Source organism: Monodon monoceros, unplaced genomic scaffold, assembly GCF_005190385.1.
Source record: "Monodon monoceros isolate NGI ecotype Baffin Bay Population unplaced genomic scaffold, NGI_Narwhal_1 Super_Scaffold_16, whole genome shotgun sequence".
NCBI lineage: Eukaryota > Metazoa > Chordata > Mammalia > Artiodactyla > Monodontidae > Monodon > Monodon monoceros.
The window spans coordinates 20,688,061-20,760,149 of NW_021703772.1; the positions used below are offsets into that span (position 1 = coordinate 20,688,061).

Here is a 72,089-nt window from a genome sequence, read left to right on the forward strand (position 1 = left end):
CTTTTTTTTTTTTTTTGTCAGATTTTCTTCAAAGCACTTGGTAATGATTCAGATTCCAAGAACCCTAACACTTATCTGGCTTAGCCTTTCCCACGTAGTCACAGAAATTCGAACACAGAACACCTGGTAATTTTCTGGATAAACAGAAAATAAGAGTGAACAGCGATGATAAATTCAGAACATTTGAAAACAATTAAATATTGCTAGATTGGGACTCTTCTCTAAGAATCTGTTCTGTGGGTTTTATGTGTGCATATGGCTGTGTAAGTGCTCTTTTCAGCTACAGTCACACCTCATTTTATTGCATTTTACTGCGCTTTGTAGATATTGCAATTTTTTTACAAATTGAAGGTTTGTGGCAACCCTGCATCAAGCAGGTCCATTGACACTATTTTTCCAATAGCACTTGCTCCCTTCATGTCTCTGTGTTTTGCTAATTCTCACGATATTTCCAACTTTTCCATTATTATTATATTTGTTACGGTGACCGGTGACCGGTGACCTCTGACGTAACTACTATGACTTACCGATGGCTCAGATAATGATTAGCCTTTTTCAGCAATGAAGCGCTTTTCAATAAAAGTATGTACATTTTTCAGACATAATGCTATTGCACGCCTAATAAACTACAGTATAGCGTAAACATAACTTTCATATGCACCAGGAAACCAAAAAATTTGTGTGACTCGCTTTATTGTGATATTTGTTTTACGGCGGTGGTCTGGAACCAAACCTACAATATCTCCAAGGTGTGCCTGTATAAAGAAGCATTTTCAGAATAAGGGAGACAGGGAATGCAGGATGAATGTCATCCATCCCTTTTCTACTCAAGTGGAATAGCCCTTAACCTATCCTAAATAAACAGAGGCTTCCACTGTGCTAAAAGTTCTCTAAGCAATAAGATTTTATGACCTCTCTTAGTCAACCACGCACAGGTCATTGCCAAAGTTCACCCCAAATGCTCTCCCACACTGCTGATAGGATTATAGGTCAATGAAACCTCTCTGAAAAACAATTTGGAAAAAATGTATTGTCTTAAGGATGCCATCCTCTTTGACCCTATAATTTCACTTCTATAGTTGTATCCATAGAAAAAGTAGAAAAATAAAAAAAATATTGAATAAATATGTAGATCTTTGTATATATTTTTTAAATAAAAGCACATTATAAATGCACTAAATATAAATTATAAATGCACTAAATACAGAATGTTGGTTAAATAGATTTTGTAAATCCAAATAATAGAATATTATGCAGACATATATATACACATATACACAATCAGAAAGGTTAAATGTTAAAATGATACATTTTCTGTCCCATTTTTGGCTGAGACCCTAAAGAGCAGAGAATGAAATAACAGGGAGCGAGGATTTCCACAACCAAAGGTGGTAGGCAGCCCAGCAAGGGGACAGTTAACATTCCCAGGGGAAACCTTCAACTAGTAGGGGATGGATGGAAGTCAATGCATGAATGTCCCAGCCTCCCAGGACGTAGAGGGACAATTCTGAGGGCATTTCTCATAGCCCCTGAGAAGGTCTCCAGGGGGGATTGAACCCTCATTGCCCATGACAGTGATCAACTCAGTAGCACACTCTTTATTCCCTTTCTTCCCTGTCCCACACACTCTATCCTCTCCCTCCTGCTCACTCGAATCTACTTCCCAAAATAAAGTACTCAGATCTTTATCTCAGCCTCTATTGGAAGGCGAGTAAAATTAAGTCACCCCCAAGACATAATACTCTTCTGAGCTCAGGCTTTTGAATCCCAAAAACAAAAGAAGGGGGCTTCCCTGGTGGCACAGTGGTTGAGAGTCCGCCTGCCGATGCAGGGGACGCGGGTTCGTGCCCCGGTCCGGGAAGATCCCACATGCCGCGGAGCGGCTGGGCCCGTGAGCCATGGCTGCTGAGCCTGCGCGTCCGGAGCCTGTGCTCCGCAATGGGAGAGGCCACAACAGTGAGAGGCCCGCGTACCCCCCAAAAAAAAAAAAAAAAAAAAAGGAAGTTATATTAAAGAGCCTGTGTTTTATTCCTAACCCCAAGCAAGGAAAAAAAATGAAAATGTGGCCCTATGCTTCAAATGAGGGAGGAGAAATGCACACATGCTACACACAAACTCATAATTCAGTGAGTTATCCTGTCACAACACTGCCATCATCAGTGCCATTATTATCGTCAAATGCCATAGACACAGAAGTCTGACAGGGCCTCTGCCTGTCAGGACTTACAACACTGGAAAAAGACTCATGAGGCTAGGACCTGTTTAAGACAGTCCTTCTGCCTAACGTAATTATGTGACTGAACCAGCCACTTAGAAGAGGACCATGTTTTACAGACCCACCAAGACGTAATGTTGAGTGCTAGGGGTGCTCTCATTCCCAACATGGAACCCAAGTCACATCTAGACAGACAGCTGGTTCTCTTCTCTTTCCTCATGAACTTCCAACTATGCTTCAGGAAAAAGGAGGGATTCTGAGGTTAGGAATGAAATGGCCCTGATAATGTGTGGTCCCAAGGATCTGAATCAGATTCCAAAGGGAAGGAGGCTGGCCTGTACACAATCCCAGATTCTTATCCTTGGCTCCCCTGCCTAGCACATCAAACCGGCCTCTGAACTATTTGATAAATGTGGGCAAGAGAGAAATACAATCAACAGGGTTGGTCGTGGTAGATTCCAAAAGTTAAGAGAGGTTCCAGAGTCAATGTCTTCAGGGCCAGGCTGGCAATACAAGTAAAACAAGCAGAGACTGGTGGAGATGACAGCAAATTGAAGAGTGTATGCGGCATCTGAAAGGTACCTCTGAACTCTAGTCAATTGGGATCCAATGCTGTTAGGAGAGTTTTTAAGAGAAACCAGGAAATCAAAAATCTAAATTTTACAAGAAAGCTGCTGCCTCCAAAGATGGCGACTAGTTCAAATGTTTTTTTTTTTTTACCCACTCCAAGTTGGCCTGCACAGCTTGTCAAAGAAAACATATTTGTGGGCTATAGTTGGCTCTTAGACCATCAACTGGACACACATTATAGGAGTATCACAATTTACTATAATTGGGGAATTATTAAAAGTCCATAGTAACTGACAACTATACAGAAAGAATGGAGAAAGACTCTAGAGAATGAGTTGTACAAGGGCAAATTCATAAGCTTATGAACTTTAATTTGGGACCAGTTTCGTACCTGCCATTATGAGGTGTAAAGGATAATGGTGGATGTAATATGACCACATTGTATCACAGGAGGCCCTGACCCTATGAAGAGCCAGTTAGCTGCCTTCCTCCTGTCATGTTGTTGGAAGATGCCTCTGCTCCTGGGCCCAGGGACACCCACCATAACGTCTTCAAACTACCATCTCTCCCTATCCCCACACTAGGACCAAATGTGATCACCCAAGAGCAAAAGCAACCGTCAAAGAAACCCATGTTCCATCAGGAACAAAAACTCATCAACATCTAAGAAACATGACAAAACCCTGGGGCCTAACTAAGTTGGAAGTTCCCATCTCCTTTTCCAGTTTCTGCATCTTTCATGTTCCAAAGTTAGATAGAAGAATTGAGTTTTGAGGCCTCAACCTTAGAGATTAGCTTTAGTCTTGCTGGCCTGAGATTTTTAAAGATTGCTTTTATGATCCCTGGGTATGGCAGGCTGTGCTTCCCAGAACTTTTGCAGTTTAATGGTAATGAGTAGGGGGAAGGAGATGACCTAGTGCCTTTATGTGAATGACACAAGGTTCAGATTCATTTACACAAGGGCTTCCACACACTTATCAGAATTATTTGACCCCAGAGAGCCCCCAAACTACATTTTATCTAAAGTACGCTATTCAGAGAAGTTTGAGAAGGTTGTCCTTTAAAATGTTCCAAATACACATATGCCATTCTAGGCGTATGTTATGTTTTCCCCTTCCCTGTGTTTACAATTCCTATGTTTCATGGTGACATGACCTGGGCTTGTTTCTAGATAAACGGTAATCTTCATAACTAATTACCAACAAATGAAACCAGAAGTGTGAGCTGATGGTGATCAGGTTACAGGTTTTCTGGTTGTTGTACCCCCCAGCCCAGCCAGTTTAGAAGGTCTATCAAACAGAGTAAGCTCTTTCCATATCCAGAAAGCATCACAACCTATCCCAAACCACAACCCAAACACACATTTTATTAGCAAATCTCTTAAATAGGAACAGAGGAAACTACGTATTTCCTCCTGACTCACTTGGTTATGCCTCTACCCATCACACCCCACTTATCCTATTACATTAAAAAAAGGGGGGACCAGTTCTCCAGATTGCCACAGGTCATTCTCCAGCTAAACAAAAACACCATTTGTCAGTGAAAGGAGAGAGATTTTATTCAGAGACCCTGGGGCAGAGAGGAAAAATCAAAGACGATTATGGTGGTCTTGGGCCTGAACCGAAAGAAGCTTTTCTTTTCGCCATTCATGAAAGCAAACATGACATGGAAAGACATGGATTCAATCAGCTTCCTCAAGCAGAGCATTGGTGTATGTAGCTGACTAAGGAGACAAGAATGAGAAAATGGAAGATTTACCCTCAGGAAACCCATTCGTTTTTCATATAGGGACCTCCCTAGTCAGTTTCCTGGAGACTCCATCAGACATAAGTTTATCAAGAGTTTAAGAAACCTACCTTCAAAGGTAGGTCCAGAGGTTATGTCAGTATTTCTACTGAATGGGCAACATTAGAGGGAGGCTCTACAGCATAAAGAAGAAAAGCAATGAACACAGAAAGTCTGGCTCTCTGCAGGATTGGTGAGGAATCAGGGTCTGGGGCAGGGATGGGAAGAGGAGTGGGTGTTGGGTGGAGGAAGGGAGAGTGCTAGGGAAGAGTTGGATACAGTTTTTGGAAGGCAAATGGAGAGCTTTGCTTTGACAAAGACATGATATTTTGGAACACCTGCCAAGCTAGGATGATAATTCTCAGGTCTGAGAGTCCCCTTTCTTAATCAGAAAATGTCATTAATACCTTGGCTTCCTGGTTTTTTTCTGGTGTAACTTCTTTGCTTTCTGTCTCTGTGGTAAATCCTTCAGATGGCATGCTGAACACTTACATCTGCAGGATTTCACCATCCTCTTACATTTCGCAACTCTGGCCAGCAGTGGGGTTCTTGTTGAAACAGCAGCCTCGGTCAGCTCCCCCTCCTCCACCCCAAGTCCATTTGTCCAAAGCAGCCCACTTATCACTCCCTTTATATATGAAGACACATGGCCATGACATGGGCCCTCCTGGTAAAAGGACCTAATAATTGATGATTGTCACAATGGCTGACAGTTAACATGAGAGCTTGGTTGGGTTGCTGGGGAATACTGAGACATTTGGATAAAGTCAAGAAAGTACTTGTTAGGACTGCTAGAATCAGCTGGTTGCCCATCAGTATAGCCCACAGGAACCACCTTGAATGATATAAGCCAAGTAAAATTCCCCCTGCCTTGAAGACACAAGTCTAGCCTCATCAAAGACTTCATTCTCTGGCACATTTAGGTATGCATTCTTGGTTCCATCTTCTCCTTTCTAAAAAGAGCTCTTTAGTGAGTACTTGAATGATATGGAATTTTTAAATTAATTTATTGAATTATAATTGACATACAATAAACTGCACATATTTTAAATGCTCAGTTTGATAAGTTTTGACATATCACCACAAATCAGGACAGTAAGCATGTACTCCACTCACAAAAGTTTCCCTGTGCACATTTGTAATCTCTCCCTCCTGCCCTTCCCTAGCCCCCACTCAAATCTCGAATAATGTAGAATTCAAAGCTTTGGTCCAACTCATCTTTTTAATCTATTACCCCTGCCCCATCCCCCAGAACCTCACAGAGATGCAGCTTCAACCTCAAGAAACTCAATGTTTGAGAAGACATGCATAGAAATAAAAAATTCTGGACAGAATCTGATAAACGATATAGAATGTGTTCAAAAGATAAATAATGGGAGTTTATTAAAGAAGTCATCATAGAATTAGGGGCCTTTGTTTTGAGTTTTAAACGTTCCATTGGAATTTAATAGATTAAAATGCTAGAAAAAGCAACCGTGCAAGTTAAGACACTGGATTTCCCATGAACACCTATACTTTTTATACTTTTGAAATAACCCAATTTGACTAGAATAAGCAGAGTTTGCCTGAGGGAGAGAATAAAAGGCATGGCTAGAAAGTGAAGTTGGGGTTAGGAGAGCTGATATGAAAATTGAAATTGAACTACACCTTGCAAGCAGGAAGAAGGTTCCCACACGTCCTGAACAGAAGAGTGGCATGATTAGTCTCACTTTAGGAAGTTTCACTGAATAATAGTTTGCATTAAAGCGATTCAAGCAGCCTCCACAGTAATGTAGTCCAAAGGTAACAAGGCTTGCTCAAGGGCTGCCACCCCGGAGCAAAAACTGTGGACATCATAAAGGAAGACTCAACAAAGACTCAAAGGAGAGGGAAGAGTTCAAGGACTCCTGGATTTCAAGCCTAACTAGTATGGCTCTTGGGTGGTGCCACCCAGAAGAGAGAGGCTGGCAGGGAGACCCCAAGAGATGCAATCTCCTCTCTTCCTTTAAAGCCTGGTTTCAAGCACACCTCCTGACCAAAGGCTGTAGTGGCTCACCCGCTCCAAGAGGGTCAAATACACATGGAGACAAGGGAGGTGATAATCCAAGTACCTCCCGCAGTCACTCTAATTTCCTACCTCTTGCAGACTCTAAGAGGCAGGGGATTCTACTGTACTTCTTTTAACTTAAGATCTAAGGTTTGAATCCTAGGGAGGGCTACAAAGGTTGGGAAGAGAGAAAAAGGAAGAAAGAGGAGGAGGTAGATGTATTTTGACTATGTGTGCATATCTGCCACACTGAGTTTAATTTATCCTACGTCCTCTTTTCCTGGTCAAAAGTTACTAACAATCAGATTATTTCCATCCCCCAAAGAACTCAGATCTTTAAGGTAGAATGATTGAAGTCTATGATTGTCTATGAATGGAGTCTATGATTGTGATGTTATGGCCTAGAGATGGCTTGATAGAGCAATCCATTGTTCATCCAAATTTGTATTGAGGATCTGCAGCTATCTCCTTAATCTTATCTCTGCCACTTTCTGTTTCTGTATTCTTTCCCATGCATGCATGGAGGCATGGGTCAGTGTGAGGGATGGGCAAAAAGGAAGTGATGGAGATATTTTCCTGGGATTCCAAATCATGGCTGAAATATGCCTGAGAACTCACCAGCCTAAGTACATATTAACATGGATCCCTCTCCCACACACACACACATCAACAGCCTGAATAAATCTTCACTTTGTGAATACGACATCCTTATCAAGAACTTTGTTTTGATAAACAATAGGGAATTCATTCTCAACTGGCAAGGATATACTGAGAACCTCTTTTGTTCTAGCCTATCTTCGTGCTAAGCACTTAAAAAGAATGTCAACTATATAAGAAACAATCTTATATGAGAAATTACTATGGTTTCTTACACAAGAAGACCCCAGCTCCTCCATTTACTAGCTATGAGACCTTGGTCCTAGAACATGGCAACAGTAGTAGCCACCTCACGAGGTTGATATAAGGATGAAATGGGTTAATATCTCTAGAGTACTTACCATATTCTGAGCACTGTCAGGCACAAGCTATTAGCTTGTCTCTGTACTCCCAGAGTGTAAGGTGTCTGAAGGAAGCCACCAAGATGAAATAACAAGGACCAGCCAAGACTGGATGTCCTGGACTTCCCTGGAGGTCCAATGGTTAAGACTCCGCACTTCCACTGCAGGGGACACGGTTTCAATCCCTAGTCGGGGAACTAAGATCCCACATGCCGTGCGGCACTGACAAAAAACAACAACAAAAAAGACTGGATGTCCATCCCAAATTGCAGCTTTATCTATACCTGAAAGAGGATGTAGAGGTCAGGTAGGGGTAAAGGACACATGAAAAAAGTAAGGATAGAAAACAAGGAGAAGGCTTGTCACTTTTTTATGGCAGAACAATAGTGGTTGAATAAGTTATCCTCTTTTGAGAAGCTTGAAGAGGATGGTTGCTAGAGAGAGACTTACCTTCCTCTTCTCAAAAACCTTCACCCTCTATTACCTCACCTTCTGTCTCTCTTCTATTCACTGCACTCCTGACCACACCCCCTCTCCTGTCTCTGCAGGAACCTAGGTGTCAAATGCTCTGTGGGGTTGAATAAGGTAAGGACTGAAAAGATGACTTGAGGCTCCTCAAGTACTCCGCACAGCACCTGATACTCTGTAGGTCCAATAAGTGTTACGTCTGCCTCAAGTTTGGCAGCTTCCAGATTTGAACTCCTTACTGTTGCTTAGCAACCCCTTTCTTTCCTGAGTTTTCTTCTGCTCTCTTTGTCTCCTTTCTCAGTTTTTTCCTCTGGAAACCTTAGAAGATGGTGAATCCCAAAATTTTGTCCCTAGACCATCTCATCTACTCCTGTAGATTCAACTCCATAAAGCTCTACTCTGCCAACACCCAAATCTACATCATCACCCCCAAATGGTCTTCTGAGCTACAGTTACCTATATCTACTCTGTCCACTGAGAACCTAAGTGGACACCAGGTCTGTCCAGTAGACATCTCAATCTGTGCAAAACTAAAATCAGTACTTTCTATCTAAATACAGTTTCTGCTTCTGTAACCACCTAGCACTTATTCACTGGGGGGCAGAGGTCTGGGATTCAAACTTTCCCTTCAAAGCTCTCCACATCTCATCAGTCACCTCAATATTTTATAATCTACCCCTTCTTTTCCATCCCCATCACTGACTTCCGTCAGTCTCCTCCGGGCCTTAATATTCAAGTCTTTTGTTCATATCACTCATCATGGTAAAACATGATGAGAGTAAAAGATATCACCCCCTAGGTGATTAAGCATCTCCCTCTCCCTCCCTACCAAGGGAGCAAAGGCACCAGGACACATCATGCACAAGCACTAACATTAAGTAGGTGTGGATTTAAATCCCAGCTCTGCTGTTTGCTATCTATGTGTCCTGGAACAATTTCCTGAAGCCTGTAAGGAAGTAATCTCCAACTGGGTACTTTGTTTCCTCATTAGTAAAATAATAGGAAGTCCAAGTCCTTCCGGATTTAACTAAAAGAAGATTTTTAAGACCAAGAGAAATGAAAGAATTTGTCCTGGTCTTAGTAGGTTTACTAGGTTGAGAGGCTTGGAACCAGAAAATCAGTCTGATTAAATGTTGAAGGAAATAATCCCAGGTCCCACTGCTCAGCTCTTCTCCTGTAGATTTGGTTGCTACCTCATGTGGACTTTGTGAAATCCTAGAGTGGGGAAGTCCAAGTCACAGTGGCCTAGTTTCTTTACAGGTGGCCCCTCAACCCCCATATCTCAAGGTTGAGAATCCCACCTTCTGGTAAATGACTGGAAAGCCCACACCAAGCTTCTAATATCTACCATGACTAGGTGCAACCACACTAGGATACTGCAGTGCTGCATATCCCCTAGGACTTGGCAGACTTCCTGCAGGTACATAAGAGAAAGCACCACTGAGGACAGCATGGAGGAGGAGAAAGATGGTGGTGGCAATTGGCAAGGCTCTTGAATGTGTGGTCCTGAGGGAGTGTAGGAGGAACGTGGGGAGTAGTTGTAAACTGTGTGTGAGGAAGGGAGTGAAGAGGTGGTGATGGAGCCATTACCGAAGAGGCTTCATTCATTCTGGGGCACCTGGTATGGCCTCAGTGAGAAGCAGTCCATTTGTAAGTATTCATCAAGCCCCCATTATGAATAAGACATTGACCAGCTCTCCTGGACTATAAAGATGAATGAGATAGGGATATTTCAATGTGTTATCTGAATGTTTACCATAAGAAGTACCTTCAGTCAGGAGGGACAAGGTAGGCTTCATGGGTATAGGACCTGTGCAGTCACACACACCCCTGTGCCCAGGGCTACTCAGGCTTGGTTTATGCTCTGCAGTCACCATCTTGAAAGTATTTTTTTAAAAACAAAAGTCCAACATATTCATCTTGCACTGGACCCCACAAATAATGTAGCTAGTTCTGGGGAGACTTGACTGACCTGCAAGTAAACCAAGCCAAACCATAGCTAAAGAGGTAATAAAAGTCATAAAGGAAAATCTGGAAAAATCAAGTTGGTTTTGTGTGCCCCCCTGAAGAAGTTTCTGAGACTCTCCCACCCTAACCAGGGACCCTTATAACTTCAGATTTGTCTTTGCTTCCTTGAAGCATGAAGAAAGTACCACCATCACTACTGCAGGGCAGTAGTCTACTGAGAAAACAAATACTTCTGCATGGAGACACTGTCTTTACCAGAACTCCAGGGCATCTCAGCAGTATGATCTTCCATATTTCCTCCTAGAACAAAAATAAGGAGGCCCAGCACTGGAAATTTATTGACCAATAAAATCTGCTCACTGCAACACTCAAGAAATCTGGGTCTTTCTTTGGCCCTTTCTGAAAATGAAGGCTTTGTTTTAAAGATTTCACTAGGTGAGTCTTCCCTGCTGTCCTAGCACAGGGTGTGTAGAGGGCAAACTGTCACTAAGACTTTGTGCTTTGGACCTAAGAATTGTACTAGAAAGAACAGTGAGGGGGTTACTTTGTTCTCTTTCTTTAGTATAAGCACAACTAAAGCTACTTCTCCAAATATGAGAATTCCACCCAAGGGAACAATGAGGAAACAAAATAGACAATGATACTGCCAGGCAAGGCTTCTTTGTCAGTTCCATTTTTCAAGATCTTCAAGAGGCAAAGTGAATTTATGATTCCAACCTATCTCCTCTTCTTCACCCTCAATTGATCACCACTGAGAATAGAAAGTAGAGTTTCAGCAAATCATGTCAAAGAAACACGACTGGATTGTGATCGTCTCTCTTGACTCAAGCCTGATCCGTAGAGTTATAATAGGTATTTGGGTTAAAAAATAATCCAGAAATATTGAGTGTCTCCTCTGGTCAATGTACACTTCAGCAACATGTTGGTCATAATGCTTTGAAATCATCAACTATGAAGGCGCTGACCCTCAGTGTGGCAACTTCAGTCTGTCTTTCTGGTCCTTTTTTTTTTTTGCGGTACGCGGGCCTCTCACTGTTGTGGCCTCTCCCGTTGCGGAGCACAGGCTCCGGACGCGCAGGCTCAGCGGCCATGGCTCACGGGCCCAGCTGCTCCGCGGCATGTGGGATCCTCCCGGACCGGGGCCCGAACCCGTGTCCCCTGCATCGGCAGGCGGACTCTCAACCACTGCGCCACCAGGGAAGCCCTCTGGTCCCCTTTTGATAGCAACATTTCCCCCTTTCACAGGGCCAAGTGTCCACAAACTCAGTGACATGATAGTCTTTGGCTGGTGGGATGATTTCAAGAGGGCAAGGGCCTCTGGCACATGGCTCTCAGAATGTGAAAGGAGACTTCAAAAGAGAGAAAAAGTATGGAAAAAAAAAAGAGGCCAGAAATCTCAAGAAAGTGCCTCATGAAACAGTGGCAAGAAGCCTGGACTGCGGAGGAGGAGATCTGAGCTTGAGATCCAACTTTGCCTATAATTTGTGATTTTGGCCAAACTACCCTTCATCCCCAGACCTATTTATTATGAAATTGTTCTCTTAAAACCCTTGCAATTCAAAATTCCTTACTCCAGTTGTTAAGCGGATTAAAATTCATTCGCTCCTAAGGACCACATGAGGCAAATAATTTAACATGCATGACATTTTCACACATCACACCCTTTCTAGTATCTCAGGGTGCAGCTTTAGTTTTACCTTACGGCTGTAGGGCTCTGTGTTCCCAGTGTATTCTGGGAAGGGGCAGCTTCTTCTTCACTGTGATATAGATGGGGATTACGGTCAGTGGGCGAAAGGGAGTAGTTAATGTGAAAACATTATTCGGAACCTTATGAAGCAAAAAATTTGGATTTTCTTTGTATACTACTGAACCATGTGGCCTTAGGGTCGGTGGTGGCAAAAGGAATAAAAATTGTCAAATAATTTTTCGTAAGTCTAAAAATAACAACAAAAACTATGGCATTCTCTCCAAATGAGAATTTTACATTTGTCCAGAGGAACTCTAAATTCACACCCTGCCTCTAAGAAGAGCTCATTACTTTTTCCCAGTTCTCATTCTCCCTTCAGTATTATACTCCTTCATTGTGATCCTAGCAGCAGCACAGGTAGGAGGAAAAAGGCCAAGGGAGCAGAGAGTCAAGGTCAGATCTATTTTTAAGGCAAGTAGAGAAGGCAGTGTGAAGTGGTGGGCAGTCTGGTTAAGATCAGCAATCTGAGTTCAGCCATGGCTCTTGCACTGCCTGGGTGCAGCCCTTAGACAAGCCTCTTGGCCTCCCAAAAGAGGGGGGTCAGATGGCTCCTGAAGAACCCCCCCGCCCCAGGGCCACTGCTCTTGTGATGTGCTTCCTAACTTTTAGCAGCCCAATTTCTCTATTCCTGGAAAACAGAAGTTTCTTATGGAAAGAGAGTTTGGAGATGCAGTCAGAAAGGATGGGGGAGGAGCCTGAAAGAAAAATGAGGAAAAAACTCCAAAAATCTTCGTGTAGAACCCAGACCATCTTCAGAGCCAAGATGTCCCCTTGTTTCCCAGAAATGGATGGGAAGAGGTGAATGGAGTTGAGGTCCCTCCTTCCATTTTCTCTGAAAACCACCCCTTGGCCTTTGGCTCTGGTTCCTCTTTATTTCCTAGGAGAGATACCAGATGAATCCTGGGCTCAGAGAGCTCAACCCCTTGGTGAAACCCCTCTCTCAGCAGATTTCCCCCGCTCCAGCCCACCCTGAGCCCCCTTTGCCTGCCCGAACAGCAGCGGCAGCACCAAGAACAGAGAAGACAGGGCGTGCATGCAAACAGGGTAGAAGCTCCCCACTTCCCGGCTAAGGTCAACATCTGTAGAGACTTAGGTTTCAGACAGGGGTGCACACTGAGTCATCTACATTTTTAAGGACTGTCAGCAACTTTTCCATGTTCCCTGTAATAAGCCCCAATTTCTGGCCTGCTGGGAAGATCCTGCCCTGGGCAGACATCCATTGGACTCCTAGGAAAATTAATGGAGTGAGTTTGAATTGGAGAGGTGAGATGAAACCCAACTAGAGGTCTGACTTCCACAACAGTGATGTCCAAAGCCTGCCTCTTCCTAACCTAAGAAAGGGGCCAGTGAGAGTGACAAGTCTCCAAGCCCTTCCCTGCAGTGTCACTTTGCCATCTTTCTAGGAGATAAAGACACCATTTTGTCCATCCACCTGTTCTGGGCAAGATAACACTCAGCCCCAAAAGTGAAGGAACTGATAGCTCCTCTTCTAAAAAGACCAGTAATTCAGTTATTTCTCCATGTCCCTATAGCTACCAGAAAATATCTATTTCCTTTCATCAAGAGAAACAAAAACTAAGACCCACTAGGAAACCAAAGTATGGAGGAAATAGGTTTATTGGGACATCCCTGCTATTCCTGTGCTGGGTTATTTAAAGTAGCTCATGTAGCCATCCTGTGCCTTGGTTTCTTCATCCAAAAGGAAAAATGAAAAAGAGAGAGCAGAAGAAAAGGTAAGGAGACAACAGGTTAACGGATTAACAGGTTAACAGATGGATTAACAGATGGCTCTCAACAAAGGAAAGAACGCATTGTGCTGTAAATTGCTATTGGCTCAAACAACACTGGGGAAGAAACAGAAAGAGAAACAGAGATAGGCTGCAGTCCCCACTGCTCAACCCTGCTGGGAGGTCTGACAGAGAAGCCAACACAAACACCACCACAGCCCCACTCCTCACTGGCCTGGGAATTGCCTCCCCTCACACTGGGCTTCCTGCTGGTGGAGTTTCTCAGCATGGGTGTCTGAAACCAGAATTTGTCCTTAACCCTATGCAAAGGGGACTTTCCTGTTTGTTTGTTTCTTCATCCCATCTCAAGTCTGGCTGCCTTCTTCCCTGTGATCTCAGCTTTTCCTTGGCAGAGTAGATCTTTGGGGGATGGGAAGGATTGGGGGAAAGAAATATTATCCAGTCTCCAGGACCATCCAGAAAATATCTCCCAAACTAAAGAGGCCAGATCCCTCTGCAAACAGGTTCACCAGCAGGGTCAGGCCTGAGAGGCCAGCACGGAGCACCTGAGGGCCTTTTATGGAGACAATGTCCTTTTTCCCTTCTTTCTCTAGAAATGCTCCCACTTGGTATACAAAATCACTCAATGTCGTACTGTCTGTCCTCATAACACCAAAGTCGTTGGAATGAACAAATGTTCATGGACCATGTCCCTGTGGGAAATGCAGTGAAATAAAAAATACAGTCCCTAACTACAAGGAGCCTACCACAAAAGTCAGATCAGCTCAGGGATCATTTATCCCAACCAGCATATTTACAAAATAATAGAGCTGAAGTCCAGAGAAGTCATGTTTGTGGCACAGTCCAGACTAAAAACAAGACCCATTGCCTCCTGTTGAGATCAGACTCACACACATGACGTGACAATGTGGGCACAAAACAAGATTTCAAACAATTAGGGCTGGTTTTCCAGACATTGAGGACAATATTATAGGACAATGGACTTTGAACAAATTTCAAAAGACAATGACAATTTGAAAAGCCAGAGGAGTCTTCCTTGGAGAAGGTGGGACAAAATGGGGAAGAATCAGATCGTTGGAAAAATAGGACTTTTTATTGATTCAGCCAAGATTTCACAAATCCTTATTGGGCTCCTACTCTGTGAGGACTGTTCAATGCTCAGTGAACATAATTTTTAAATTCCGGCTTTCATGGAGCTTGCTTGTGGGAGGAACAGCTAGGCTGGAGTAGACAGAAAAGTCCCCAAATTACAAAGAGGCAAGGCAGCAGCCAGCCTCTTTCATAGAGTTCCTCCTTCTTTGGGTGAATAAAGGCATCCAACAGAAGGTCTTCAGAGAGAACTGCCTGGAAACCAGAAAATGGAAGGGGTCACTTATGACGGCTGTTCAAGGAAGCTGTGTCTCAAAACATGATTTGCCATCTTATCTATAGACATTAGAAATACAGGGAGTGGGCCTTGAACTACATTCTGTCTTCTATTCAATCAACTTTTGCTAAGAACCTCCTACATGCAAGAGTGCTTGATTCTTGAATGAGGATGATGGCGGGGAGAGAGAACGAGGGACAGAAAGAAGTTATCAGGCTCTATTGAGATTTTTTTTGAAAGGTCTCAATATAAGGTATAAAGAGGAAGAAGAAAAGGCTGGGTGATGCGTCCAGTATCAGGGAAGTTGGGGATGGTGGATATCTCCTGCTCAGACTTTTACCCTGACCTCCAGACCCATATACCAAACAATCATTCAGTATCTCTATTTGGAAGTCTCAAAGGAATCTCAAACCCAAAATATCTTAGACCAAAACCATGATCATCATTGCCCCCATGCTTGGCTCTTATCCCAGTGAGTGGCACGAACTTCTAGATAGCTGCATCACACAGAAATAAAATCCACACCTTTGATACCCTCTACTCTCACCAACCAAATCCAATCCATCACCAAGTCTTTGTCTCCTATCTACATCTCTACATCCTAACCAACACCCACTGGCCCGGGCTTAAGCCATTTTCAAATATTTCTCTCCTGAACCCCCACTATTGGCGATAGCCTCTCTCTTTATTCACTTCACTTCCCCATCAATCCATCCACCATCTAATCTTATCATGTCATCCTCTTAAACATTTTTCCATGGCTCCCCAATGTACCTGAGCTTGTCTGGTATCTGCTCCTCTCTCCAACCTCACCTTGCACCATGTTGAGAAGTAATTATTCACTGACTAGTGTAGGTGTCTGATTTATAGCCTTCTCCCCTACTAGGCTGAAAACTCCATGAACTCAGAGTCTATGCCTGTTTTTACCCACTACTATTTTCCTAGCACCTAAATGCATGGCACATACTACATGATCAATAAATATTTGCAGACTGACTTTTTTTAAATGGCTAAGCCAATGGTTCTCAACCAGGGGTAATTTTTGCCCCTCCCTCCCCCTGGCAATGTTTGGATACATTTTTGGTTGTCACAGCTCTAGGGGTTCTACTGGCATCTAAAGGGTACAGGCCAGGAATGCTGCCAAATGCACAAGGCAATGTAAAAATTAGTAAAAGGAAACTTCAGCTAAGATTGGAATTGGAAGCACTCATACAGGGAGCTCTCGCACCCTACCACTCATGGTCAATCATGCCAAAAAGAAGATATTATTTACTGACCCCAACAGGAAGACATCAGGCACTGACCCCAACAGGAAGTACAACTACTTTACTACCCCAGCAGGAGGAAGGAAGACTTCCATCACCCAGCAACAAGCCCAGCCAATGGAAAGGGCCGCAACTCAACCAATAAAAAGACATTATCACCTGAACCTTTTTGTTTTGTTTTGTTTTTTGCGGTAGGCGGGCGTCTCACAGCCGCGGCCTCTTCCGCCGCGAAGCACAGGCTCCGGACGCGCAGGCCCAGCGGCCATGGCCCACAGGCCCAGCTGGTCCGCGGCACGTGGGATCCTCCCGGACCGGGGCACGAACCCGCGTCCCCTGCATCGGCAGGCGGACCCTCAACCACTGTGCCACCAGGGAAGCCCCAATCACCTGAACTTTTACTTTCCTCCAATGAACTCTCATTATTTCCTTGCTGATGACTTCCTTTCCCTGTCCAGCTCTCCTTACTATAAAAGCCTTCCATGTGGTATAACCCCTTGGAGTATCTCTCTGTCTGCCAGAGGAGATGCTGCCTGGTTCAAGAATCATTTAATAAAGCTAATTAGATCTTCAAATTTACTCAGTTAAATTTTGTTTTTTAACAACAATAGTCACACATATTTAGCCCATAATGTCAGCAGTGCTCAGGTTGAGAAAACTTGGTTTAGATGAAAGAGAAAGAATATTTATGTTTTGGTCATATTGAACTGGATTTCCTAGAGTCGAGTCCTTATAGAAACACATTTGTTATCCCCCAGTGCCATAAGAGAGACTTAAACATGATACATATACACACACTCAACAACCATTAAATTTCCTACAAGCAGGAGATAACTATTTTAATGGCTCTTGTACTCTCCAGGTGCCCAGCACGGGGCTGGAATTTAGGTGCTCAATAACACCTGTCTGGAAAACCTCACTTATCATTAAAAAAAGACCTCAAAATTGAGGGTAGCCTTGAGCTGCATTAGAGGGACCACATTATTTCACATATATTACCAAAGTGTAACAAAGGCTAGTGACATCACAGTGGAGCCCTGCCCACCTGCTAAGCCACCCCCCCTGCACAGTCACAATCGCTAAGGCCTTAAATACCCAGACTTGTGGCCTCCCGGCTCTACAAAGCCCCTCATTTCGGCAGAAAGTACAATGTCAACCGGCCGCAAATTAAAGAGTCACAGCATGAGGAAGGGCAAGAACCAAGCACCTCACAAGGGAGTCAAGAGAGGTGGCAGCAAAAGAAAATACCAGAAGGGCAACCTGAAGAGTAGAAAACGGTACAATGACGGTGAGTGAGGGATGAGTAGGAGAGCAGTCAAACAGAGGGGGATCTTGTTGTCCCGGGGGCCCTCGCTCTTGGAGTTACCTCTCATAGGACCCTGAAACCTCAGCATGAGAATTTCATTCCCAACTAGGTTCATGTTTGGGCAGGAAGAGGATGAATGGTCATGTTCTAACTGGTGTTCCTGTTGCAAACTTGTCCTTTCCCTACAGCCAATCGCAATTCCCGCTCCCACTTGTGACTCCACCAGCGGGCTCTGCCCTGGTGGACTTCAAACGACACCAGGCAGCAACAGAGAACAGAAAGGGGACTGCCAAGGAGATCTGAAGTTAGATCAAAGCCAGAGAAGAGCCTATCATGTGGATAAAATGTCAGTCGTGACGAAGTGAGGAATGTATATGCTGGCTGTTTCTCCCCAACATTTCAATAAACATTTGAAAACTGAATTTCAGTTTCCTTTGATCCTTTGGTTGGAAAATGGCTCCTGAGCTGGGCAGCCTTGGGGAAGAATTAGCAGGTATGAAACCATTAAACATCAAACATGATTTGGATAATATCAATGTCAATGTAATTTTCCTTAACAACTCTCTCTCCTTGTGCCCCAACTCTGGCTATGCATCATCACCATATCTGGGTCTTGGTCTCAATGTACTGTCTCCCTTCCCAACATGGAAAGGGAGAGGAGATAAAAGCAATGGGAGAAATACATTCATCAGAGTGCCAGTTATGAGCCAAAGGAAGCAAGCTGGTTTTGTCAAGGGGCTTAGAGCATGGAAACACCAAACTGTGATTTCCCAAACTAGCTAGCTAAAGACATGTCCCAGTGGTGGATAGAGAGCCCTCAATGCTTCTAATTTATCTGATTGTATGGGCATGATTAGCAGGTTGTTGGAGATGAGGATACATTCTGGGCAGAGGCCAGCATGGTATTTGGACAAGACCAGAGGCAGGGATACTGCCTGGGAGATTCAAGCCAGCTTGTATGACTCTGACGTCATAAATGAATCTTAATCAGGTGTGTCTGGAAGTAGGAATGACCTCACCTCAGTCTGGGTGGACCTTATTGGCAAGGAAGAGCCATCCCTTGCTGTGGCCCTCACTTTAGCTTGACCTCGGGTTCTGATAACGGTTATGTCATCTCTGGCCAGGGATCTGACACCTCCTCTCAGCATCCACCCGCTCAGGAGGGGGCAATATTTTTCTTAATGAGTGTTTCCTGTTGCCTCAGAGACAGTATCAGGGTGGCACAGAGAGGAATTGAGACTCACATTTAAACCACGCCACCCACTTGGATTCTGGAGAAGCAACCAGGAAAGGTTATAAGCCAGAAGGAATGAGAGGAGCATGAGGTCAGACATGAAGTTTCCAACATGGGCGGGGCGGGGGGGGCGAGGGTGAGATGTGGGACCAGGTGACAAAGCGAGGAAAGGGAGCCTCTTCTCTGCAGAGCTCCACGTATTTTCAATGAGATCATTGACTCTGAGCCCTGTGGAGGTGTCTAGGTATTGGGATATGGGGATGGGAACAAGGGCTATCCCTGTGGGTCAGATTCTAGTAGGGAAGGATGAGAAAAAGCCCAGGTCATGACATGAGTAAAGATGTTTCAAGTTGCTTCGTCCTCTTAGCCCTAGAGAATGCACACACTGCTCCTGAGCTAAGTCAGCATCAGGCACCCAGACTCTTCAAAACTCATCAAACTTGTATTTTCCTCCTTATTTTTTCAGTTTCCATTTTTGTAAAGAGGGAATAGAGAAAATACTCCCTTCGTAACCTTCATCTTCCACAGTTTTGCCTCTTAAACATTCCTGTTGTCCCTGTTTTTCAAACCAAACTCAAACGCCTATGATTCTCAAGTAGATAATTATCCACATCCACACAAAACTCTTTACGGACTCAACTGGAATCCCCAATCAGAAATGACCAGTCCTCACATACTCTTGTTCCCTTTGGGAGTTCCTCTGCCTCCATGTAAAGAAAGCCTGAAAGCTCCTTGCAGCACACAAAATCCAGTGGTTTTACTGTCGGGCTTTTGCTGCTCTAGCCATAAATTCTCATTCATCAGCCAGCAGGGAGTACAGCCAGTTAGAATTCCTACATGGGTCCAAAATAGCGAAGCCTTTATATTCCCTCCTGCCCAGCAGGCTGCTTAGGGAAAGGGTGACCTCAGGCCAGGCATTTCTCTGTGCTGAGGCAGACCCTGCAGTTAGGCTGAAGTCAGGAGGCTGTTTGCTGGACCTCATGCCCCACAGTCTGGGCCACACACCTCTGTCTCTTCCACTGGCTTTCTGATAACCTACATCTCTTCCCACCTGCTTTTTCCCAACTTTTGCCCCTGCCACTCCCTGCTGCAACTGTGTGCCAGGAGCCTTCAAATGCTTTCATGCACAGCTCACCCCTTGCTCCGTGCTCTCCACTTCACCTTTTCTCTGCCATCTTTCAGATTGCCAAGATGCGCAAAGACAACCTTTCCCATAGGGAAGAGTCAACAGAACAGCAAAGTAGTGTGAAATGTACTTCCCTCAAGAAACTTATTATTCTTTATACAAGAATATTATTCCACATGTATCAATAAATAGAAATATTATTCCTGTATCCATCAGGATCCCTCAGGAAAGCAGATCCTGGAGGGGACTCAAATGAAGGCACATTACTGAAGGGACGATTCACAGAGGCAAGACCTCCAGAGCCTGGCAATAATGGCTCTGCAGGGCTTCCCTGGTAGCGCAGTCATTAAGAATCCAACTGCCAACGCAGGGGACACAGGTTCGAGCCCTGGTCCAGGAAGATCCCACATGCCGCGGAGCAGCTAAGCCCATGCATCACAACTACTGAGCCTGAGCTCTAGAGCCCGCGAGCCACAACTACTGAAGCCCGCATGCCTAGAGCCCAGTGCTCCGCATCAAGAGAAGCCACCACAATGAGAAGCCCACGCCCCGCAAAGAAGAGTAGCCCCACTCGCCACAACTAGAGAAAGCCCGTGCGCAGCAACGAAGACCCAACGCAGCCAAAAATAAATTAATTATTTAAAAATAAATAAAGAAATAATGGCTCTGCAGAGGCGAAAGGATGGAACAGTGTTATAGGAGCCCCATGAGAGCCAAAGCTGTGTGTTTGGTGAACCGGGTGGCAGATGGACCTCTGGGTAAAGATTGTACTGGAGAGGGACACAGCCACTGCGGGTCTCAGTAGCACCCTGATGTTTCTCTCCTCCAGCCCTCCAATCTCCTCCTGATGCTTCCCGTGGCCAAACTCAACCAAAAGGCAACAAGTTAAGGACCCCAGGTGATGCAGGGCATCAAAGAGCAGAGGGTGTTGAAGAATAGCTCTAAAAAACCAATGGTGATAGCTGACACAGCCTGGTAGGCAAAATGTCTTCTTTCATTGGACTTCTAGAAGCTGGCCACTTTAGCATATAATTTGTCTTCTCTCATTTCTTATCACATACCAAAGTCCCTTCAGAAGTAACCAGTGAAGAGACCCCAGACCAAGTTACTCAGGGCTCCTGAACCCTCAGCTCAAAAGCACGCATTCATGTCATTGGCAAGAGAGTATTATTCCCAGACAAAATGTTCTAAGACAATGTTAATTAAAGATAAGGATGGGCATGTGGAGAACAGCTCAAGGCTGGTCAGGGCAGCCAGACCCTTGCCTGGTGACTTGTCTTTGCCCCCTTAGACAGGTGTGGAAGGATTGGCAGCCACCTGGAAAACTCTGTTTTGTAGTAAGAACATTTTCCAGGCTCACAGGCTGGGCATCTTCCAGCTCTGGTGTTGACTTAGTCACTGCCCTCCAGGAACATTCATTCTGGCTCCCTGTTGACAGCTCCTGCAGGCTCAGCCCCGCCCAGGCAGGCACCCAGAGGGAAAGAGCACAGGGGGCTTGGGACACTGGAAGACCTCACCCTCTGTGTGCTTTTTCTCCACCTCCTTCACCAAGGGGACTCTGTTCCTCTCTCCAGTTTTCTCTGGAATGCCATGTCCTTAAGTCATCACTTACTCAGCCTTTTTAGAAAGTCAGAAATCAGGAAAAAAAAAATTAAGGAATTTGACCACAAGCCCTTCTGGGTCACCTTGACCTTCTGGTGAGCTGACTTGGATACAGGGCCTCTGCTCCACTGACATCGGGGTCTGATGGGAGTGGTCCCTGAGGACCCTGTGGGTGGAGAGAGCCCAGAGGAGCTAGGGGAGAACACAGCTGACTCCCACCTCTTGCCCTGGGCCTGGCCAGATCAGCCCAGGTGGGGCCAGCTGGGTCTGTGCAGCTGCAGGAAAACAGGAAGTTCTAGAGAAGTGCTCAGGGCTGTGTGAGGGAGTGAAGGCCCAGAAGCTACAGCTGGGAGGGGACTGGGGTGCCCCAGGGGTAGTCGGTACAAGTCAGACATGGCCTGGGGCTCAGCTGTCGGGGTCACCTAGAGGTCTGTCCTTTGAAACCAGAGGACAGCACAGCCTGGCTCTGCAATCTGAGCCTTCACGCACCAGGCCCCCCAGGGAAAGGCCCAAACCTCTAGGAGAACCAGGTCCTGGTCACCAGGTCACTGGTCCACCTCACCGGGTTGATGAGTGAGGAAACCAGTTGTCCAGCTTGAAGAGAGCCTCTCCTCACTTTTGGGCCCCCAAGCCGCCCTCCCTCTCCAGCCTTTCATGGGTCCAAACGGGAGACCTCTCCCTGATCCGAGCCCTGCAGCCATGCCTGCCCTTTGGCTCAGTGTCTCAGAAGTGATACAGATGACAATTCTCTCCACGAAGCCCAGTACCAGTGAAAGGGTCCAGGACTGAATCCCGAGGGTCTGGATTCCATGAGAACCAACTCCTCTGCATTGTGACCTTGATCCATCTCTCAGTCCTGCTTTATTTCAAGCCTTTGCACACCTCCCCTACTGCAGCTGGGGCCACTTCATCTCTTCTTAAGGCTCAGATTTACCATTGCTGTCACCAAGCCTGACTGCAGGGAGAGGCATCACTCAGCAGCCAGCAGGGTAGGCTAAAGCAGATGGGCAATGGTTCTACCAGCCATGTAATCTTAGGTTGATTTTCCAACCTCCCTTAGCCTCATCTTCCTTATCTATAAAATGTCAGTCATGACATCTACCACACAGGGGACTTGTAAGAATATAAAATACTGTAAATTATAGGACTTGAGTTGAATTGGCTGCCCTCACCTCTCTCCCTTTGGACTGGCCTTTTAAATACCATTGTGTCTGTCTGGCCCTGACTCGTGACCCTGCTTCCTGCCTTAGACTCTGGATGGCGCTCCTGTGGACAGATTCCCAGGCACCCCTTGCTCTGCAGAGAGCTCTGGATTCCCATGTGACCTAGAGCCTCTCAATCTCTTCCATCCCTTTGGCCAGGTCAGATACTGAGATCACGAAGCATCTATATCTCCCTGTGACTTATTTTGCTCTCCCATAAAATTAAGGCATTGAGGATGATCTTATCTCTCCAATGAGACTGTAAACTCCTAGGGGCAGGAGCCAAGCCATCCCCAAGTGAGGGGCAGAAGGATCACATCAGGACAGACAAACAGCCCTTGTTTCTTGGGAAACAAATCAATGAACCCACCTCCTAACCCAATACATTGTGAAAAATAAAATCTGAGCATGGATGTCAATGAAAAGGACTGAGGGTGGATTAATAAACTCACTGATTAAGATCATGTCTATTAGTAGCAGGCAAATATCTCTGTAATTAATCAGCTATAAAGTCCTAAGTCTAACATGCAAGTAGTTTTTATCGTAAAGACATAAAGAGCTTGAATTTCACAATTTGCAGGGACCATTCTCAAAAGTGCCTCAAAATGGAAGCTCTGAAGAGGGAGAGCTTCTCAACAGGACTAGAAACTGTACCTTGATTTATTGACTTACTGTTTCCATCAGGAACACCAAAGAACAATATCACATGAGGTATATGCAAAATGCTTCTGAAACTTTCACATGCACAGAATCACCTGGAATCAATCTGATGGAATGCAGATTCTAATTCTGTAGATCCAGGGTGGGCCCGAGATTCTGCATTTCTAGGAAGCTCCCAGGTGGCTCTGACACTGACTCTGTAAGTAGTGAGTGAAGAGATATAGAACACTCCGCTCGACCCACTAAGGTCAGGTGAATTTTCTGTACTATTAAACTTCTTTATAATAAAATGAGAGAAAAATTTTAAAAAAGCAAAAACAAAAAACAAGAACCCTCTGGTAAAAGGCTCAAAGAGCTGGTCCAGGTCAGCTCTGCCTAAACTTCCACGGCAATTCACTGCCCCTCTCTGGGGTTCCAAGATGCCCCGCAATTCTTAAAAAAAAAAAGTGTCCTAAGATTCTAAAGGATTAGATCAAAGAAATGTAGCCCAGCAACTCCCATCTCTCTGACTACTCTTTTAGGAACAGAAGGCAGCAGCATCATAGAATGTGGATAGAGGGCTTTCTCTGCCCCTCTGAGCCGTGGTTAGTCTACATCACTTCAGAACATGGGAATTGTACTTCCCAGGGATATGAAAAGAAAGAAGCTAGAGAAGAGGTGATAAAATGCTCTGAACAATGATGCCTCTCCCACCACTGCCACCACTGGAGGCTAGAAACGGAATCTCTGGTCTGACTGCTCAGTCTTTTCTGTTTGCTCTCCTTGGCTGCAGATCCTAGGCCAGATCACAGCCCACTTGTGGCTCAAGGTGTGCATTTGTCGACAAACAACAGAAACAGATTCCAGCTAACTTAAAAGAGGGGGAAATGGAATCTATTGGAAGGCTGTGAAATTGCTCAAGAATAGAAGGAAAAGCTGGACAAGTAGGTCCAAGGATGGAAGCCAGGCAGGAAGCAGGCCGCAATTCAAGGGCGCCCTCTTTGCATTGAAATGGCTCCAATTGTTTTCCATTCTTACATCACTACCCTAAAAAGCCAGGGTCCCAGGAGAGAGAAAATGATGGTCAAGCTTGTGTTACAGTGGGGCAGGGTTGATCCTAGAAGGAAAATTAAGGGACTGTTACCAAAGAAAGGAAAATGTATGCCAAGCAGCCAGGCACAGACATGTCCACTGCATAAGGCAAGAAACAACCTCCCTGCAACGCAAGCAATGCCAGCAGACTCTCCCACAGGGTAAAAACTCAGCATCCTGCACACACAGCAGCCACTCTCTTGAATCCCTAAAGGTGTGAACACCGTTATTCATGCAGTTTTCCTGTAAAACTGCCATCTTAGCATAAAGAATCTGCTTAGAACCTATCAAATACATTTTGCTTTCACTGCCAGAACCATAAACTGGCTTCATTCTCCACTCCATTTTTTTCCACACAAAGAACGTTTTCACCATGTTGAAAAAATTAACAGCAAATGGGATAGCAAGAAGAGAGTCACAGAACCACATGCAGGGCTGCTGCTGGAGGGATGGACAGTCCCATTCCTGGTGTGCACATTTTATATTCATGGCTCAGGAAGTCACAGATTCTAGGGAAAGGTGGAGAGGGAGACTGTGATCTCCATAAAAGTCAAGAGTACAATAATGCAAATTTGGGGCATGAGCAGGCAGCCCTGGCCTCAGGGGGACTCCATCTTCCCCTGCCTGGCTCCTAAGAAGAATGATTTCCCTCTTTCCCTCCTTCCACTCCAGACATCCAAGAAGCAAGACATGTTCTGGCTGGTTTAGCAGATAGAAGCTCCCCAGGGTTTGGGTCTAGGACGTCCAGTATGGGAGCCACTGGCCACATGTAAGCACTGAGCACTTGAGATGTGGCTAATTGGAATTGAGATATGTTCTCACTGTAACATACATACTTGGTTTCAAAGACTTAGTATGAAAAAGCATGTAAGATGTCTCATTAATATTTTCTCACATTGATTATACGTTGAAGTACTTAGACATACTAGATTTTAAAAAAACTAACATTGATTTTGCACGTTTCTTTTTTGTTTTTTTAAGTGTGGTTACTGGAAAATTGAAAACCACAATGTGACTCGTGTTATATTTCTATTGGACAGGGCTGGCCAAATCTGCCTTGTATTTTCACAGCTCAGTAATGCCTCATTCCCAATACTTCCTGCTCTTTTCCTTTAGAGCCGTGTCTACTAAGCCAGGCCCTGTGCTAAGTCACAACTGCAAAGAGATGAATAAAGCCCACCATTTACCTTCAGTTTTCCCAACCCTCTATCACACGCATACACACACCTACTATCTTTTTTATTTTTAATATTTATTTATTTATTTTTGGCTGTGTTGGGTCTTTGTTGCTGAGCGCGGGCTTTCTCTAGTCGCAGCGAGCGGAGGCTACTCTTCGTTGTGGTGCACGGGCTTCTCATTGCAGTGGCTTGTTTCGGAGCACAGGCTCTAGGTGCACTGGCTTCAGTAGTTGTGGCTTGTGGGCTCTAGAGCGCAGGCTCAGTAGTTGTGGCGCACAGGCTTTGTTGCTCTGTGACATGTGGGATCTTCCCACACCAGGGCTTGAACCCGTGTCCCCTGCATTGGTAGGCGGATTCTTAACCACTGTACCATCAGGGACATCCCTGCCTACTATCTTAATTGAATCCTTTAGGTCCAGAGGTTTGGGAGGTGATTTCCGTGTTGGTCTGTATTATTCTTGTTATTCTCATGGTCATCCTTGCTGTCCCTGATGTGCCTAAATAATTGCTTCCCTGGAGGTCTGGGGCCCAAATTGCCAAACCCTGGAGAGCTGTATATTTTCTATTCAGACAACTTTTGGCTCAAAACTGTTTGGCTTGAAAACATATAATATACAAAAGTAAAAAAATGCTTGCTCTTTTTGGCATATCAAGAAGATATGTCACACATGGGAGGAGGGATAACTTGACATCTAATTAACACAATGAGCTACTCACATCTCTCTACCTGCTAACACACACACACACACATGCACACATACACACAGTCAAAAAGGAGAGAAGAAAAAGTCAAGGTGGTGGCACTCAGCTTTAAATTCTATGTTGTTTTAGAAATGAATACATCTAGGAATAATAATAGTAATAGCAATACTTGTAAAATGCTTATGCTGACCTAACTGTCCATTGACAGATGAATGGATAAAGAAGATGTGGCACATATATACAATGGAATATTACTCAGCCATAAAGAGAAACGAAATTGAGTTACTTGTAGTGAGGTGGATGGACCTAGAGTCTGTCATACAAAGTGAAGTAAGTCAGAAAGAGAAAAGCAAATACTATATGCTAACACATATATATGGAATCTAAAAAAAAAAAAAAATGGTTCTGAAGAACTAGGGGTAGGACAGGAATAAAGACACAGATGTAGAGAATGGACTTGAGGACCCGGGGAGGGGGAAGGGTAAGCTGGGACAAAGTGAGAGAGTGGCACTGACATATACACACTACCAAATGTAAAACAGATAGCTAGTGGGAAGCAGCCGCATAGCACAGGGAGATCAGCTCGGTGCTTTGTGACCACCTAGAGGGGTGGGATAGGGAGGGTGAGAGGGAAACTCAAGAGAGAGGAGATATGGTGATATATGTTTATGTATAGCTGATTCATTTTGTTGTAAAGCAGAAACTAACACACACATTGTAAAGCAATTATACTCCAATAAAGATGTTAAAGAAAAATAAAAGGCTTATGCTGGAGACTCTCCTAAGAGTTTCTTTCAACCCTCAGCACAATCTCATACAGTAGGTACTATTATGACCTCTGTTTTAGATGTGAGAAAGTGAGACACAGAAAAATCAAACAATTCGTCCAAGGTCACATGGCTGGTGAGCAGCAGAGTTGGGATTCGAACCAGGTTGTCGGTTCTGTGTCTGCGTGCTTAACTACTAAGCTGTGGCATTCTACAGTTGGAGGAATTGAGGCTTAGAGACTAGAAAAGACACACTTAAGGTGGCCCAGTTAATGACAGGGGCTGGACTAGAAGTATGTCCTCTGATGCCCACCACAATGCCCCAGTCTCCCCAAAACCAGACCACGCCAGTGTCCAAAACGCAGGGGGATTTTGATAGGGGCACACTAGGGTGCTTGGGGATGGGAGACAGGAAGGAGCAAGAACCGACATTTCTCATCTCTCTTGACCAGGTAAAGGCACAGCCAGTTGACTCAAACCCTAAGCAACGAATTAATTATAACAGAAAAACCAAAGGCTTTGACACCAGCCAGTCCTAGACTCAAATCTTGCCACAAGTACAGAACAATAACATGATCATCAACAAGTTTCCTAACTTCTCTGAGCCTCTGTCATTTGCTGTGTAAAACTGGGTTAAGAACACCTCCTTCAAAGACCACCGTGAGGATCTGCATGAGATCCATATGCAAAACAGCTCACACCATACCTGGTGCATGTGCCTCGTAACTACTTTATAAATATTAGCTCCTCTCCAGACCAGCCCTGGCCCTCCTCAACTTCAGCTGGAACCAAACAGGGAGTCCTGGAATTCCTGCAAAAGAGTCTATACAGGAGTGAAATAAGCATGTAGGGCTAGAGGGGTGGCCCCAGGGACTGAGGAGTGGAAAGCTCCGTGCTGTTTGGGACATAGTGGGTGAGGTAGGGTTACTACCATAAGATGCACTCCACGGCCTCAGTCTGTGTTGCTAGAAAGAAAGGGGAGGATTGTGAGCTCCAGCCTGAGTCACAGAAGCCCTTTGTGTCTCCCAGGACAGGGCAGGTTGGGGCCTTGGGCTGGGGGGACAGTGGTCGGTGGGGTGACCTGGCAGCCTGGATTTCATCTAAGAAAGGCTGGCTTGATGCCCGGCCTCATGTGTTTTAAGGGCTGGTACAGGAGCCCTGGGAGGGGGGACAGCTGTGGACAAAGAGCAGAGACTTTGAAAAAGAGAGATGTCTCTTTCTTATTTCTGTTAGCTTAGAGTTTAACTAATTAAAATTCATTCTTAAAGCTATTTGGGCTTAATGAGGTTCCACCTTCCATGCCTCAGTTTCCCCAACTAAAAGACTCTCAAAGTGTCAAAGGGCCCTCAGAGGACCTTCCCGGGTCCATCTTCTCCACGCCTCCACCCACAGCACAGACTGCCCTCACCCCTGCTGAACAGATGGAAAACAAATGGGAGAGACCCCAACCCTCCCAGAGACGAGGGAGAGCCTTCTCCTTCTGGGTGGACTTGACTTTCCATGGTTTCAACGGCAAGGTAATTAGGCCAGAGACAAGAGGAAGCTCCCCTCTGGAAAGAGACCTCTTTTGTTTCTATCACCTCTCTAACATTGCTCCCATATTCTTATACATGTTTCCAAGAATCTTTTCCTAATCAACCAGCCAGAAATGAATGGGCTTTATCATCTCTGAGTTTCCAGCTCGGTGTGTTTGCCCATCTAGAAGTCCTCCCTGGATACAATAATATTATAGCTACTGAGGTATGGTCTCATGGCCCTAACAGAACATAATTTCCCTAAAGACAGAACAATCATTGGCTCTGTCTCACCCATGTTGCTTACTACAGGGTCTCTCAGGTTGGGACAATATCCTCCTGGCTAAATCAGCGGGGGCTTATTAAATGTCTACTCTGTACCCAGAACTAAATGCTTTTCTACATCCATCCAGGACAGCAGCCAGTGTTCAACAAACGTCTATGGAGTGAAAGGCCACTATGCTATGTCAGTCCTTATATTGAAAGAGTGGTCCTAGTACCATTCGCGCCCTTCAGGATATATGCCTCTAAGTACACAAGGCATCAACACTAAAGAGGCAGGGATTCACCAAGGGTGAGGTAAGTACCAGAAAGAGGTCCTGGGTCCTTCAGAATATACACCAGGAGTTCCTAATTTTGCTCAGTTCAAAACACCTGAATTCTAAATATATTGATTTGGCCAAAGAAGCAAGAGGAGGACTCCATTAACCCAAACTGGTACTCCAGGTCTGGACACTCCCATGAGGGCAGACAGCATGACGTCCGTAGTCTATTGTGTTTCCAGCCTTAGTACAGTGCCTGGTACAGATTAGTTGCTCAACAAGCATGTATTGTATGGATGGCAGTTGGATGGAGGTGATGCTGCTGACAGGTGACCACATATGTCTCCATAAGGAAGAGGACGATAAAGAACATTGCAGTTAGAAGGGACTTCAGAGTTCTTCTACACCAGCCTCTTATGTTTAGATAAGAAAATGAGGGCCAAGTTCACATGGTGGATTGGAAAAGGGCACTGAACTGGAGTTTGAAAGACCTGGACTCCCTGGTTCTGACCAAACTCAGAAATAAGAACTGTTAGTTAGGGGTGCTGTTAGGGCAGCCATCCTTACAACTACTTCCCCACCACTGGTTTGGTCAGATCTACTTTTATACTCTCAGCACAACACACATGTGTGCTCTTTAACATCACTGTTCTTCACATTCGTGATTCTTTTTATTTTTTAATTTTTTGCTGCACTGTGCGGCTTGTGAGATCTTATTTTCCCAACCAGGGATTGAACCCAGGCCCACAGCAGTGGAAGCACGGAGTCCTAACCACTGGACTGCCAGGGAATTCCCTTGTGATTCTACTGTATAATTCTCTGATTGCAAGTTGGAGGTCATGGTTTTGGTTTACTTATTTCTTTCTCGCCAACCATAGTGTCCCCAACATCCACCTGAATTACGTAATAAATATTTGTTAAATACGTATATTTATTAATAATACATTCTTTCTCAGTTACGTGCTGAATTTTTCATGGAGGCTAGAGTGGCTCTTATTGCAAATGCAGCTACCTTGTAACTGTAAATTTGTATTTGAGAAACTGATCATACCAGAAGAGGGTTGAATTCTGGATTGCTGGTGGGACCCAGAAAAATGTATGGCTGTTAGAGCAAAATAAGGAGATTGTGTCTTAGAAAAAGATGGAGTGTGGGGAGTGGCATCTTTCAAACATCAGACTTACACTAATCTGAGCAGGGAGCAAACTTAAGGGACTTGCTTCAGAGGGTGGGTCTGGGAAACAGAGGAATGTAGAAGATTCTGCTAGTGGAACTGAGAGAGTGAGCAACAAGCCTTTAGTGGCCAAATCACAGCTGCAAGGAAAGCTTGGACCTACATTTGGGGAGGTTCATACCTAGGTCACCACAGGAAAGAACTTGGCATCCTCCAGGCTCAGGACTAACAGAGGTGGCAGAGCTAGGAAAAGAGTAAAATACAAAGCTGACATTTCATTCTGGTCTGTGTTAAGTTGTGCCAAGCTATGTGCCTATAAATCATCTCCAATATATAGACTCTGTACTGAGATTTGAGCTCTAATCAGAAAATGGAGGGCACTATCATGAGGTCCATGCATAGTTAAGGAAGACTTTAGATTGGGAAAATGAGTGAGGACCCAAGTCCTGGTTCTAAGGACTAGTCTGAAGAAGAAAATTGTGACAAACTAAATAATGCAACCAAGAAGTTGTGTAGGCACCCATACACTATGAGAGGACCAAAGGGCTGTGTCTGAGTTGTCCATGCAGAAACTCAGGCCCTAAGATTTTTTAACCCTTGAAGGGTAGAAGTTGAAACCAAAAAAAGCAAAACAAAACAAAGTTTAAAAGCTGATCTAATGAAAATGCAAATGGCCAAATTTTTGGACCCAGAAATTTTAACATTAGGCATCTATTCTAGAGAAATCTTTACATCTCTACACAAGAGTGTTTCATAACAGTCACAACAGCATATAAAGTTAACAAGACTCAAATACAGCAGCTTAACTCATAAAAGTGGGCTTGCTGTATAGTCTAAGTCTAATATAGGTCTCTCCTCTTATAGTACGCCCTAGGGGACTAGTCGAATAAAGTAAATTATATCTATGCCATGATATATTCTATAGCAGTTAAAAAGTAGATACATGTGTATATGTGCATAGATCCACACATACATATATGTACTGATATGGAGAGATCTCCCAGACATATTATTAGGTGAGGGAAAAAAGGAAAGTAGCAAGAGAATACATACAATATGATACCCTTCAAATGTAAAAGGATAGAAACTTTTATATGTAAAAATTAAGGGCTGTGTGTATATTAACGTTTACATATACATGTATACAAATGCACATGTGTATGCACACATACACACACAATTTTGTACATTGTTAAAATATTTGCACCAAGCTGTTGACAGTGATCATCTATGGGGAGAAGAATGAAATTAAGTGGTGAACAAAGAAGACTTTTGATTTATCTGTATTGTTTGAATTTTATTACATATTATACTTCTGTAATTAACTTTTTAAAAAAAAATTCTTCAAGCTGCAAGCAATTTCTGTCTGGCATGAAATGGAAACATCAACAGTCCTTTAGTATAGAGAGTCTCTTTGTTCTAAGGAAATCACCAGAATAAGGGTTTTAATGATATAAATGGAAAGTAAAGACTGGCTTCTGATCTCGAGATGTGGTTGCCAGGAGGAAAAGGTTTTTTTGTGTGGGGGGGGCGGAGGGGTGGTAATATTTCCTGTGTTAACTTGTCCCTGTGTTGGATCAGAGATGATTGGACTAGGAGATTTTTGAGAACATGTGGCTTAGCTGACAAAGGAATGAAGACCCAGAGGAATGGTGAGGCTTTTATGTCTCACCCAGCAGCAGCATGCTCTGGGTTTGAGCTCCTATGGCTAGAAGTCTGAGGACAAGAGGCTTGGAATATTTTTATAAGATCTTTCATGAGACTCTGGCTGCAAGCTGTGCTCTTTCCATGCCCAGGTGACAAAATGAAGCCCTGAGTCATGAGACACCCTTCCTCTCTGCTCTGCATGGAAACACTCTTGGACTGAAGATGGGTGACTATTGTGAGTGGGGTCTTTTACCATTGTACCTTTTCAATAAGTCATTACTGATATGCAATAATGCTCTAGGTTTTCGTATATTTATTTTGTATCTGGCTACCTTACTGATCTTTTATTAGTTTTCATAGATTCATTCTCTCAATAATTTTAGGCATTCCATCTATCATGGGTTGAATTGTGCCCCCAACTCCAAATTCATATGTTGAAGCCCTAACCCCCAGTACTTTAAGATGTGACTGTATTTGGAGATAGGGCCTTTAAAAACATAATTAAGTTAAACTGAGGCCTTTAGGGTGGGCATCAGTCCAGTCTGATTTGTGTCCTTATAAGAAGAGGGAATTTGGACACATAAGATGTGCATGAACAGAGGGACAAGCATGTGAAGTAGCAGCAAGAGGATGGCCATCTGCAAACCAAACAGAGAAGCCTCAAAAGAAACCCAACTGACTGACACCTCAATCTTGGACTTCTAGTCTCTAGAACTGCGAGAAAATAAATTTTTATTGTTCAGGCTACACGGTCTATGGCATTTTGTTATGTCAGCCCTAGCAAGCTAATATGCCTTCATACAGTCAGAAAATAATAAGAATTTGGCTGCTCTTCCCCCTTAGATCTACACTTATTTCTGTTTCCTACCTTGTCACATTGGCTACCTATACACATTCTTTCAAAGTTTAAGGTGCTCCAGGAGAAGAGATCCACATTCCACTTTCTAACAAGCCTATTTTTATTAATTAAGTCACCCTATAAAAAAAGCATCTTGTTGACTTTGAAGGGCATTACATTTATATTCAAATAATCCTATAAAGTTGGTACTGTTATCTTGTTGATTAGATGAGCATATTGAGGCTCCATGAGGGTATGTAACTTGTCTGGGGTTATAAGTCATAATCAGACTCAGGTTTTAAGATTTAAATTAAATCCCTTGTTTTTTCTATCATATCCACCAAACAATTGAACAACAATGAAGACAGAAAATTTTGTATTAGGGGAAAATAAGTGAGAACTTAGTAACTATTACTATGAGTCCTTCTTTATGGGGTTTAAGGTGTTCTTTCTGCCTCTAACTCTTTCCCTTCCCTTGAGGAGAAGGGTATTTTCTCCAACTCAAAAGCAGAGTAGAATAGCTATTTAACAGAACACCCATCTCCTAAGTTTCTGCCTTCCCAGACATTTCTGCCAGATTGTTGAAGGAAGCAGCAAATAATAGTGAAAGGTATTCAATATGGTATAGGTAGTTTCTAAGATGGTTCCTAAGGATTTTTGCCCCTTGATATTCAGGAGTGTGAGCCGTACATAGTAACTCACTTCAATACTAGGTACAGCAAAAGTGATGATCTGACACTTCCAAGATCAGGTTACAAAAAGACTTTGGCTGATGTGTTGCTCACCCTCTCTTGCTCTCTTACTTAATCACACTGATGCAAGACAGCAGTAGCTTTGGTATGATCTGTTGTATGGAGAATAATATATGACAAGGAACTTAGACCAATAGTTAATGAGAACTGAAATGCTTAGTCCAACAGCTTATGAGGAACAGCAACCTAATAACAAGTGAACTTGTTCAGTGAGCTTGGAAACAGGTCCTCCCAACTGAGCCCTGAGATGAGTATGCACTAATACCCACTAATACCTTTACTGAAGCATCAGGAGACACTCTGAACCAGAGGACTCAGTTAAGACACATCCATTTTCCTGACCCATAGAAACTATGAAATAATATGTATTCATGGCTTTAAGCCACTAAATTTGGGGGTAATTTCTTACACAAAAATAAATAACTAATACATTCAGTCTGGAAATAAATAGGTCCAGGACCTAGTCTCAGCTCTACCAGTAGCTTACAGTGAACTCTTAGGCAAGTACTTTCCCCTCTCTGGGAAACAATTAGCCTCCTCACCCGTGAAATGAGGAGTGTGAGAGAGAAGATCTCTATAAATCCTTTCTACCTCTCCAAACTTATAAGTCTATCACTATCTTGATGCAATCTCCCAAATCTTTCCCTATGCCCCACCACCACTCTACACCCCTGTCATGCCCCACCGCCCCTTAGGGCTCTTCCTTAGGGCTCTGTCTTCCCTGCTCTTTCAATCCTGCACTGAAAGAGAAAAGATGTTACTGGAGCAAAGGGGGCCAGTCCCTGTAGCGTAGCCAAGACCCTTACTGGAATCCCAGGAGCTGAAGGCAAGAGGGGACAATGCCACTACACACCATTGATTTCTGTCATTTTTAGACTCTTACTGACTGCTGCTGACAGCCACGCCTCAGCCCTCAGTCCCCTCTTCAACTTTTATGAGCCCACTGTCACATATGCTTCCATGTTCCTCTGAAGTGAGTTCCAAGAGACCCTAAAAGCCTGTCACCTGACTTTAGAAAACACCTGGGCTCAGAGTCAGCCCAGAACAGTGAGTGTGGCAAATGGCATCTTAAGGGACCCGGCCCTTCCACCTAGAATGCTGACATCGTGCTTTCTCCAGAATGTTTGGTTTGGTTCCAGGGGAAGAAATTCATAGGACTTAGGAGGAGGCAGAGACTTCATCTGGAGGGAGAGTCCTGGTTGGAGAGCTCAGACACTAGAGTTCAAATCTCTGTTATGCTGCTGGATTGTCTGGGTGTGGTGGAGCAGGATCTGACTCTAAACCTCAGTTTATCTTTCTATAAAATAGACAGAAATCCCTGAGAGATGTCTACCTCTCATAATATGTCTCTGGTATTTTTGCTAAAGTCCTTTCTCCTACCTACACACTACAACCCTCTCCTCACATCCTCTTCTTCAAACCTCCCCCTGAAACCTAGAAGGCTCTGCATCTCCAATAGAAAGTATGAGAGAGAGAGAGTTGCTTCCTTAAAGACAATAAGCATGAAAAGGAAAGCTGCTAGTATAATTTAAGTACAGAATCTCTCCCTCTACTGCCTTCTGCTCTGTTCCTTGGCAACACTTGCCCTTGCAATCCAATATAATAACCAACAGGTTCTGGCAACTATGGTGGTGGCATTTGTGTTCCCTAGAAGAGGAAAATGAGACACAGAAAAGAATTAACTTTTTCAAAGTATTTTAATTCTTTTTTACTCCACCTGCACCCATTAAAGTAATCAAAGAGGCTAAGTGATTCATTCATGTCCAGAAGAGTTACATGCCAGAGGAGGTAATGCACCTACCTGCTCTCTCTTGACTGCATGTAAGGAAAATCTGACTCAAATAGCTTAACTCTTAAAAAGAATTTATTGGCTCATTTAATTTAAAAAGATGAAAGGTATACTAGCTTCAATAGCTTTGTTTAGAACCTATTCTCTTTCTATCTCTCTGTCCTAACTTCAACTTCATCTTAACACTGATTCCCCCACTATTAAGATGGCTTCCAGCAGTCCCCAAATTCATGAACTTCCTCCTTCACATCTGTAAGGAATGCAGGAGCATCTTTGTCCCAGCATTCACAACAGAAGACCTGATACTCACTTGGACTTGACTGGCTTAAGCCACTTGCCACTCCACAAATGATCATGATTGGCAGGGAATAGGATACCCTATTTGACTAAGCTCCCACTGAGCCAAGAGCAAAGGTAGCTTCCCCTGAATCACTTGAATTCCCAAATAAAATTGGAGGCCTTTGGGGAAGAGAAAGGGAAAGTGGATGCTGGGAAGATAACCAATTCATATCTGCTGTAGATACGAAGCGGCTCTTCAAGTTCAGAGCCCTGGGGTGTGTGGGTTGGTTGGTTGGTTGGTTGGTTGGTTCGTTGGCTGGTTGGTTGGTTTTTTTAAGGCCTTATTTTTATAGCAGTTTTAGGTTTACAGAAAAATTAAGATGGTACAGAGATTTCCCACGTAACCTCTTCTCCCACAAGCATCTTCATTATCATCCCTCGCTAGAGTAGTACACTTGTTATGGTTGATGAACTTACACTGGCACCTCATAATCACCCAAAGTCCATGGTTTACACTATGGTTCACTCTTGGTGTTGTACACTCTATGGGTTTGGACAAATGTGTATTGACATGTATCCATCATTATAGTATCATACAGAGTATTTTCACTACCCTTAAGGTCCCCTGTGCTCTGCCTATGCAACCATTTCCCAACCCCTCAACCCCTGGCAACAACTAATCTTTTTACTGTCTCCATAATTTTGCCTTTTCCAGAATGTCATATAATTGGGGCCAAGTGTGTAGCCTTTTCAGATTGGCTCTTTCACTTAGTAATATGCATTTAAGATTCCTCTAGTCTTTTTATGGCTTGATAACTCACTTCTTTTTAGCACTGAATAATATTCCACTGTGTGAATGTGCCAGAGTTTATTTATCCACTCACCTACTGAAGGACAACTTGGTTAGTTTCAAGTTTTGCGCTTATGAATAAAGCTGCTATAAATTTCCATGTGTAAGTTTTTGTGTGGACATAAGTTTTCAATTTCTTTGTGTAAATACCATACCAAGGAGCACAATTGCTGGATCATATGATAAGAGCATATTTAGTTTTGTAAGAAACTGCCAAACTGTCTTCAAAAGTGGCTGTACTATTTTTCATTCCTACCAGCAAGGAATGAGAGTTCCTGTTGCTCCCCATCCTCACCAGCATTTGGTGTTGTCAGTGTTTTAGATTTTGGCCATTCTAATAGGTGTGGAGTTTCATCTCACTGGCTGTTTTAATTTGCATTTCCCTGGTAACATGTGATGTGGAACATCTTTTCAAATGCTTATTTTCCATCCACATATCTTCTTTGATGGGGTGTCTGTTAAGATCTTTGGCCCATTTTTTAATTAGATTGTTTTCTTATTGTTGAGTTTTAAGGGTTCTTTACATTTTTGGATAATAGTTCTTTTATAAGATGTGTCTTTTGCAAGTATTTTTTCTTCCAGTCTTTGGCTTTTCTTCTCATTCTCTTAACATTTTTTTTTCATAGAGCAGAAGTTTTTAATTTTAATGAAGTCTAGATCTTCAATTATTTTCTTCCTCATCTATGCCTTTGGTGCTGTTTCTAAAAATTCATCACCATGCCCAAAATCATCTAGGTTTTTTGCCTATATTATCTTATAGGAGTTTTATAGTTTTGAATTTTACATTTAGATCTGTGACCCATATTAAGTTAATTTTTGTGAAGCGTGTAAGGTCTGTGTCTAGATTCATTTTTTGTTTGCATGTGGATGCCCAGTTATTCCAGCACCATTTGTTGAAAAAAAAAATCTTTGCTCCATTGCATCACCTTTGCTCTTTTATCAAAGATCAATTGACTATGTTTATGTGAGTATATTTCTGGGCTCTCTATTCTGTTCCATTGATCTACTCATGTATTCTTTCACCAATACCACACTCTTTTGATTACTGTAGTTCTATAGTAATTCTTGAAGTCGAGTAGTATAAGTCTCCGACTTTGTTCTTCTCCTTCAATATTATGTTGGCTATTCTAGATCTTTTGTCTCTCCATATGCAGAGTCAGTTTATTGATATCCATGGAATAAGTTTCTGGGATTTTGACTGAAATTGCATTGAATCTATAGATCAAGTTGGGAAGAACTAACATCTTGACAATATTGAGCATTCCTATCCATGAACATGGAATATCTCCACTGATTTAGTTCTTCTGTGGTTTTATTCATCAGACTTTTGTAGTTTTCTTCACATAGAACTTATACATATTTTGTTAGGTTTACACTCAAGCATTTAATCTTTGGGAGTGCTAACATAAATGCTACTGTGTTTTTCAAACCAAGCAATCTTAGCAAACCTGGGAATGTATTGCAGCAGGTGGGCAAATCTCAGAAACGGATTCTCTCCTACTGCAGTTGGGCTTTCTCAGTGCAGCATCTGGAGACCCCAAACTCCCAACTCACCAGTTCTGCAGTCAGAGTGGAAAGGAATAGTTCCCATGGACTCCAGCCAGAAAAACGCCAAGGAATTATTTGCATTGGCTTGGACTGAATCACAAGCCAATCTGTCTGCCAGTTTGGGGTCAAGGATGGCTCAGCTTGAATAACCTGGCAATACCTGCACCAGTCACTGTGACCAGGGGGAGGGAGGCTCTGATTGAGTCACTTCCAACCCATCACTGTGGTTATCACAAAAAGAAGGGGGTACAGGTAAAAAAAAAAAAGATACTGTTTTTAATTTCAAATACCACTTATTCACTGCTGGTTTGTAGGAAAGTGATTGACTTTTGCATATTAACCTGGTATCCTGCAACCTTTCTACAATCACTTATTACTTGCAGGTAATTTTTTGGCCAATTCTTTCAGATTCTCTACATAGATGATTATGTTGTCTGTGAACAAAGACAGTTTTATTTCTGCCTTATCTTATTTCATTAGCTAGTACTTCTAGTACGATATTGGAAAGGAGTGGTGAAAAGAGATATACCTGCCTTGTTCCTAGTCTTAGTGAGAAGCCCTCACATTTCTTACCATTAAGCATGAAGTTAGCTGTAAGTTAGCTGTATTTGTAGATATTCTTTATCAAGTTGAGGAAGTTCCCCTCTATTCCTAGTTTACGGAGAGGTTTTATCGTGAATGGGTGTTGGATTTTTTCAAATGCTTTTTCACATCTATTGATACTATTGGCTGATTTTGCTTTTTAGTCTACTGATTTGATGGATTACATTAGTTGATTTTCAAATGTTGAACTGGCATTGCACACCTGGAGTAAAGCCTATGTTGTTGTGGTATATAATTATTTTTATACCTTATTGGATTCAATTTATTAATACTTGGGGGAGGTATTTTTGCATCTTTGTTGATGAGAGATGATTGGTCTGTAATTTTCTTTTCTTGTAATGTCTTTGTCTGGTTTTGGTATTAGGGTAATGCTGGTCTCATAGAATGAGTTAGGAACTATTTATTCTGCTTCTATCCTCTGAAAGAGATTGCAGGTAATTGGTATAATTTCTTCTTTAAATGTTTGGTAGAGTTCACAAATGAACCCATCTGAGCCCGGTACTTTATGTTTTGGAAGATTATTAAGTATTGATTCAATTTCTTTAATATATATAATAAAGGCCTATTTAGATTGTCTATTTCTTCTTGTGTAACTTTTGGAAAATTGTGTCTTTCTTTTAAAGAGAAAGTTATCTAATTTGTGTCATAGAGTTGTTCATAATATTCTTTTATTATCTTATAATGTTCACAGGCTCTGTAGTGATGTCCCGTCTTTTGTTTCTGATATTAGTAATGTGTGTCCTCTTTTTTTTCTTAGTTAACCTTGTTAGAGGCTTATTAATTTTATTGATCTTTTCAAAGAAGCAGTTTTTGGTTTCACTGATTTTCTCTATTGATTTCCTGTTTTCAATTTCATTGATTTCTGTTCTAATTCATATTATTCCTTTTCTCCTACTTACTTTGGACTTAACTGGCTCTTCTTTTTCTAGTTTCCTAAGGTGGAAAGTTAGATTATTGATTTTAGATCTTTTTTCTTTTCTAATATATACTGTAAATACTATAAATTTTCCTCTAAGCACTTTTTTTCACTGCATCTCACAAATTTTGATAAGTTGTGTTTTCATTGTCATTTAATTAAAAATATTTTTAACTTTCCCTTGAGATCCCCAAGGTTTTAAAATGCTTAATAGCCACACTACACACTCTTTTTGAGTTTTGATGATGACAGAAAATCATCCTTTACCCAGGAAAGTGTATCCATGCTCACATGCAGACACTTAACCTTTTTGGAATCCAATTCCTCATTTATAAAATGAAAAGTTAGTGTAGCAACTGAGTCAGTGCTAGTCCACTTCCAAGATTCCACGACTCTGTATGTATAACAGATGCACTAATAGGCTCTCTCAATCCATGTACAGATTTGTGCTGATTAGTCTTTACTGCAAACCCATCTCTGCTCTTCTTGGCCCAGGGAGTACTCCTAGAACTCTATACACAGGCACCGTTGTTAACTGGTTCTGGCTGGGTTTGGCCAGATAGGGTCTTTAGAGATATAATTAAGGATCTCAGAATGAGGTCATCTTAGATTTAGTGTGCATTCTAAATCTAATGATGGTGTATTTATAATTTAGTCACAGAGAGAAGAAGGTCATGTGAAGGTGAAGCAGAGATTGGATAGATGCATCTACAAGCCAAGGAATACCAAGGATTGCCAGCAACCCCTAGAAGCTAGGAGAGAGTCTTGGAATGGATTCTCCTTCAGAGCCTCTAGAAGGATCCAATGCTGCTGACATCTTGATTTCAGACTACTGACCTCCAGAACTATAGGAGAATAAACTCCTGTTGTCTTAAACCACCAAGTTTGTGGTAACTTGTATGGCATTCCTAGGAGACTAATATAGTCTGCATTCTAACTCAACTGAATAGAATGTCATGCACAGCCTGGCCAGGAATCTACCATCACTGTGCTATCCAGTTTCGATTGCTTGGAGATCCATTGGCTTGTAAGAGCATCCATGCCCTGGTGGGCCTCCTTATAAAAACCTGTTTATGCAAAGAATTTTAGACTCCAGGGAACCGGTGAGATAAACCACATATAATCCCTCATAGAGTACTAAATGATCTGAAAGAGTATGTAGACAGATACAGTTGGGTTCTCAGTTTTACTTGCAGGTGTATACGTGTGCACACAAACCCACAGCTAGAAGGCAGAGACTAAGTCTATTTCATTTACTTTTCTTTTTTCCACTCATCCTTCTCGTGCCCATATGATGACTTACCCACACAAAACATAGGATCAAAGTTTGATGAATTACTGAAGGAAAGAAGAAATGAATTAATCAGTCATTTAGTGAACTCCCAGGCCAGCAGTTTCAGCCAAGAGAAGCAGGTTGCTCTTGGATACATTAGAAAATCTCTTCACTAATCTACCCTTCCAAAAAGGCACAAAACACTAGACTAAGAATCATAAATCTGCGGGAAAGTCAGAATTTAATCCAAATTGAATTAACTGTGCCAAGAACAGCTTCATACCTGTCCAGGCTCTTGCCCACAACTCTCAGACACACTGTTGTTTCCAGTGCACTTGGGTATGTAAAAAGGACTAAGTGATCCTGTTAAGTTATTTAAACATCTTAATTTGATGAGTGATTAAAGAAGTATTGTGAGTGGATAAAGACACTGTCTGGAGCCAGCCTTCCTGGACTCAGATCCCAGCTGTGCTACGGCTCATTGGTGTATAACCTTAGGTTAACTGACTTAAACTCTGTTCCCTCATCTGTAAAATGGGGATAATAATGGTATTACTTCTCAGGATTACTGAGAGGTTTACATGAGTTCCTATTCAAAAAACTGCTTAAAATAGTAGTTGGCCTAGAGGAAGCGCTGCATAATTGTTTGCCATTATTGTTTCTCCTTTTTTGCGTACAGGTGTAGCTTGACTAATGGGCAAACACAGAACCCCCAGAGCTTGACTCTTGGCCACAGAACACTTTGGTGTGAGAAGAAGGACTGAAAAACTGTGGAAGCATGGACTCAAGCCAGGGAGCCATGCCCATTTTCTTGTCTAGTTAATAAGAACCTTTGCCCCATTTACTGCTCATGCCCTGGCCTTACTTTTACCCAACAATGAAGTTTGAGGAGCTAATGGTACAGGCTGAGGCATAGATGAGAGTGCAGTAGAGGCAGGAAGAGTGTCTTCCATTCTCTAATATGAACAGAAATATTTCAGGAAGCCCTGGAGGCTTTATCTCAAATGCCTCTCTTTGCTTTGCATGGCCCTCAACTCTTTTTCTCCTCTTCTTTTCTAAACTGAGAACACTGTCATTTTGTGAAAAGAATAACAAAGATGCATATATGCCTATAAATGGAAGATGAAGTGGTGACTGAGGGCTTCCTCCTGCCAAGGAAAACAAGTGCAAGGCAGCTGGAAGAGAGGAGCCAGAGGGCCCTGCAAAATCAGAAGCTCTCCATCTTCTCGGGAGCTGGTTCTGGCCTGTGCAGGCCTGGCCACCTGGGAACAGCAGCTCCATGGTCCTGCGGGAAAGGCCTGCCAGGAAGCTTGAGGCCATGGAACAGGGGTTGCTGGGAGCTGAATGCTGAATTTGCCATGGGAAAGGAAGATAATTGGAGGCTGGTGTCCCAGAGTAACTGCTCTTTAATTCAACAGGCATCAACTGAACAATTGCTGTGCCCAAGGCATGGGGCTGTAGGGCAGAAGAAGCAAGAGAGCCATGTTTTCTGTCCTTGAAGTCCTAGAGTCAGTGGAGATGGGTCCAGGAGGGTAAAGGTTAGACAAATATAGCCGTAGCTGCACCTTCCAATTAGCAAGAACTGGGAGGTTTCCAGGGGTGAGGGGTCACACGCAGTTTGAGGAAGTGACATTGAAGGTTAGTTTTAAAAGAATGGTAAGATGTGGGCAGATGGAGATGGCATCACAGGACAGCATTATAAGCAAAGTGACTGATGTGACCAGGCATGAAGGCAGGAAGACAAAATACACCTCTCAGGGGAAATAAGAGATCCAATAGGACAGGTAGGGTAAAAATGTGAGAAAAGTGTATAAGTGCACAACTTGGCAGAGGACCTTGAAGCCCAGCTGGAAAATTGATGCCTAGTTCAGGAGGCAATGAGGACTCCCTAAAAGTCTGATACACAGGATCATGTGACCAGTACTGGGACTTAGGAAAAATCTCCCGGCAAAAAGTGAGGATGGATTGGAGGAAGGAAAAAGGAGATTCCTATGATTATCAGCCCTTGGAAAGCAGAACACCTAAGGACTTCATGACACTTTAGAAGAAATCTAAGTTCCCTACCACAGCTTGGCTACCAGGACCCTGCTCTGCCTGTCACTCCTGCCTCTTCTTGTGCCACCCTCACTACACTCTGGCAATACTGGCTGTCTTCCTGGTCCACTAACACCCCAAGCTTCTTCTATCTCAAAGCCTTAGCTTGTCTCCAAGAAGGCCATCATCAATCCTTCCCTCCTGAATGCACCAGCATTCTCCTTTGGAGTGGTAGTTTCCAATCCTCCACATCCTAGAATCCAGGCTGGCCTGCAACTGCTTTAATCAACAGGATGCTGCAGAAGTGACACTAGACCAGATCTAGGTCTATCTAATCTTTAACAAGTTGGGCAGCTTCCTCATTCCTGCTCACTCTTGAGAAAGCCAGCCAGCCTCCTATAAAAAGTCCAACTATACCAAGTCCTCTGTACTACGAGGAGCCTAAGCTAGCCACTCAGAGAAGCCATATGAAGAGAGAGCATTGATAGTCAACCTCCAACTATTCCAGCCAGCCCAGTCCACATGCCAGACATAAGTAAAGAAGCCATTTTGAACCTCCAGCCCAGTCAATCCTTCAGATGGTTCCAGTCCCAACTGCTATCTGACTACACTGCAAGAGAGATCCCCTGTGAGAACCTACACCTAGCAAAGCCCAGTCAACCCACAGAGCTTGGAGAGATGAGAATACATTTTTGAGTTTTGGTTTCTTGGGTTTTGTTGGGTTTTTTTTTTTTTGGCCACACCACGTGGCATGTGCAATCTTAGTTTCCCAACCAGGGATCGAACCTGTGCCTCCCACAGTACAAGCACAGAGTCTTAACCACTGGTCCGCCAGAGAAGTCCCAATACATTTTTTTTTTTTAAACCACTAGGTTTGGGGGTAGTTTTCTATGTGGCAATAGATAACTAAAGGACCCATTGTCTTTCTCTGGACCTCTTCTTTCTCCTCCACGTCTACTTATCCTTAGGTCCCTCACGGTTGATCACTGTCAAACTTCAGACGCCAGCCCACTTCAAGGCCTTCCTTTCCCACCCTATCTAAGTATCCTGGGTCGCAGCCCACACTGAACGTTATCACTTTATCTCAAGTCCTCTCTGCTCCCTTCCCAGCATTTCTTATAATTGAGTTATCCTGTTCTTGGTTGTTGCTTCTCTCCTTTCACTAAACGGACTCTCTGAAGTCAGAGACCATGACTACTTTGATCACTATCTCGTCCCCATATTTAGAAGATAGTATACGCCAATAAAAGTTTGTCAAATGGACAGAGAAGCCATCTCTCTATACAGCACAGAGCCACTGACAGTATAATGATGGGTGGGGAATGAATTCCGAGAGCCCCAGTAGTCTACCAAGCAAATAAGTGAATAATTACATAGTCTTGACATTAGCCTCGACCCAAGGGACTCATAAGCTACTTGAAGTCTTGGAGGTATGTTCTTTCCGTATCCCCCAAAGCAGCTAATCAAAGAATGGCTGCATAGAAGGTGCTCATTATATATTCACTGATTAGCTGATAGAACTCTGAATTTAAACACTGAGGATTTAATGTATAGGTTACTAGCAGAGTCAGTTCTGGAACTTCTCATGCCACTAGGACCCCCAAAAGCCTGGGGAAAGTCCTTTAGAAGACAATTTAGAGAGTCTGAGGAGTTGTCCTTTTCTTTTACCTCAGCGTAGAACTTCCCCTGCCCAAACCCAATTCTGGGAGCATGTCACATGTCTACTGTTTCTAGTTCCCAGTGGGAGAGGGGTTGGTGAGAAGGAATCTGATCAGAAGGCAGGAGCTCAAGGGTGAAGTTAGGTAGCCCAGCACTCTGGGTCACCAGACCCCAGGTAATCAAATCACAGACAGGGTTCATACCTCCCAAGTTTATTAGTGGTCCAGGCCTCATTCTGTGTGCCGTTAATTCCTTCACCATGACAACTGTTTTGATCCACACAAGGTATGTCAATTTTTATGTTAGAGGGTATAGAAATTATTGGCAAGGTCCATTCTCCCTGATCTAGCCTGTCTTAGGCCTTTTTCTTCTCTAATCTCACCAGTACCCCACACTTCTCCCTGCTCCCAGTCTTCCCTAAATTTTCTTTGCCTCTCCCCTAACAGTCTCTGAGTCCCTGCTTCTTTCTTGCACTCTGACAGTACTACAGCATACTGCTGAGATGGCTGGGAGTTTCTCCTCACTCCTCTTGCACCAGAGGTGGCCAGTGAGCCATAAACGAGAGAGGAGGGTGGGTGGCTGGTGCATGTGGGAATATTTGTGCTGTGCGTGATCAGAAGACCCCAGTTCTTCTTGCAGCTCTGCCTCCTCCGGCCATTTATTCTCATGTTTAACTTCCTGAGCCCCAGTTTATTCATCTGAAAAGTGAATAACCCTGTGGAGGCTATTTATAATTACATGAATAATAATTATTATGCCTGGCCCCTCCCACAACAGAGATGGAGATGAGACATACTCCGTACATTTCAAATGCTCAGCAAAGGAAAGGAAACACAAATTCTGCTGTCCGGTAGTGAGGAAGCCTGGTCTTGCTTGGGTTAAGAGGCCCTGTATTCCCGTCCTGGCTCTGCCCTTAATTGATTGTGCTGCCTTAAATAAGTCACCGTCCCACTTTGAGCCTCAAAATCCTCAGCCACAAAATGAGGGAGTTAGAATCGATGGCACCATCGAGGAGGGCTCTGGGTCTACTTCACCCACTCTTCTAACCCCACCATTGTCTTTGGTGTGTAGTCAGCACTTAACAAATCACTGCTGAGTGTGAATGTGTAATATGTCATATATATGATCAAGCCATGAAAATAACTACCCATCCACATCCAGAATTGCTAAAAGAAGTCTGGCTAGGGGCAGGGCAGTAGACAGAGAAGGATGCTAATGAAAACCCAGCAGGCCAGGAGCCACGTCCCTCCTCTCCCTCCTTCTCTCCACATCCTCTGCCTTGTTTCCTGGGAGACTGGCCTGGGATGGCACTCCCAGGTGAGCTTTGGGCAAATGTTGAACACCTCTGAGCTAGATCAGAGTAGAAGTGTCAGAGGGAATAGACAGGAGATGGGGTGGAGGCAGAAAAGATGGGAGAGCCCAGGAAAAGGAAACTGCAGGGTGTTCCAAACTTGAGGTTTTGACAACGGGAAAGAAACATTTTGCAATCATGTAATCGTGTAATGAAGACATTCACGGTCTACAGGAGGAACCTGGGAGACATCAAGGTCATACGGCTCATCGGTGATTAGGCCAGTTTGGGTTTTAGGAGGGAGCAAAGGCATTGCTGCTTGGGATTCCCTAACTGTTTCATGTAAGTTCCCACCTAGCCAGATTATATAGAACCTGGAAGTAGGGACAATACCACATCCCTTATCTTCCTGCTGTCTTTTCTCTGGGTTCCATTCCCCACTCCTACCCTACAGCATGCAGCACAGTGACTGGATGTGGAGCAGATGGCCTATAAATTGTGTGGCCCACAGGCTGGGGGCAATTTCCTACTTGCTGTAAGTCCCTCTTCCGTCTTAATGCAGCCATATCGCTTCCCCCACATCATGGAGGGGATTTCTTGGTCTCAGAGGAGGAATTCACAGTTTCCCAATCACCTGCCCAGGAATGGGTGGGAGCTGGAGGACATGAGCCATTGCCAGAGTCCACATGAGCACTGACCTCTCAGCCCTGGCAGCAGTGATGGGTGCTGCTGTAATGACCTTCGCCATGACCTGGTCCTGGGGGAACATCTACAGAGCAGTGGTTGTCTTGGAATAGGCCATGGGAAAGTCCAAGAGAAGCCATGGCTCTTGAAAACCATCCCAGAATCCCACTGGAATGCTTTGCCAGAGTACACTGAGCCTGAAAGGTCTTGGGTTTTATGCTATTTTATCCATTTTTATTTTTTGGCTGGACTCTTTAGTTGGAAATTCAGAACACTAAAGCTATCCCAGACCATTCATTCCAAGCATGCCACGCAGCTCCCCTGCGGCTGATCACTAGAGGCCCGGGACTCAGGCTCCTTGGCCCAGCACTGCAAATGTGTGGTGCCCTAAAGACTGTGGCTAAAAGAGATCCATGTCTAGGGAAGCAAGAACTGAGACCAAAACCCAAATCCTTGCCTCCAGGCCCTAAATCTTCCCGCTCTGACTGGGAAAAGTAAACTACCTAGGGGCAAGCACTTTGCTTTGTTCACTTCTGAGTCCCCAGTACCCAGAACAGCCCCTAACTCACAATAGGTCCTCAGTTAGTATTTGATGGAATAAATGGATGAATTGCCAGGCTATACAAAGAGACTCTCCAAGCAGAGTGACCTCACCCAGACACAGTGCACCTCATCTTAGGTTGTGATGGGAGAGGTGATGAGTTAGCCAACAACCACCCGTGGACCAAATCCTCTTTGTGCAGCCCGTGAGCTGAATATGTCTTTACATTTTTTAGTGGTTAAAAAAAAATGCAAAGGAAAATAATACAGCTGACTCTTGAACAATATGGGTTTGAACTGCACAGGTTCATTTATGCAGATTTTTTCAGTAGTAAATACTACAATACTAGACAATCTGTGGTTGGTTGAATCTGGATGGCTAAATCTGCAGATGTGGAACCGTGGATACAGAGAAACTGCAAATACAGAGGAACCATGAATACAGAGAACCGACTGTAAGTTATACACAGACCTTCAACCGTGCTGAGGGTCAGCGCCCCTAACTCCTGCATTGTTCAAGGGTCCACTGTGTTTCTTTACACATAAAACTTATGTAAAACTCAAATTTCATTGTCCGTCAATAAAGTTTTATTGGAGCCCAGCCACTCCCATGCACTTACTGGTATTATCTGTGGCTGCTTTTACAAAGCAGCAAAGTTGTTGCAAAGTTGAGCAGAGACTGCATGACCCACAAAGCTGAAAATATATACTATCTGGCCTTTTACAGAAAAAGTTTGTCAACCCCTGTCCTAAAGAATCTCCCCAGTTAGGTAAATGTTGTCTAAATCACCAGCATTCATTGTTCTGGATTAACCATTGCTCGATCTCTCGTGTTTCTCTCTCTCTCTCTCTCTCTCTCTCTCTCTCATTCTCAACTCTTCTTTTTAAATCAAAGCCTTTCTAGAAGTGCTTTAAGTTACCTTTAGTGGTAGTTTTCTTCTCTGAAAAAAAGAACCTGTTCAAAGACAAAGTGGTCCTAAGGAAGGAATATCTAAAGTGGTTAAAGGGTTCAAAACAGGGGACACCCAAGAAAAACTCAGTCCACTTTAGGTATTGCTAAGACCAAGCACTGTCACCAGCACTCCGATGAAGGATACAAAAAGGGAAACTCCTTTGAGCTCACATGAGGGCCTTACCCTGAAACACCCATGCCCCCTGCTCAGACTTGCTCTCCCCATCTCACCTCCCTTGTTGCCTCATCCATCTTGGAGCAGCACGGACGCTCTGTCTTTGGAGGTCTTCCCTGAGCCGGCCACAGCGCACACAGAGCTCCCTTGAGCAGCAGAGATCGTGGTATGGTTTATCTAAATCCAGGCATCCGTCCCTCCCTCCCTGCAAACGCACACACCCATGGCAGTCACAGTCAATCACATCAATCTCGTCGACAAAAGAATAACTCCTTGCCATCTCTGGCTACGTGCTTCCTCTAGACAACCAACTACTTGCATGTATACACTCTGCCTTACAATTTTTATTTCCCCACCTGACGTTGCAGTAGGTATTCAGCTGACACAAGTCCTCTCCCCGCTTCCTTCCATTGCCCTGTCCTGCAGAAGCAGGTGCAGAATGGAAGCCAGTGCTCTTTGCACTAAGGCGTTAATAACTACTTCCCCAGGATACTGTAATGAAGCTAGTCCTCCACAGATAAGAACATACATCTAGAACTTCAGCCCAGGAGTTCAGATCAGCTTGATGCCAACACCCATCCAGGGGCCTACCATGGTCAGTGTGACTTTTTTTCTCTAGATGGGGCCACTCAGGCTTCAGTTGCAGAAGGAGCCTTAGTTTGTGTTTCCTCTCTGGTCTTCTGACGAGCTAGCAAGGTCCCCCATTCCATCTGAGGTCTCTTTTCTTCACCCTGGGCAGGAGAAGCAAAGTCACCTCTACACCCAAATCAAACTCCTGACTCCTTCCAAGCCAGAGGAAAGTAACTTTCCAATCTCTTCTTAAATAAGAAAAGAAACTCTCCTCTTTCAGTAGGTATTTTCAGCTGCTGACAAGGGTGTTTCAAGAAATTTAAATACAATGGCTTGTGTCCTGGTATCTGCAGTTACCCTAGCGACCTCTAATTTTACAGACTGCCTGGGATACCAAGGGAATTGGTGGCAGACTTCTTAGACAAACAAATTCCCCTGAACTGACTCCTCCAGGAACTTAGACCTCTTGCAGAACAGAGCTTCAGTTGAAAGCAGAAACTTGAAATCCCCATTTACAAAAAGAACAGAAACCCTACTAAATGTTATCTTACCAACCCACCATGCTACAGACATGGACAATTTAGAATTTAAATTTCACAGGTGTGAGTCTTCCCTGGTGGTCCAGTGGTTAAGAATCTGCCTTCCAATGCAAGGGACGCAGGTTAGATCGCTGGTCGGGAAAATAAGATCCCACAGGCTGCAGGCAACTAAGCCTGTGTGCCGCAGCTAGAGAGAAGCCCAGGAGCTTCGAAAGCCCTCTCACCGCAACAAAAGATCCCACATGCCACAATGAAGATACCACATTAAGCCACAACTAAGACCCTACGCAGACAAATTAATTAATTAATTAATTTTTTTAAATAAATAAATAAATTTCACAAGTGAAAAAACTGTGCCCCAAGTGAGCGTTGAGAATGGGAGATGCAAGTCAAGCAGACCAGCAAAGGGAAGGGGCATATTTGGGATGGTGGTTCACAAACCTGAACCACTCACCTGGGGAACATGTTCAAATACAGAGTCCCAGGCCGTGTCCCCAGAGATTCTGATCTCTGTAGGTCTGGGATGAAACCTAGGTCATTTTTTGAAGCTCTCCAAGTGATTCTGATAAGGTTCCAATTTGGAAACCAGCCATGTGAAAAATATTCCATTCTCCTTCCCCCTCATGTTCCAAGGGTCTCCTGGACCTTCGTTCCCTCAATTCCTGCCAACCTCAAATTCTAAATCTAGAGCAACAGGAGCTCATTTTCTTTAAAATAAAAGGAGGAAGCAGCAGCCACTCAGTGCTGTGCTCGGCACTGCGCCAAAGAAACCTGGGAATGTGACGCTGCCTCTGGCCCTGGGCTGCTGGAAGGCTGTGTGGTTTCTTTTGAGCTTGCTGTCTGGTTTATCTTAGGTGCTGGGTCTGCAGACTAGTAGGCTGACCTTCCTTGGCTATGCCCCAGGGAGCAGGCTACCAGTCTCCTGCTTTCTCTGCAGCTACAAAGTACGATTTCCACCGCATTGAGGTAATAGGAGCTGACAGTCAGCGATGGCTGGGATCAGAGTTAAACCTGGGAAGGCAGCCTTCTTAGGAGAAAAGATTCCTGGCATTGAGGCTTTACAGGTGGTCCTAGCACTGCTACTCACAAGCTGTGTGACTTGGGGTAGTCACTTCCCCTCTCTGGGCCTCAGTTTCCCTAGCTATGAAACAAGGGGTTGAACTAGGTAGAGGCAGAATGGAATAGTGAAAGGAATGAATCCTGTGGCCAGGCTTCATTGCTAACTTGCTTTGTGACTTTGGGCAGTGAACGAACCACTGCACATCAGTTTTCTCATCTATAAAATGAGTCTAACGGTACTTCCTTCACAAGGTTGATGTGCCAATTTAAGGAGATGATACCTGCTAAGTTCTTGACTTAAACTTCATTTGAGACCCAAGATACACACATACATACTCAACTTACCCTTAAACCAGCATCTTTCCGATAAAGATGGTGAGTTTGAAGTGAGTTTAAGAGAGAGAGAGCTCACTACTCAAAGGGCAGATAGGGAGGAAGGGACGTATGGTCTTCTTTTCAGTTTGAGTTGGGATTTTGACAAACACCCAGAATTTGAATAAGCAAGTGAAGGAAGAAACCCTGGAGTACAGAAGGAAAATCAGTAAGTCTGGGCTGGGAAATGTGGGTTTTAATGTCTGCCCTCTCACTGTCTAGCTGTGTAGCCTTGCTGATTCTCTGCATCTTTGTCTATAAAATGGAGTTGTGGTGAGAATGGATATGATGATGTAGGAGAAAACAACTTGTATGGTGCCTGGAATGTGGTAGGTGTTCTATGGATGGATTTCAGATGAAGAAAGTGAAGATGGAAAGAAGAATGCCCAAGCACCTTTATAAGTCAGTGAGTATATTAGTAGAACTCAGCTATTTCCAGAGTGTTCGTGGAACTCTAGAACCCCAAGATGTTCCTGGGAGAAAAAGTACTCCCTGGTCAATTAAACTGAGGAATGGCAACATGATACATCTCCCTCTTGAAGATTTGCAATCAATTTCAACACATTAATAATTCTGCAAAATCTTTTCTAACTTTATTTACACACAGTGGTTCCCAAACTTGGTTCACTTCTAAACCAATTTTCCACATTAAACCTATTAACTTCTCACTGAACTTGTCAGGAGTCTTTCTGGTGTGAAGTAAGGGGATGGTGGTGAGAAATCTGGAAAAAAATCACTAGGGTTTTGCTTTGTGTTTCCACCATATTCAGCTTTTAGGAACAATCTGTGCAGTGGTGTGGAGAGTGCAGCCCGAGGAAGAAGCACACGTTCTCGGAAACAGAGAGTCCTGTGCTTAAACGCAGTGCCTCCATTTATGAGTCATGCTGCCACGGGCAAGTTCCTTCACCTTTCCTTACCTCCAGTTCCTTATCTATAAATTTGCAACACTCACCTCATAGGATCATTGTGAGAAGCAAATGAGCTGACGTACCTGAAGAGGTTAGCATCGTACTTGGTACAGAGTAAGCACTCAGTCAGTAAGCAGAAAATGGTGTCATCATTATTATGCCACCATCCAAATATCCTCTGTCAAACATTCTGCAACATCTAGCATGACTCGAACATTGAGCTCTGAGAGCAGGAATCAGACTAATCTCTGCTTTCCTCGCCGGCATGGGGATCAGCCTAGAGCCCCATCAAGAGATGAGTAAGCCCATTTTAAAGAAGGCACTGATGGAGGTGTCTGCTTTGTGCTTTTTCTGAATAGAAAGCAAAGGAAGGAGGCTTTTTCGGAAGGAGGACTTGTCCTCCAAACCAGTCTGAGCTGACAGTGTCAATTCTCGCAGGCTGGAAGCTGGCCACCAGGAGATGGAGAATCTGCTTAGTCATTTCTCAACAGCAAGAGCAAGTAGCTTGAAAAAGAAGCTAAATATACCCCTTGAGAGGCCCACCAAGTGCCTCCTAAAAAGCGAAAAGGAGGGGCAGTACAGAACTCGAAGCAACAGGATCTGATCAGGGCCACAGGGCAGAGACAGCTGGCTGCCAGAGTCAGAGACCCACGCCCTAGGCTTGGGAAGGTTGTCCCCGGTTCACCCCTGGCCATCCAACCCAAGTCCCCAGCTCTCCTCCCTTTGTTGAAGAATGTTGGCCACTGGCAGGTGCGGTCTCTCCAGGGGTCCTATGGTCAGTTTCTCTTCACAATTCATCCATGAATTCAATTAACATTTATTGAATACTTACTAGACATGCTATGGGAAACACAGTTGTATAAAAGATAGAAAAAGTCCCTGCACTTATGGTGTAAACATTCTAGTGGAGAGAGAGAGACAGAAAATACACAAGTAAACAAGTAAGAAAATAATTCCAGGGAGTGTTAAGTGCTTTAGGGAAAAATTATGAGGCCGAGAGATCTACGAATTAGGAGCTAGAAAGGAACGAAGGTGGGCACTCAGCCTCCTCAAAGAAGAGACATTTGAGACAAGACCCGAGTGGAGCAAGGGAAGGAGCCAGAGAAGTTCTGGAAGGAGAGTGCCCCAAGCAGAAGGGCCAGAGAGCACCACAGCGCTGGGCCAGAAATGAGCCCAGTGTGCTGAAGAATAGCCCAAATGGCTACAGCCATGTTGGGAAGTGGACAGGAGGGCAGGAGAGGGTTAGAGATGAGGTCAGAAATCTCCCCAGGCCAAGGCAAGGAGTTTTACTCCAAAAGGGATAAGAAGTCATTGGAAGATTTTTAATGGAAGAAAGGATAAAGAGCTCACCCTGATGGTTATGTGAAAACTAGATGATAAGAGGGCAAGAGTGGGATCTGGGAGAGCAGTCGGTGCATGCATCCAGGTGAGACATGATGGTGGCTCGCACTAAGGTGTTGGCAGGTAAGGGGTGAGATTTGGGGTGTATTTTGATGGTAGAGTGACAGGGCTTGCTGGTCAGTGGGATGCAGGCTATGTCTGAAAGTGAGGTTGTTGAAGGGGGACTCTCAGAATAGCTGCCTTCTTACTGAGATGTGGAAGGGTGCAGGAGGAAAGGTTTGGGGAAGGAAGATACCATAATGCTTTGCAAGGGCATGGAAGGTTCAAGGTGTCTATTGAACTTCTAAGTTGAAGGGTTCACCTGGAAATTGGATGTGTTTGGAGCTCATCTGTCAGCGCTGTGTTCATCAGAATAGGCACTTAAAGCCCTTCAAACCCCCGCACTTCGACGTGATTAAACGTAGTCAGAAGCTTACCATTCGGGAATGAGACTTTAGCAAAATGTGTAATCCAACCCCTTTGTTTTACAAGAGGAATACGGAAGCCAGAGGGGGGAAGAACTCACTCACTCAAGATCAAACAGCAACTGGCTTGCTGACCCAGGACTCACACCCATGTCCTCCCTTCCCTCCACAAAACATCCCCCAAGTTTGAGTTCTTTTTCCACTATTCAGCAAATTTTTTCACATTGATTTCTTCTTTGTTGCTGTTTTTTTTTTTAACATCTTACTTCAGTATAATTGTTTTGCAATATTGTGTTAGTTTCTGCTGTATAACAAAGTGAATCAGCTATATGTATACATATATCACCATATCCCCTCCCTCTTGCATCTCCCTCCCACCCTCCCTATCCCACCCTTCTAGGTGGTCACAAAGCATGGACTGATCTGCCTGTGCTATGTGGCTGTTTCCCACTAGCTATCTATTTTACATTTGGTAGCATATATAGGTCAATACCACTCTCTCACTTCATCCAAACTTACCCATCCCCCTCCCCACGTCCTCAAGTCCATTCTCTACATCTGCGTATTTATTCCTGTCCTGCCCCAAGGTTCTTCAGAACCAATTTTTTTTTTAATTTCCATATATATGTGTTAGCATACGGTATTTGTTTTTCTCTTTCTGACTTTCTTCACTCTGTATGACAGACTCTAGTTCCATCTACCTCACTACAAATAACTCAATTTCATTTTTTTTATGGCTGGGTAATATTCCATTGTATATATGTGCCACATCTTCTTTATCCATTCATCTCTCAGTGGACACTTAGGTTGCTTCCATGTCCTGACTATTGTAAATAGTGCTTCAATGAACATTGTGGTACATGTATTTTTTGATTTATAGTTTTCTCAGGGTATATGCCCAGTAGTGGGATTGCTGGGTCATATGGTAGCTCTATTTTTAGTTTTTTAAGGAACCTCCATACTGTTCTCCATAGTTGGTGTATCAATTTACATTCCCACCAACAGTGCAAGAGGGTTCCCTTTTCTCCACACCCTCTCCAGCATTTATTGTTTGTAGATTTTTTGATGATGGCCATTCTGACCGGTGTGAGGCGGTACCTCATTGTAGTTTTGATTTGCATTTCTCTAATAATTAGTGATGTTGAGCATTCTTTCATGTGTTTGTTAGCAATCTGTATACCTTCTTTGGAGAAATGTCTGTTTAGGTCTTCCGCACATTTTTGGATCGGGTTGTTTGTTTTTAGATATTGAGCTGCTTGTATATTTTGGAGATTAATCCTTTGTCAGTTGCTTCATTTGAAAATATTTTATCCCATTCTGAGGGTTGTCTTTTTGTCTTGTTTATGGCTTCCTTTGCTGTGCAAAAGCTTTTAAGTTTCATTAGGTCCCATTTATTTATTTTGTTTTTATTTCCATTTCTCTAGAAGGTGGGTCAAAAAGGATCTGGCTGTGATTTATGTAATAGAGTGTTCTTCCTATGTTTTCCTCTGAGAGTTTTATACTGTCTTGACTTACATTTATGTCTTTAATCCATTTTGAGTTTAATTTTGTGTATGGTGTTAGGAAGTGTTCTAATTTCATTCTTTTACATGTAGCTGTCCAGTTTTCCCAGCACCACTTATTGAAGAGGCTGTCTTTTCTCCATTGTATAGTCTTGCCTCCTTTATCAAAGATAAGGTGACCATATGTGTGTGGGTTTATCTCTGGGCTTTCTATCCTGTTCCATAGATCTATATTTCTGTTTTTGTGCCAGTACTATACTGTCTTAATTACTGTAGTTTTGTAGTATAGTCTGAAGTCAGGGAGCCTGATTCCTCCAGCTCTGTTTTTCTTTCTCAAGATTGCTATGGTTATGCAGGGTCTTTTGTGTTTCCACACAAATTGTGAATTTTTTTTTGTTGTCGTTCTGTGAAAAATGTCATTGGTGGTTTGATAGGGATTACACTGGTTCTGTAGATTGCTTTGGGTAGTATAGTCATTTTCACAATGTTGATTCTACCAATCCAAGAACATGGTATATCTTTCCATCTGTGGGTATCATCTTTAATTTCTTTCATCAGTGCCTTATAGTTTTCTGCATACAGAAAACTGTCTCCTTAGGTAGGTTTATTCCTAGGTATTTTATTCTTTTTGTTGCAGTGATAAATGGGAGTGTTTCCTTAATTTCTCATTCAGATTTTTCATCATTAGTGTATAGGAATGCCAGAGATTTCTGTGCATTAATTTTGTATCCTGCTACTTTACCAAATTCATTGATTAGCTCTAGTAGTTTTCTGGTGGCATCTTTAGGATTCTCTATGTATAGTATCATGTCATCTGCAAACAGTGACAGCATTACTTCTTTTCTGATTTGGATTCCTTATATTTCTTTTTCTTCTCTGATTGCTGTGGCTAAACCTTCCAAAACTATGTTGAATAATAGTCGTGAGAGTGGGCAACCTTGTCTTGTTCCTGATCTTAGAGGAAATGATTTCAGTTTTTCACTATTGAGAATGATGTTGGCTGTGGGTTTGTCATACATGGCTTTATTATGTTGAGGAAAGTTCCCTCTATGCCTACTTTCTGCAGGGTTTGTATCATAAATGGGTGTTGAATTTTTTTGAAAGCTTTTTCTGGTTGGAAAAGATACTTGATATGATTTCAATTTTCTTAAATTTACCAAGGCTTGATTTGTGACCCAAGATATGATCTATCCTGGAGAATGTTCCATGAGCACTTGAGAAGAAAGTGTATTCTGTCATTTTTGGATGGAATGTCCTATAAACATCAGTTAAGTCCATCTTGTTTAATGTGTCATTTACAGCTTGTGTTTCCATATTTATTTTCATTTTGGATGATCTGTCCATTGGTGAAAGTGGGGTGTTAAAGTCCTCTGTTATGATTGTGTTACTGTCGATTTCCCCTTTTATGGCTGTTAGCATTTGCCTTATGTATTGAGGTGCTCCTGCGTTGTATGCATAAATATTTACAATTGTTATATCTTCTTCTTGGATTGATCCCTTGATCATTATGTAGTGTCCTTCTTTGTCTCTTGTAATAGTCTCTATTTTAAAGTCCATTTTGTCTGATATGAGAATTGCTACTCCAGCTTTCTTTTGATTTCCATTTGCATGGAATATCTTTTTCCATCCCCTCACTTTCAGTCTGTATGTGTCCCTAGGTCTGAAGTGGGTCTCTTGTAGACAGCATATATGCGGGTCTTGTTTTTGTATCCATTCAACCAGTCTATGTCTTTTGGTTGGAGCATTTAATCCATTTACATTTAAGGTAATTATTGATATGTATGTTCCTATCACCATTTTCTTAATTGTTTTGGGTTTGTTTTTGTAGGTCTTTTCCTTCTCTTGTGTTCCCTGCCTAGAGAAATTCCTTTAGCATTTGTTGTAAAGCTGGTTTGGTGGTGCTGAATTCTCTTAACTTTTGCTTGTCTCTAAAGGTTTTAGTATCTCCATTGAATCTGAATGAGATCCTTGCTGGGTAGAGTAACCTTGGTTGTAGGTTTTTCCCTTTCATCACTTTAAATTCACATTGATTTCTTAAAGTTACACATTCCCTAAAAGTTTCTCATGTTCCACTATGGGGGAAGTTTTATTTTCTCATCTAACTTAATTTTCTCTACCAGCAGTTTAAGTTCACTCTCTGTAGTAATCACTCTTGTATTTTTTCTAAAATGTGCATGATGTTGTTACACCTGACTCCTCAGAAAATCGTGTCAGTTCTGTATTTTGGTTGCCATTTACAGATGAGGAAACTGAAGCACAATAGTCAAGTAAATTCTGTTCAGTCCCATAGCTACGTCAAGACACAACCAAAAATAGAACCTTGCGTGTCTTAAGTCTTAGCTCAGGGCTCTTCCCTGTGGCGCAGGAAATCTTTTAAGCCGAGGTCCTGCCATTCTTCAGCTGAGGACTGTTCCAAGCTCTTTATAAACAGGAAGATAATTAACATCACTCTCATCCTACCCTTTTCCACACCATATGATCCTTTATCTTTTTAGCTCTTCTCTCTGTGGCATAATGGGTTCTCATTGTCCAAATCCATTTCCTCTTTTTTGGGAAATTACATTTCCCAGCTTCCCTTTGTAGTTAAGCATTTCCTTGTGACTGATTTCTAGTCAATAGAATTTGAGCAGATTAATGCACACCCTTCCCAGTTTGGTCCGTAAAAATATCCCAGGCTTAATTGTCCATGATTTTCCCCCTCCTATCAGCCTGATGTAGATGAGCCTGGCCACCTTAGAGCCATGTATTGAATATGGTGGAACTTCAAGATAGAAAAATCATAGATCCTTCTATCAATACTTAGAGGAAAATAGTTACCAATCAAGAAAACATATTTACAATTTTTGTGAACAACAAATAAGCTTCTACCATATAAGAACCAGTATACATTTTGCAATCTGTTTGCTATAACAGCTAGTATACTGACCTGGGTTAGAGAGAACTTGTTCTGTCCCGAGAAAACACTTTGCAACACCTAGTGACCACTTTCCAACACTCCGACTCTTAGCATGAGACTAAAGTTCGAAGTAGAAGAAAGAAGCTCAGAAACCATAGACCACACCCTTCTTTATCCAAGAGAGGAAAGAGAGATCCAGAGAAAGACAGATCTGGCATTGTCTAAGGTCAGGGACACCCAAAGGTCTCTTCAGAACTAGAGCACTCATTTTCTGGCTCCTCGTCCTGTGCTCTTTTCAGGACCTAACGTTGCCACTCTACTGACAGATGGGGGGTACAGTGGTCAAGACAGGCTTTAGAACAGGACTCAGACAAAGCTCACTGTCAGAAATATCTTCTGTAAAACAAACTTTGGTTACCAAAGGGGATATGTGGGGGAAGGGGAAGATAAATTAGGAGTTTGGGATTAATATATACATGCTGCTATATATAAAATAGCTAAACAACAAGGACTTACTGTATAGCACAAGAAACTATATTCAATATCTTGTAATAACCTATAATGGAAAAGAATCCGCAAAAGAATATATATATATAATATATAACTCAATCATCTTTCTGTACACCTGAAACTAACACTTGTAAATTAACTATACTTCAGTGTTTTAAAAGCAGTTTAAAAAAAGAAATATCTTCTGTAGTTGTAACCCAAATCTCTCTGTTAGTTTACATTCACCTATTCATGTTCTGTCCTCAGAGAAGTTGATGAGCGTCTGATCACCTGCCTTCCTATAATAACCTCCTGACACTTAAGGGTGAGTATTATACGACCCCTCCCTCCTCATTTCTCCAGTGCAGCTACAGTCTCACAAGCATGTTTCATTTTCTAAGAAGTAAAAACAATCATGACTATAAGAGCCCCATAACCTTGGCAGGGGAGTTCTACCCTGAACTGACCCCATCATCCAGTTGTTTCCTCCATCACTCAGCAAGGCCCACAGTTTTCACTCATAGGACAGCCGCTCTGGCAGAAGGAACAGGGGGATGGTTTGCGTTTAGTCAATCTTGCTATAGACATTCTGCCCACTCCCACATTCCCGGAAGCCCTCTGGACACTAAACTGAAGTCTACAGCTTTATCCCTGTTTCAGGCAGGGAGTGTAGAAATATCTGCTTTGTAAAGACTATTCCCAGTGGTCTTGAACTTTTCCTGATCCACATCACTATCAATAAAGTACTTTAATCATGTGCCCTTAATATATCTATTGAAATATTATAAGATCTATTGTTATTTAAATAGAAATAATATCTACTGAAATATTTATAAGGACATACATGTGCTATACACGAATTAGTTATGTTTATGATAGAGTATTCACAAAAATAAGAATTTGTAAAGGATGAGATAAAAGACCAGTATGAATAAAAGTGTTAACAGTTTCTTCCCTGGACCTAGTGGGCCCTTCTGCACAGTCCCCTTTTTGGAGAACACTTGGTCCATCAAAGTTTTTGAACTGAAGTCACAAACTGGCAACCTACAGGCCAAAAGTAACTCACAGATGTGTTTTCTTTGGCCTGAACAATGTTTTCTAAATTTTCTATCAGTTCCCAACACTTAAAAATTGGACAAGCTCACATAAAAATCTAGAGTTTTTTATCCATTTTATTCACTGCTTTACCCTGGTGCCTGGTGCATAGTAGGCACTCAGTAAACACTTATTTAATTGAACTTCCAGCTTCTCTCAAAAAACTCAGACTGGCACATCTTCCTGGCAATAATCACCTGGAGCTGAGTAGTGACTACACCTTCTGGCAGGATGTAGACTCACCAATCCTGAGCCACAGTCCCCACCACTCCCTATTGCCTATAACCAACCAGCTTCACTCACACCTGTTACCTGTCTGGTCCCTGAACAACTGTTTTGCCAAGTATTATGGAAATTAGGAAACTTACCATTATAACAGCTGTGTTCATCCTCCAAAAGGACTAGCTGAGGTGATGGGCATGGAAATTCCCCAGAGATGACCACACTCCCCTATGTTAACTGTCTCTCTCTTTACCTTGTTCCCAGTCCTACCCTACATCCCACCACTTTGATTTTCAGGTGTACTGGGAGGACAAATGAAGGGACCGGCCAAAGAGTAAGGAATAAGCCACCACCCTAAAGGGTTGGTTCAATTTCTCTAATTAGAGTGACTCTTTATTTCACTCTTTCTCATGTCTAAGTCACTAACAGCTTGTGACAATGCATTGTCAGACCCAGGTGCCCATGCCTTGCTCCTAGAGACCAACAGTGTGCCCAGTGTCTTTCTACACCTAATCCTAAAAGCCAGTCCCAACAACCTCCACCTTTATCTCCTTTAGTCTAGACCTGTTATGAACTTCTAATCTTGTTGTTCACCCATGGGAAATATGCCCAAGAGAGCCTTTCTCTTCCACCTTTTTATCAGCAAGGAAACTATTTCCGTTACATATAAGACTAGCCTCCCAGCAATGTACTCGCTACACACACACACATACACACACACACACACACACACACACACACACATACACTCACACTCTTCTCCCTCTGGCTCTCCCATAAATGTTTGCCAGACATAGGCTGACCCATATAAAATGGTCAGTATTCAACCATTTCTGACCTAGGGAAAGGGGCAATTTTATCATGGTTCAACTCAATACATTTAACCCAGAGACCCAGACTTGGGGGTTTCTGTGACTTCTGAACCTTCCTATTTTTAAGCCAAAGCCAGTTGTTCTTGTCTATTTCTCATGGTGATTGCACTGAGGCTTTGAGTAAAATACTTCAGCATCTCAAGTATGCTGGGGGGGTTTCCTTCCTCATGGACCTATAGTTGCCAGACAATTCCACAAACTTAGAAACCCTGGTAAAAATACAGATTCTAGATGCAATTGATTCTTGCATCTTCAGTCTCTTCCTGCTTCCTGGGGAGAGGGGGTGTGGAAAGATTATAAAATATGCACTGCTGGCTTGAGAGTAGGAAGTGAAAGCCTTTTTAAGGAAGGAGAGGATCACTTCAGGATCTCCCAAGTCCCACCATCTTGGAAGCCCCACATTTCTCCTCCCCAGGTTCTTTTAGCCTTTATGAAGGAGGTTCCCAAATTCCCTACCTCTGGCTTCTTTTGTTCTGTCCATCAGCAGGAACCTTCTCTGCTACCTGCCCCCTCACCTAAAGCCCTCCTTCAATGTTGCCCACTCTTCAACCCAATGGAGGAAGGGGAGGTTCCAGGAATGCTGAGGGAACCTCAGTACCAACTTCCCAGTGGTACCTGAAAAGCTACGTATTAGCAGAAATCCTGTGGTGTTAAACATTGTGCTCTGTTGCGGGGTCCCTATTTAAAAGGCAAATTCCCCACATATTAAGCATTTCTGAAACTGTTCCTCAGAGTGCTAGTGTTCCAAGAGATATTCTTGGGTGTTCCTAAAAAAGGTGTTCTTTCGATCAAAAAAGTTTGGGAATCTCCACATGCCATTGCTAGCCCCTTGCAAGAATTTCATAATACACAGCATCACATTCAAGACTCTGAGAGACCTTGCAGAGGAAACCTTATTTAACTTTGTTCAATCTAGTGTTTCCTAGACTTACTCAGCAAAGGAACCCTTTTCTTTCATGAATTTTTTCTTATCATTTCCTGGACATTTATGTCCCAGAGAACACACTTTGTGAAATCCTGCTGTAACTCTTGAGGGATAATGGATGAGTTTAACACTTCACCTTCCCTTTCAGTGTGTAGAGAGCAAGGCCAGTGAGGATACTGGACCTCTTATCCATCCCCACCACCCATGGAGTGAACACCACTCACCAGGCTTGCAAATGGCTTTCCTCCTTGGCCCTGCACACATGCAGTATCTGCAAAAAGCAAAGGATTCCCAAGTGTCTATTCTAGCCCATGACCCCTCATCAGTCTGGGCCCTGAGAAACCCAACATGAGCCTTCAACAGACATAGTTAAGACAAGGAGATCCAAGAGGCCTCCACCCAAAAGGGAGGAAATCGAATGTCCAAGTATGATACATTCTTTCTAGTCCCATTGCCCAATTTTGATTAGGCACACCCTGGTCTCCAAACTCATGCATAAAGGCTTTAACCACATCCCACCCAGGTGGGAGGCCCTTGAAGACCCTGTAGAAACCATAGACTTGGATGTGGTGCACCTTGGTCAAATTCCTTGTGATTCATCTTGATCCCACACTTCAGCATTTCAATTCTCTCTCTTGTTTATTATTCTGTCTCATCTATGGAATTTATCCCCCCACGTAGAATGTAAACTCCAGGAGGCTCGAGATCATATCTTATCCTTCCTCTGTTTTTCCCTACAGTATCTATTTCTCAATAATAGGTACATTGGAAATACTTAATAAACAATACTAAACTGTACTTAACAGAATCTTGTCTGCTCTTTATCCACCCCAGGAAAGAAGGGAGGTAAAATAGGAAAGCTCTCCTAACCCATCTCCTCTAACTGACTCACAGACTGAACCAATACCCTCCATTTCCACTGAGAAGTAAACCAGACAAGCCCAGAGTACACTGATTGCTCATGGCTACTGGGCCATGCTCTCATGCCCTAATGCATGTCTGTTCTCACTGATTGAGTTGTTTGTTTATCAAGAGTCAGTTGTGTTCCTAAATTTGTCCACGCCAGTTGTATATGTTACTATAGTTATAAGTTTTAAATAAAGTTAGTGGGACAGATGCTTGCTTTCCACTAGACTAGATGTTCTCCATTTGCCTCTTCAGCTCCATTCTCCAACCTGCTTTTTGCCCCAGGAGGCTGACATGTATGGACTGGACCAATCAAGCCTCCTTGTCCTCTAGCCTCTGGTTGGATTCAACCAACGGAAGCTATCAGTAGGAGATAGAAGGTGGGAGGAAAGAAAAGTTAAGCTATTTATCCGCCGACTCTCTCCCTGCAGGTCTTGAGCTTGACAGTGGCTGAATTCTTCTAGCAAAAACCATAGCATCTTCCAGGCAGCTATCTTTTATAGCTACCTGACAACATTACACCCAGGGATGGGAGCAGCCTCCTACAGTGCCAGTCACTGTGTGCTTCACCTCCTCCTCCTGGTTTCCCTTAACCCTGTCCACACTGCGTAGTTCTTTGCTAAACTCTTTTCAACCATTCCTTCTGAGTATACCAGTTCTTTTCTACTCCCCAGAACCCTGACTTGTCCACCTACCAACAACCATTTCTTTCTTTCCCTCTTCTTCTCTAACAGAGCCCCATTTTGCTCTCATTCCAGGATTCCAAGTGCTTCGGGGAGCATCTCCCTCCAGGGGCGATGGAAGGCAGAGAGGACGAGATTTAAAAGATTAAGTAACTATCCTGAAGTCTCACAGCTCCAAAGGAGCAAACCTGGGAATGTTTCTTAAGCTGGATTACCCAGAGAAAGCAGAGACCTAAATGAAGACTTCTGTGTGCATGGTTTATTCAGGATTGTGATCCTAGGATCAGGAGTAAGGGACAGGGAAATGAAACGGAAGAAGAGAGAGCCAATATTAGGATACATTACCAAATTTGGCCACTGTTAAGGGAGTGAATGGTCGATCCTGCATCCATCTGAAAAACCTTATGAATTGTATCTTAGATTGTCCATCTGAGATAAGAAAAGGGAGGAGCATTTATCTATCCCAACCATCCCCCATTGGTTAAGGGCTGTCCCTACCCCAAGGTGTTCATTGCTCTGCACATCCAGGTTGCATATAAGGCAGTGCCTAAGGGCTTCCCATGGGTGTCCCATACTGTGCCGTTAGAAAACCCAGGACAGATAGCAAGAGGCACATGGTAGGAGAATGAGGTTCCATCTTTGTGAAGTAGGTCGAAACCTCTGTGGGAGAGGTCACTGCAGCAGTGGCTAGAAGAAGTTAGCCCAAGAGGATGTAAAGTGATGCTCAAGAAGTGACTGATACAATCCACCTCTTTTACCACTCAGGTCTGCTCATGCCCTCCCTCCCTTAAATCTAATTTATCACAGTCTCCTTCAGGATGGTGGCCAGCCACAACTCCCCAAATAATTAATAAAAAAGAGTTAGTGAAACCAGGTACACTCCCTACTGCTATAGCTGTCCTGAAGCCATAATTAATGTTCATCACCCCCTTCCTCCACCATCCTTTCTAGATTCCCTCCCTCAGTCAGCACTTTGATTGGTCTGCATTGCTTTCCTGATGGGGCATCACAGGCCCTTCAGAGAAGAGTCTGCATCTTTAGTTGTCTTTCCCTTGTTAGGCCACGGATGTCAGAATTGCTCATCCACTTATATCACTGAGCAAGAAAGCATGAAGTGATACCTGGTGAATCCCATGAATTCCAGGTATATTCCTCCCTGCCCTTTGCTGTATAGAAGTCACCATAGTTCCTCATATCTATCAAGGTCAATTACCCCCACCAGTACAGTAATTATTTTTTTTCTTTGCCTGCCAGACCATCAGCATGAGGAGCCCAGAGCGAGCTGGCAGTAGAGGTAGAATGTTTGAGGGCCTAAGATACAACAATTCATCATTCACCCTAGAGGGGGTGTTTGGGTATGCTCCAAACCACTGTACCCCTTAAAATGGACTTGATCTTTTAACAAATCAGTCTTTGAATCTTTATGGAGCTTAACTCCCACTTTTTGGTAAGCATGTGTCTTAGCAAGGCTGCTTCCTGCCAACAAGTCCAGTTAGCACGACTTCATCAACATCATGAACAGAGCACAGGAGAGGTTGCTCTGAAGACCTAACCCCTGTCATGGAGAAAGCATGTAATACATATGGACTTTCTTCCTTCTCCTATGTCATTTATTTCTTCTATTCTCCCTGGTGCAGGTGTTTTCTTACAGGTTAGGGGGTATCCATCTCAACAGTTTGGTTTAATAAATTTGGCCCAGAACTCCCTTCTCAGGAGGGCTGCTTTTATGAGCCACAGGACTATGAGTCTCCTGGAGCACAGACCAGTCTATTAGTGACTCTTCAGACCTAGGCAGTTCCTGGCACAAAAATTTGTGGAATTGAACTAAATTATATTAGTTGGGTTGATCCATAAAGGCTCTAAGCAATCCCTAGGGAACACTGGTTGCCTTTGTCCAAACTCTCGGCCCCTGGTGCAGAAATGGAGGAATAAGTGTTTCCACTAAGATTTGTCACTGAGTCCCTTTCAGTGGGGACTGAAAGTCCCCAGGCTGACTTTCTTGGGATGCCTTTAATCATACAGAGTTCCCTTGACATCATCTGTGCAAAGAGACCAGAGGAGCAGCAACAGGTGGCAAGAGCCAGGATCCTAGAGACAGAGGCTTGCCACCGAGACATATGGAAACAGTCTGTCCACTCTCACAGCAGACCTTTATCCACTCCCCTCCCCATGTCATTCCATTTTCACATTTACCATGCACCTGCTGTGTGTTAAGCACTGTGTGTTTATATAGATTAGTTCACCTCATAAAGAACAGAAATTCCAGATTATCCCTGGGCTGGGAGGGTTGGGGGATGATCATGGGTAAGTCCCTGGCCTGTTTCCATGTCTCTAAAATGAGTGAGTGTGCTATATGATCTCTCAGGATTCTTCCAGTCCAAATTTGCTAAAATTCTATACAACTCTGAGATCTAGTTTCTCCTTCCAGAAGAAGCCCCAGTAAACCTCTCTTAACCTGAGCTTCCCCTCTGAGAGGGGAACCTGAGCTAAGGGCTTGAGTGCAGGAGGCTTAGTTTTTGAAGTGATCCCAGGAAACAGGAGTGAGGCAACAGGAGGAAGAAAAGAAGGAGGGGAGGGAGGGAGGGAGGGAGGGAGGGAGGGATGGAGGGAGGGAAGAAGGCAGACAGGTTAACACAAGAGTAAATTATTGAGCTGGTCACCACGGCAGGAAACTGAGTTTTTTGGTTTTTGGAGTTTTTTTCTCATTAAACTTTTTAAATGGGTCTCAAATTCTGTGACAGATTTTTGGTCAAGTTGTTTCCATTAAAAAGTACTAGAGGGAGGAACACTCCCAAACTCATTCTACGAGTACTAGAGGGAGGAACACTCCCAAACTCATTCTATCAAGGTATCACCTTGATACCAAAACCAGACCAGGATGCCAAAAAAAAAGAAAACTACAGGCCAGTATCACTGATGAACATAGATGCAAAAATCCTCAACAAAATACTAGCAAACAGAAACCAACAGCACATTAAAAGGATCATACACCATGATCAAGTGGGGTTTATCCCAGGAATGCAAGGATTCTTCAATATAAGCAAATTGATCAAAGTGATACACCATATTAACAAATTGAAGGAGAAAAACCATATGATCATCTCAATAGATGCAGAGAAAGCTTTTGACAAAATTCAACACCCATTTATGATAAAAACCCTGCAGAAAGTAGGCATAGAGGGAACTTTCCTCAACATAATAAAGGCCATATATGACAAACCCACAGCCATCATCCTCAATGGTGAAAAACTGAAAGCATTTCCACTAAGATCAGGAACAAGACAAGGTTGTCCACTCTCACCTCTCTTATTCAACATAGTTTTGGAAGTTTTAGCCACAGCAATCAGAGAAGAAAAGGAAATAAAAGGAATCCGAATCAGAAAAGAAGAAGTAAAGCTGTCACTGTTTGCAGATGACATGATACTATACATAGAGAATCCTAAAGATGCTACCAGAAAACTACTAGAGCTAATCAATGAATTTGGTAAAGTAGCAGGATACAAAATTAATGCACAGAAGTCTCTGGCATTCCTATACACTAATGATGAAAAATCTGAAAGTGAAATCAAGAAAATACTCCCATTTACCATTGCAACAAAAAGAATAAAATATCTAGGAATAAACCTACCTAAGGAGACAAAAGACCTGTATGCAGAAAATTATAAGACACTGATGAAAGAAATTAAAGATGACACGAACAGATGGAGAGATATACCATGTTCTTGGATGGGAAGAATCAACATTGTGAAAATGACTCTACTGCCCAAAGCAATCTACAGAACCAGTGTAATCCCTATCAAACTACCACTGGCATTTTTCACAGAACTAGAACAAAAAATTTCACAATTTGTATGGAAACACAAAAGACCCCGAATAGCCAAAGCAATCTTGAGAACAAAAAGTGGAGCTGGAGGAATCAGGCTCCCTGACTTCAGACTATACTACAAAGCTACAGTAATCAAGACAGTATGGTACTGGCACAAAAACAGAAATATAGATCAATGGAACAGTATAGAAAGCCCAGAGATAAACCCATGCACATATGGTCACCTTATCTTTGATAAAGGAGGCAGGAATGTACAGTGGAGAAAGGACAACCTCTTCAATAAGTGGTGCTGGGAAAACTGGACAGGTACATGTAAAAGTATGAGATTAGATCACTCCCTAACACCATACACAAAAATAAGCTCAAAATGGATTAAAAACCTAAATGTAAGGCCAGAAACTATCAAACTCTTAGAGGAAAACGTAGGCAGAACACTCTATGACATAAATCACAGCAAGATCCTTTTTGACCCACCTTGTAGAGAAATGGAAATAAAAACAAAAATAAACAAATGGGACCTAATGAAGCTTAAAAGCTTTTGCACAGCAAAGGAAACCATAAACAAGACCAAAAGACAACCCTCAGAATGGGAGAAAATATTTGCAAATGAAACAACTGACAAAGGATTAATTTCCAAAATGTACGAGCAGCTCATGCAGCTCAATAACAAATAAGCAAACAACCCAATCCAAAAATGGGCAGAAGACCTAAATAGACATTTCTCCAAAGAAGATATACAGACTGCCAACAAACACATGAAAGAATGCTCAACATCATTAATCATTAGAGAAATGCAAATCAAAACTACAATGAGATTTCATCTCACACCAGTCAGAATGGCCATCATCAAAATATATAAAAACAATAAATGCTGGAGAGGGTGTGGAGAAAAGGGAACACTCTTGCACTGCTGGTGGGAATGTGAATTGGTACAGCCATTATGGAGAACAGTATGGAGGTTCCCTAAAAAAGTACAAATAGAACTACCATATGACCCAGCAATCCCACTACTGGGCATATACCCTGAGAAAACCATAATTCAAAAAGAGTCATGTACCAAAATGTTCATTGCAGCTCTATTTACAATAGCCCAGAGATGGAAACAACCTAAGTGTCCATCATCAGATGAATGGATAAAGAAGATGTGGCACATATATACAATGGAATATTACTCAGCCATAAAAAGAAACGAAATTGAGCTATTTGTAATGAGGTGGATAGATCTACAGTCTGTCATACAGAGTGAAGTAAGTCAGAAAGAGAAAGACAAATACTGTATGCTAACACATATATATGGAATTTAAGAAAAAAAAAAAGGCATGAAGAACCTAGGGGTAAGACAGGAATAAAGACACAGACCTACTAGAGAATGGACTTGAGGATATGGGGAGCAGGAAGGGTAAGCTGTGACAAAGTGAGAGAGAGGCATGGACCTATATACACTACCAAACGTAAGGTAGACAGCTAGTGGGAAGCAGCTGCATAGCACAGGGAGATCAGCTCGGTGCTTTGTGACCACCTAGAGGAGTGTGATAGGGAGGGTGGGAGGGAGGGAGATACAAGAGGGAAGAGATATGGGAACATATGTATATGTATAACAGATTCACTTTGTTATAAAGCAGAAAATAACACATCATTGTAAAACAATTATACTCCGATAAAGATGTAAAAATAAATAAAGTACTGATTTTAAAAGCTAATAACTTAAAAGTGCCACACACAAAACAAATAGTCCACAAAACATTCTCCTTTCCTTCCGAAGGTTTTATGATGCATTGTATCATTAACCAGTCTTTTGCTATTAAACTTAAATGGCCAGTTGAGACAAATTGTTCTGGGACCATTCTTCCACCACTGATTAAGACTGGGGTGGCAGGTATTGGGGATAACGTTCATTTAGCCTTCTGAGCTTTCTGGGCAGACTTGGTGACCTTGCCAGCTCCAGCTGCCTTCTTGTCCACTGCTTTGATGACACCCACAGCAACCATCTGTCTCGTGTCTCTAACAGCAAAATGGCCCAGAGGAAGATAGTCAGAGAAGCTCTCAAAACACATGGGTTTGCCAGGAACCATATCAACGATGGCAGCATCACCAGATTTCAAAACTTTGGGGCCATCTTCCAGCTTTGTCCCAGAAGGACAATCAATCTTCTCCTTCAGCTCAGCAAACTTGAAAGCAATGTAAGCTGTGTGACAATCCAGCTATGTGACAATCCAGCACAGGTGCATATCCAGCTCTGATTTGGCCTTGATGCTTCAAGATAATCACCTGAGCTGTGAAGCCAGCTGCTTCCATCGGTGGGTCATTTTTGCTGTCACCAGCCACACTGCCATGATGAACATCTTTGACATACACGTTCTTGACATTGAAGCCCACATGGTCCCCAGGAAGAGCTTCACTCAAAGCTTCATGGTGCAGGAAACCGCTGTCTCACTGGTATCTTCTGAAGAGCCGTATAGAATGCACTCATAATTCCATGCTACAGAGGGATGGAAAGAGACGAACATTTTTTCCGTCAACTTCCATCCCGCTGGTCAGAGGTTGTCCCATGGCGGCTAACTCCCTTACCCTTCATGGTTTGTACCTCACCAATGACCAGGAGTTTCCTATACAGTAACAGCAGAGAAGTGCCAGCAAGAAGCAAAGGATACAAGATGCAGCTTAGATGAGGACTGCTGGGGGCTCTGAGCTAGTTGCCTCCACAGTAATCGTGTAAAATGTAGGCCAAGAGGATGTGCAATTAAGTTTTGCCAGATTTAACAAAAATACAATATGCTCAGTTAAATATGAATTTTCAAATCAACAATGTATGCAATATTTGGGACAAGCTTATATCAAATAAATTATTCATTATTGATTTGAAATGCAAATTTGACTGCATTTCCTGTATTTTTTCCGGCTACCCTATGTACAATGCACAATTGGGCACAGACGGCAGGACACACTAAGCCCCAGCCCTACCTGTCCAGTCTCCTTTAAGGACTTTGTCTATCTGCCTTGAAGATCTTTAAATTTCCCATTTCTCCAAGCTTTGGATATAGAAGTAGCTCAATTATGACTGATGACCTGTGGCTTCTCTGTACAAGGCAGGAGAGGTGGCAGGGAAAAAAATGCAGCCAGGTGAGATGAAATGGGACACAGAATTTCCAGTTCTTCAGGGACTCAAAGCCCAGGAAAGGAATCCTGTGCTTGACACAGGAAAGACCTCGTGCTGAGCAAATCCAGGCGGGTGCTGGACTCCCCACCGTGCCCCTCCATGGCTGTGGGCATCTGCAGCAATGCCAAGGCCTACAGGGAATGAAAGAACAGAAATACTCATTTTCAGTAAAAATGAGGATACCAATGTCAAAAGCCAGTGTTTTTTTCCCGCAAATCCTTTTGTTGTTTTCAGGCACAATTGTCTTCTCAAAAATACCAAATGTGATCATCTTAAAAACATTCGAGTTAGTAGATGCTTCTTATTTTGAGTTCAGGAATAAAAAGAAAAAAAAAATTAAGTGCTTAAAAAACAATACTCTCTATATTTTTTTCTCGTAGCTTCAAACTTTCCAGAACTTTCACATTGTTCATTAGTGAGGCCTCCTCACCCTTGTGCTCTCAGAAGCCAGACTTCCCTCTTGCCCAGGTCCTTAATCTAACCCGAGTGACAGCTCTACTTGAATTCCTGGACTTTGTCCCTCATCCCTGGTGAGGATGAAGCTGAATTGTATTGAAGCTGTGTTTGCTATATTGGAACCTTGAGTCTATCTCACACCCAGGGCCTCTGGACAAGAGGCTGAAGCTGTACGCTCACCTTCATGTGGGATCGGCCCCACCAGCAGATGTTTGAGCTGTAAGAATTCCAGAGCATGGCTTCTACTGAGTCTTAGTTCCCAAAAGTGGGGTGGAAAGGACCATGGGGTCATCTTGGCGAGCCTCTTCATTCCATCAATAAAGATGCTCCGTCCCACAGGTCATAGGTAACTGGTCCAAGATCCACACCTGGATTCTGCCATTCGACAGAATCAAGAGAAGAACCCAGTGGTCCTCCCATTACCCCTGCAACAGCCTCACCCCACTGCCCCATCCTTCCCTCTGATTGTATATTTGTGTTGTTCCACTGTGGCAGGAACTTAGGTGTGATAACAAACAGAGCTCCCCTACCTAACCAACAGGGACCAGTTTTCAAAGACTACAACTGCAAACTTTTATTCTTAATGACTCGGAAGGCGTATCAGAGCCTCATGTTGCCCACAGCAGTAACCATAAATAGCTTCCTATAGAGGAAATCTGTATGCAAACCCTGATTCTGTCATTTAATATTCATGTAACTTTGGGCAGGTCACATAATCTTCTAGAACCCCAGCTTGCCTGAAAACTGGACAGGTGATCTCTGCCCGACTCATTGAGTTATCGTGAGGAACAAATGACTTCCCGTGTCCCATGCAGTAGCCACTAGCCACATGTGGCTATTTAAGTTGAAACATAAATAAGACAAAGTAAAAATTCAATTCCTTATCCACACAACATTTCAAGTGCTGAGTAACCACATGTGACTAGCAGCTACCATACTGGACAGGACAGATATAAACACCATCACAGGAAATTCTATCGCACAATGTGGCACAAGGATACTCAAAACTCGCCTAAGTCACTGGGTCCTTCACAGTTTAGTCTCAGCCTTCCGGTCCAGGTTCTTCTCCTGCCACACCCGCCCCTCTGCTCCCTTATATTCTATACCAAACCACATGTTCTTCCTGGCTGGTACTTCCACCTGTTCATGACTTGCTTCATGCAGTTTTCCTTTGTTGAGAACGCCCTCCCTACCCTGTACCCCATGCTATCTTCTGCTCCCGTCTGCCTAGAAAACCTGCTCACCCCCTGGCCCAGTGCCAAAAGTTCCTTCTTGGAGGCAGTGTCCACAATGCTCCCGGAAGACATCAATCAGTCCTTTTTCTCCGGATCCTCCATTGATGACCCAGCTGCAACCTCTACACCCTGAGACAGTTAATGTGCTGGTCTCTGAAGCCCTTGAGGGCAAGGACTGGGTCTCATTCACCTTTGTTCCCCAGGGGTTTTGCCCAGTGCTGGGAAGAGTAGAGATCTTGGTCAATGTCAACACCATGGATCTCGTTTCGTGCTACCATCATGCTCCCTCAGCACAGTGGTTCCCAGTGCTGGCTCAGTCTTAGTTATGTGCTTTTAAGAGAAAAGTTTCCCTACACGTTGCTGGTTCCCCCTGAGCCAGCAAAGTTGTGGAGAGAAGCAGAGTTGGAAGCAGGAGCTCGAGTCATGGTGGCGGCCATGGGGAAGAGGGCAGTTGAAGAAAGCAGGCTCTGAGGGGAAGAGCTGGTCCCTAGGAAGGAGGGGACGAGGAAGGGC

At 43.3% G+C, this 72,089-nt stretch overlaps 1 protein-coding gene and 1 pseudogene across 1 annotated transcript; one reads left to right on the forward strand and one right to left on the reverse strand.

Annotated features, from left to right (window-relative positions):
• The first annotated feature begins 17,262 nt into the window (after positions 1-17,262).
• On the forward strand, positions 17,263-17,881 carry TNP1 (transition protein 1). The gene is made up of 2 exons (XM_029226099.1): positions 17,263-17,441; positions 17,648-17,881. The coding sequence occupies exons 1-2, from the start codon at positions 17,303-17,305 to the stop codon at positions 17,674-17,676; spliced, it is 168 nt and encodes a 55-aa protein (XP_029081932.1). The 5' UTR covers positions 17,263-17,302; the 3' UTR covers positions 17,677-17,881.
• A 50,739-nt stretch (positions 17,882-68,620) lies between these two features.
• On the reverse strand, positions 68,621-70,527 carry LOC114896546 (annotated as a pseudogene).
• Between the last annotated feature and the right edge of the window lie 1,562 nt (positions 70,528-72,089).

Coding starts and splice junctions, on each gene's coding strand:
- TNP1 (XM_029226099.1), top strand. CDS start 17,303: ATGTCAACCGGCCGCAAATTAAAGAGTCACAGCATGAGGAAGGGCAAG. Junction 17,442..17,647: donor TAGAAAACGGTACAATGACG/GTGAGTGAGGGA, acceptor CTTTCCCTACAG/CCAATCGCAATTCCCGCTCC.